At 39.2% G+C, this 72089-nt stretch overlaps 1 pseudogene; it reads left to right on the top strand.

The window, feature by feature from the left end:
- The first annotated feature begins 17450 nt into the window (after positions 1-17450).
- Positions 17451-55429, top strand: LOC129638959 (BCL2/adenovirus E1B 19 kDa protein-interacting protein 3-like; annotated as a pseudogene).
- The last annotated feature ends 16660 nt before the right edge of the window (positions 55430-72089 follow it).

The raw sequence follows: 72089 nt of genomic DNA, 5'->3' as shown, positions 1-72089 counted from the left end.
CCACTAACTTTGTTCTTAGTGATGCTTCCTAAGGCCCACTTGACTTCGCATTCCAGAATGTCTGGCTCTAGGTGAGTGATCACACCATCGTGATTATCTAGGTCATGAAGATCTTTTTTGTATAGTTCTGTGTATTCTTGCCACCTCTTCTTAATCTCTTCTGCTTCTGTTAGGTCCTTACTGTTTCTGTCCTTTATTGTGCCCATCTTTGCTAAAATGTTCCCTTGGTATCTCTAATTTTCTTGAAGAGAAAATTCTCCAAGAGAGAAATTTTCTCAAAAGAGAAAATTCTTTTCTTTCCCATTCTATTGTTTCCCTCTATTTCTTTGCACTGATCACTGAGGAGGACTTTCTTATCTCTCCTTGCTATTCTTTGGAACTCTGCATTCAGATGGGTCTATCTTTCTTCTCCTTTGCACCTTTTGCTTCTCTTCTTTTCACAGCTATTTGTAAGGCCTCCTCAGAAGACCATTTTGCCCTTTTGCATTTCTTTTCCTTGGGGATGATTCTGATCACTGCCTCCAGTACAATGTCACAAACCTCTGTCCATAGTTCTTCAGGTGCTCTGTCTATCAGATCTAATCCCTTGAATCTATTTGTCGCTTTCACTGTATAATCATAATGGATTTGATTTAGGTCATACCTGAATGATCTAGTGGTTTTCCTTACTTACATCAGTTTAAGTCTGAATTTGGCAATAAGGAGTTCATGATTTGAGCCACAAGCAGCTCCTGGTCTTGTTTTTGATGACTGTATAGAGCTTCTCCCTCTTTGGCTGCAAATAATATAATCAATTTGATTTCGGTATTGACCATCTGGTGATGTCCATGTGTAGGGAGTCTTCTCTTGTGTTGTTAGAAGAGGGTATTTGCTATGACCAGTGTGTTCCCTTGGCAAAATTCCATTAGCCTTTGCCCTGCTTCATTCCGTACTCCGAGGCCAAATTTGCCTGTTACTCCAGGTGTTTCTTGACTTCCTACTTTTGCATTCCAGTCCCCTATAATGAAAAGGACATCTTTTTTGCGTGTTGGTTCTAGAAGGTCTTGTAGGTCTTCATAGACCTGTTCAACTTCAGCTTCTTTAGCATTACTGGTTGGGACATAGACTTGGATTACTGTGATATTGAATGGTTTGCCTTGGAAATGAACAGGGATCATTCTGTTGTTTTTGAGATTGAATCCAAGTACCTCATTTTGGACTCTTTTCTTGACTATGATGGCTACTCCATTTCTACTAAGGGATTCCTGCCCACAGTAGTAGATATGATGGCCATCTGAGTTAAATCTACCCATTCCCGTCCATTTTAGTTTGCTGATTCCTAAAATGTCAATGTTCACTCTTGCCATCTCCTGTTTGACCACTTCCAATTTGCCTTAATTCATGGACCTAATGTTCCAGGTTCCTATGCAATATTGCTCTTTACAATACCAGACCTTGCTTCTACGACCAGTCACATCCACAAGTGGGTGTTGTGTTTGCTTTGGCTCCGTCTCTTCATTCTTTCTGGAGTTATTTCTCCACTGATCTCCAGTAGCATTTTGGGCACCTACCAACCTGGGGAGTCATCTTTCAGTGTCCTATCTTTTTGTCTTTTCATACTGTTCATGGGGTTCTCAAGGCAAGAATACTGAAGTGGTTTGCCATTCCCTTTTCCAGTGGACCATGTTTTGTCAGAACTCTCCACCATGGCCCATCTGTCTTGGGTGGCCCTATACAGCATGGCTCATAGTTTCATTGAGTTAGACAAGGCTGTGGTCCATGTGATCAGGTTGGTTAGTTTCTCTGATAGTTTTCATTCTGTCTGCCCTCTGTTGGAGAAGGATAAGAGGCTTATGGAAGCTTCCTGATGGGAGACACTGACTGAAGGGGAAACTTTGTCTTGTTCTAATGGTGGGGCCATACTCAGTAAATCTTTAATCCAATTTTCTTTTGATGGGTCGGGTTGTGTTCCCTGCCTGTATTTGACCTGAGGCCAAACTATGGTGGAGGTAATGAAGATAATGGTGACCCCCTTCAAAAGGTCCCATGCATGCTCTGCTGCACTCAGTGCCCCCAACCCTGAAGCAGGCCACCGCTGACCCACGCTGCCACTAGAAACTCCTCGACACTCATGGGCAAGTCTGGGTCAGTCTCTTGTGGGGTCACTGCTCCTTTCACCTGGGTCCTGGTGCACACAAGGTTCTGTTTGTGCCCTCCAAGAGTCTGTTTCCTCAGTCCTATGAAAGTTCTGGTGGTTCTATGGTGGGATTAATGGTGACCCCCTCCAAGAGGGCTCATGCCATACCCAGGCCTACTGCACCCAGAGCCCCTGTCCCTGCAGCAGTCCACTGCTGACCTGTACCTCCACAGGAGATGCTCAACAGAGTTCTGTCTCAGTCTCTGTGGGGTCTCTGGGTCCTGGTGCACACAAGGTTTGTTTGAGCCCTCTGAGCGTCTCTGGCAGGTATCAGGGCTTCCCTGATAGCGCAGTTGGTAAAGAATCCACCTGCAATGCATAAGACCCTGGTTCGATTTCTGGGTCAGGAAGATCCGCTGAAGAAGGGATAGGCTACCCACTCCAGTATTCTTGGGCTTCCCTTGTGGCTCAGCTGGTAAAGAATCCACCTGCAGTGTGGGAGACCTGGGTTTGATCCCTGGGTTGGGAAGGTCCTCTGGAGAAGGGAAAGGCTACCCACTCCAGTATTCTGGCCTGGAGAATTCCATGGACTGTATAGCCCATGAGGTGTCAAAGAGTCAGAGAATAGTATGGAAATTCCTTAAAAAACTAAAAGTAGGGCTATCATATGATGATCCAGCAATACTATTCCTCAGCATATATCTAGAGAAAATTAACTCAAAAAGATGCACCCCAATGTTCATAGCAGTACTATTTACAATAGCCAAAACATGGAAACAATGGGTGTGTCTATCAACAGATGAATGGGTAAAGATGTAGTATATCTATATATATACAGTGAAGTATTAGTCATAAAAAGAATGAAATAGTGCCATTTGCAGCAACATGGATGGACCTTAGAGATTATCATAAGAAGTGAAGTAAGTCAGATAAAGTCAAATATTATATGATATCACTTATATGTGGAATCTAAGAAATAGTAACAAATGAACTTATTTATAAAACAGACTTTGAAAACAAACTTATGGTTCCCAAAGGGAAATGGGGGGTAGGGATAAATTGGGAGTATGAAATTAATAGAAGCACACTACCATATATAAAATAGATAATCAACAAGGACTGACTGTATACAATATCTTGTAATAAACTATAATGGAAAGAATAAAAATGAATATATTTGCATATATATGTATAATGGAGTTGCTTTGCTGTACACCTGAGACTAACACTATTATAAATCACTATTATAAATGCTCTTATAAAGCAACTATACTTCAAAAAAAGAATAGGTCAAATCATAACATTCCTGTGTGCGCGTGCGTGTGTGTGTGTGTGTATGTGTGTGTTGGGCATGGGGAGATGAGAATCTCAAGCATTATTTGAGATCTTACCTGTTTGAAATGTCTTTACCCTGTCACTTGATTTTTGGCTGAATATAGAATTTTAGTTTGGAAATAATGTTCCTTCAGAATTTTGAAGGCATTGTTCTGTTGTCTTTAAATTGCCATGTTACGTTGAGAGTTGATTCAGTGATAGTGATTACAGATTTAGGTTATGGCAGTGAAGTGGGCAGTTGAGGCAACCTGGAGAAAAGCACCATTGGATGTGATGGAGATCAAGGAACTAATTGACTGGAGGGGGTTCAGTGATCATCCATGTGAATATCAAAGTCACCAAAACAACAGCAGTAGATTTGGAGAGCAAGATTAAGTCATCAGTCTTGGGGCTAGATGACAGCAGCAAGGTGTGGAGCTGGTGATTTTTAAGGAGGAATGGATTAGAAATGGCTGTGAGAGTGGGGGCAACACAGAGGGCACTTTATCTCCAAGTCTAGTGGTGTGACTTGTGTAAAACAGATACAACCTCCACTTGAGAGGGCTGTAGGGAAAGCAGTGTGCTCAGGGGAGTGTGACGTTTTAGTGAAAATAGGAGGGTGAATGGAACATTTAAGGAAAAGACTGAGCTTAAGACTGAGACAAATGGAGTTCCAGAGGACACAGTAGAAGAATTAGGGAGGTTGTAAAACATAGTGAGAGATTTGGTTATTTTAGAAGAGGAAGAGAGCTGTATGAGAAATAACATATAAATTATAATAAAGGAGAGGTTTGGATTGGTGTGATCGAAGGAAATAGGGTATGTCAGGCACACTATACAATTACTGGATGTTGGGGTATGTACATGTAAAATTCTAATATAAACTTAAATATATAATTGACATTTTATAGATTTCAATGTAGAGCTTTAATAGTCAGTAACAATTTGCCTTCTGAAAAGCTTGCAGCAATTTATAATCACTGTCACCAGTAGGATTTAAGAGAGTCCACTTCTCCATACTTTCATCAGTGGCATTGCATGCATGCTAAGTCGCTTCAGTTGTGTCCGACTCTGTGCGACCCTATGGACAGCAGCCCACCAGGCTCCTCTAGTCCACGGGATTCTCTAGGCAAGAATACTGGAGTGGGTTGCCATTTTCTTCTCCATCAGTGGCATTGGATACGCATTGACAAGTGTTTGATTGTTTTCATTTTTGCCAACCAGAGTAAAAAGAAAAGATCTCATTGTTTTTTAAATTGATTACTAGTGAGGCTGAATGCTTTGAATTGCCTGTTTATACCTATTTTTCAAAATTTTCTTCTCCTATTGATTTTTGGGAATTCTTTATCCTTTATGTATATTAATCCTTTAATTTGTTAGTGTATTTTATCCAAATAGTACTTATTAGTGTTTTATTAAAACACTTGATTTTTATTTATGCTGTCATTTGTTGTGCAATTTTAAATTTATCTGCAGCCAGATCTATCATTTTTTCACTTTATAATTTCTGTGTTTTGTGAGTTGCTTTTCCTATTTCAGTATTGTCACGAGTCTTGTTTTTTCTTCTATATTTTCTTTTAGATCTTCAATCCATCTGGAATTTATTTTTTAATTTTTAAAAGGTTATTTATTTTTAATTGGAGGATAATTGCTTTACAGTGTTGTGTTGGTTTCTGCCATTCAACAACATGAATCAGCCACAGGTATACATATGTCCTCTCTTTCTTGAATCTCCCTTCTACCTCCCACCCTGTCCCACCCCTGAAATTTATTTTTGTATATGGTATAAGGTAGAGATTCTAATTCTCCCCCAAAAGAATAGAAAACTGTACTATCCTTATTTACTGAATAATCATTTTCTTCCCCTCTGATTTGAAATTTCACTGTTATCACATACTAAATCCCCAGATGTGCATAAATATGCTTTGAAACTGCATTCATCACTGTTCCTTTATATAAATTTTGCTTTCTTGTGAATCAAGTCCATTCTCATTATTCCTCTTTTTCAAAAATTTCTGGGGTATGTTCTTCCAGAAGAATTTTGGAATTAACTTTTAACATTTCCAAAAATTTCTTTAGGTTTTTGATTAAAATTGCATTAGATTTATACATTAATTATAGGAAGAATTAGGTTTTTGATTAAAACTGTGTTAGATTTATATATTAATTTTAGGAAGAATTGTTTTATTTAGACTACTTATTCTAAATAATACAAGTTCCTCCAGGAACTTGGTATACTTTTCCATTTTTAAAAATTTTCTTTTATGTGCATCAGTGAAGTTTTATGATTTTCTTCATATAGATTTTACACATTTTTTTCTAAGTATTTTATAGTTTTGCTATTATTATGAATAGGTTTTTTAAATTGTATTTTTGGTTAGTTATTTTCATTATATAGAAAGCAGTTGATTTTATGTATTCATCTTTTATCCTGGTGTCTATAATTTTATTGACTTTTATTCTTTCCCAGTTAGATCATCATATCATCATCAAATAATTTCAATATTTAGCACTCACTTCTTTTTCTTCTTCTTTTTTGTTTTTTTACTAAGACTAGTGTGGGGAAAGTGGATATCTTTTTCTTTTTACTTAATCCTGATAGCTTCAATGATAGATGAATGCTAAGTCTGCACCTCTTGCAATTTAAATTCAGATTTGGGTTTGAAATGTTGGGTAGATGCTTCCTGGAACCTTAAACTCAGCATATCTAAAATTAAATAAAGTCCTAATTACCCACACTTGCCCAAACCTGTGCCTAGTATTCATTTCTTTTTTCTGTTACCCAGGTTTAAATTACTCTGTTATTCTAGTCATTCAGGTTCAAAATCTTAATCATGCTTGATTTTCTCCTTATGTCTTTCCTCTCTCCCACTATTTTGTTCAGAAAATTCTCTCAATTTTGTCTCTATCCATTGTTGTAACACACATCTCCTCTCTATTCTTACTGTTACCTCCTTCCATCTAATTTACAAACTATTATTGAGGACCTTCAGTTTTTAAGTACAGTATCAGTTCAGTTCAGTCGCTCAGTCGTGTCTGACTCTTTGCGACCCCATGAATTACAGCACGCCAGGCCTCCCTGTCCATCATCAACTCCCAGAGTTCACCCAAACTCATGTCCATCGAGTTGGTGATGCCATCCAGCCATCTGATCCTCTGTCATCCCCTTCTCTTCCTGCCCCCAATCCCTCCCAGCATCAGGGTCTTTTCCAATGAGTCAACTCTTTGCATGAGGTGGCCAAAGTATTGAAGTTTCAGCTTTAGCATCAGTCCTTCCAAAGAACACCCAGGACTGATCTCCTTTAGAATGGACTGGTTAGATCTCCATGAGTCCAAGGGACTCTCAAGAGTCTTCTCCAACACCACAGTTCAAAAGCACAGTATATAGAGGTGCAAATGTAAATAACACAAAGTTCCTGCTCTTGAGTTCACAAGAAATGGATGATAGTTCTTAAACTTAACTAACTATAATACAATGCAGTAGATGCTATAAGAACTTTTGGTTGCTTTGTTGTTTAGTTGCTAAGTCATGTCTGACTCTTGCAACCCCATGGACTTTAGCCTGCCAGGCTCCTCTGTCCATGGGGTTCTCCAGGCAAGAATACTGGAGTGGGTTGTCATTCCTTTCTCCAGGGGATCTTCCTGACCCAGGAATTGAACCAGGGTCTCCTGCATTGCAGGCAGATTCTTTACCAACAGAACTATGAGGGAAGTCTGGGCTTCCCTTGTGGCTCAGTTGGTAAAGAATCTACTAGCAATGTGGGAGACTTGGGTTTGATCCCTGCGTTGGGAAGATCCCCTGGAGAAGGGAAAGGCTACCCACTCCAGTATTTTGGCCTAGAGAATTCCATGGACTGTATAGTCCATGGGGTCATAAAGAGTCAGACATGACTGAGCGACTATAAGAACTACACATATACTAACTACAGTAGCCCAGAGGAAGAAATTATTATTTCTGCTTTATGCTGAATCAGAAAGGGTTGACATTTGAGCTGAATCCTGAAGAACAAGTATAAATTTTTTTTCAAGTGCAAAAGGAGAGGGAGAAGAGGCATTTCTGGTAGAGGAAATAGTATGAATATATGTTATATATTATTCAACAAGCATCTATTGAGTGTTGACTATGTGTCAAGCATAGTACTGGGTGTGCGGCTTTAAGAATCTCTTACTTTTGTAGGAAATACACAGATAATCACAATAAGAAATTATTGGGAATATAGGTCATTCATTTTTAGAACTGTCGGTTCACTCAATGAAGTTTTTCTTTTGGCCAAATAATTTGCATATAGAAGCAATATATACACAATATTAAACAGTCTTAGCCAAATTTGACAAATTTCTCAAAATGTACTTATGACTGGGTTTGGACCAGATTTTTTTCTTCCTCAAGGCATTACTTCATTTCTGGATTGGGGCAGGGGGATTGGTTTAGCAATGAAATGACAGGACTGAGTTCATTTATTTTTTTATTTAACCAGCAAGAATTTATTGAGGGCCTGTTGTATACCACATATTGTTAAACCTTGGGAATACACAGAGAGAAAAGAGAGAGCCCTTCCCTGAGAGTGCTGCCATTAAATGGGTTCAGTGGCACACTAAAATATAATTAAAACACAGTGAATGAAAAATTGTAATAAATTCCATATTCTGTATTATAGGAGGATGTATGAGAGATGTTTAACCCAGTCTTTGGCGAGAAGCTACCAGGGAGCCACGGAAGATTTCCTGGAGGTGATGACACTTGAACTGAGGTTGGTTTTAATAACTTTAAGGCAATACTGTGATGAACGTTTAGTTGCATATATGTGTGTATATGAGTGTGTATGTTTGGACCCATTAAAATAATTTCTTTAGAATAAACTACTAGATGTATAATGGCTAGATTAAAGGATATGAACAAGAAATTTATACAAGAAATTTTAATAACTTAGGAGCACTTTGGTGTAGGGTAGGCAAGGCTAAAGGCAAAGGACAACAGGGATTTCAGTTGCTGGCATGTTGTAGCTGCAGCCAGGGACTAGGTAAAAGCCTGCCTTCTTCTTGAGAAGGTTTGTTGGTAGGGTTACTAGGGTGGAGGTGGAAAACTGGGGGAACTCCAGAGATCGGTTGATGCCCTTAATAATAGTTCAGGGGGGTTTCCACTCCAAGATAACTGATACTTTGTCCAGCATCCTGAAGATGTCTCAGCCAAAGAGAACTTATCCTTTGCACTTCTAAGTTTTTTAAAATAAACATCTCTAGGTTGGCTGAAGAATGTTACTGTGACAGCTAAGATGCAGGGAGTTCTACAGACTAGTGATACCCTGTGCTACTGAGACTCAAAGGACAGCCAGTGGCCAGGGGCCCAGCCTCAATAACCATGAGGACATCTTGGGAAGGAGAACGGAGTGAAACATTGAAAGTCTAGGCATTTACTCAAAGGAGATTATTTGAAATAGAAAAATACTAATTTTTAAACTTAACGAGTTACAGATATCTTTAATTGAAAAATTTATGTCTGTGTGCCTCCTGTATCATCCAGAAGAATAAGGGTATTAAAGAAACTTTAGATATAAAAAAATAAAGTGGCTACACATATTTGCTCAATATGAAGTGTAAAGTATAAATTTCTTGTTCATATCCTTTAATCTAGCCATTATACACCTAGTAGTTTATTCTAAAGAAATGATTTTAATGGGTCCAAACATACACACTCATATACACACATATATCCAACTAAATGTTCATCACAGTATTGCCTTAAAAATTGAAAATTGGAAACAAGCTAAATGTTTCATCATCTGAGGAATGGTTATAGTATAATAAATCTACACAGTGAGTATTAATAAGCCGTGTTCTTGCCTGGAGAATCCCAGGGACGGGGGAGCCTGGTGGGCTGCCATCTATGGGGTCGCACAGAGTCGGACATGACTGAAGCGACTTAGCAGCAGCAGTTTAATAACTCTTTAGTCATTACAAAGAATAAGAGAAGTCAATGTGTATCGGGATGGGAAACACTTTGAATCATATTGTTAGGAGATAAAGTCAGGATGAAGAATATTATATATAGGATAATCTCATTTATATAAAAATGTATAGTGATCAAGGGCTTCCCTGGTGGCTCAGTGGTACAGAATCTGCCTGCCAATTCAGGAGACACAAGAGATGTGGGCTCAGTCCCTGGGTTGAGAAGATCCCTTGGAGAAGGGCATGGCAACCCACTCCAGTATTCTTGCCAGGAGAACCCCATGGACAGCAGAGCCTGGCGGGCTATAGTCCATGGGGTTGCAAAAGAGTCGGACATGACTTAGCAACTAAACCACCACCACCACATATAGTGATCTATATTCTCATAGAAATATACCCATATTCTACAGGAAAATTAAAAAGATTTTATCACTAAACATAGAGTGTGATCCCTTATTTGTTTAAAGTGTATATAATATAAAACTTGTATGTGTGTATTTACATATACACACAGAAGAAGGTTTCCAAGTATTTACAGCAAATTTTTAGCAGTGATTATCTATGGATGGTGAGATTAAGTAAAAATTTCACTCTTATTTATACATTTCTCTATTTCCTGATGCTTTCCCCCCAGTGAGCTAATATTATTTTTATAATTAGAAAAATTAACATGTTTATTTCCTTTTGAAAACAAAAATGTATATATTTAGTGACATAAACATGTTTTTAATGTATTAATATAGTGCATGCATGCATGCTTAGTCACTCAGTTGTGTCCCACTCTTTGTGACTCCGTGGACTCTAGCCCACCAGTCTCCTCTGTTCATGGGATTCTCCAGGCAAGAATACTGGAGTGGGTTGCCATGCCCTTCTCCAGGGGATCTTCCCAACCCGAGGATCAAACCCAGGTCTTCTGCATTGCAGGCGGCAGATACTTTACCACCTAAGCCATCAGGGAATAAAAGAACAGATTACAAAAAAGTTGTGATTTAACATTTGTTCTTATAGAAATGTTATAAAAATGAGTACATGTGCACATAAGTAGAATATATACCAAAATATCTAGAATGGTTATCTCTGGTTCTTGGGATTAGCAATGATTTTTATATATTTTTATTTTTGATTAATCTATTTTCTTTTTTTAATTTAAATTTATTTATTTAAATTGGAGGCTAATTACTTTACAATATTGTATTGGTTTTGCCATACATCAACATGAATCCACCACGGGTGTACATGTGTTCCCCATCCTGAACCCCCCTCCCACTTCCCTCCCCATACCATCCCTCTGGGTCTTCCCAGTGCACCAGCCCCAGGCATCCTGTATCCTGCATCGAACCTGGACTGGCGATTCATTTCTTATATGATATTATACATGTTTCAATGCCATTCTCCTAAATCATCCCACCCTCTCCTTCTCCCACAGAGTCCAAAGACTGTTCTATACATCTGTGTCTCTTTTGCTGTCTCGCATAGAGGGTTATCGTTACCATCTTTCTAAATTCCATATATATGCGTTAGTATACTGTATTGGTATTTTTCTTTCTGACTTACTTCACTCTGTATAATAGGCTCCAGTTTCATCTACCTCATTAGAACTGATTCAAATGTATTCTTTTTAATGGCTGAGTAATACTCCATTGTGTATATGTACCACTGCTTTCTTATCCATTCATCTGCTGATAGACATCTAGGTTGCTTCCATGTCCTGGCTATTATAAACAGTGCTGCGATGAACATTGGGGTACACGTGTCTCTTTCAATTCTGGTTTCCTTGGTGTGTATGCCCAACAGTGGGATTGCTGGGTCATAAGGCACTTCTATTTCCAGTTTTTTAAGGAATTTCCTCTAATGTATTTTGTGAAATTAAGGGAAAAAAAAACCCCATTAAAGTACCATCAAGTTCCAGCCTGCTTGAAGGAGAGCTAAAGTACATGGTTGGTAGGTTTGAGGTGGTTGATGTGTCTTGCAGGGAAAATGTGCTCATGCTGGACTAGCTGCCTGATACAAGGCCCATTGCAAAATGAAAATGCTTTTTTTCAAAAGCAAGGGGAAAATTGCTGTTAAAGGTACTAAAATACAAAGCTTTTTTTCTTTGTTCCACATATCTTCTCTGCTCATGAACATGATCTATTGTCCCATTGGACTTCACTTATAAAACATAAATTCAAAGATAAAATCGTGAAGAATTTCAAGATGGTTCTCTATACACTTGGCTAGGAACACCCATGAAACTGTGGCAGTGTCTTTTACTATCAGCTGCAGAACAATTTGGAGTGGCATGCTTAGAGAGGATTCAGATCAGGCTTCTCTAGTCCAGGCTCCGCTTTGCAAAGCTAATAGTTACTTTTCCAAAGTGTGTCTTTGGAATCCATTTGTATGTATTCTGATCTGCACTAAGGACTCATGTTTATTAGGGGTAGTGCTGACCCAACCAATTGTCCCTTTATTTGTGGGCTGTGTGGTTTCCTAACAGTGACTGTGGTTCTGTTTTGAACAAAGAGACCTGTCCCATCAATGATTAGTGAGGACTTTACCCAACTCTATCAACTTTTTCTTCCTTACTTTGAAGGTAGTTTCTAAGCTTTGACTTCAGCCTCATACAAAAGTCTATTCTGTCTTGCTGCCTTCTAACTCAGTACTTCTTACCCCAGTTCTAGAGCATTCCCTGCTATTTCCTGACAAACAGAACTGGAGATTCCCTAGGTCCAAGTAGCTAGTGGCAGCTTTCCTGGTCTGCCATTCTGGCTCAATAAGATGAATGCAGGCTGAGTATGGAAAGGAGACAGAAATGAAAGGATCTTGAGTTGAGGGACCCTAGGGAGAGGATTCTGTAGAACGATATGGGATGGGAACAATAGAAAAGTGAAGAAATAGAACATAGTTTGAGGAAAGGAAAAGGTGGTTGAAAAAGAGGAGCAAAGACTCCAGAGGTCTGGAGAAATGTGGCAAAGTTTAATCTTGGGGATTTATTAAAAATAAATGTCAAGTGAGGGATTAAAATTGTGGTATATTTAAAGTGTTTACTTACATTTAAAGAATTCATGCTTTTGAATTGTGGTGCTGGAGAAGACTCTTGAGAGTCCCTTGTACAATAAGAGGATCAAACCAGTCAATCCTAAAGGAAATCAACCCTGAATATTCACTGAAAGAACTGATGCTGGAGCTGAAGCTCCAATACTTTGGTCACCTGATTGGAAGAGCTGACTCATTGGAAAAGACCCTGATGCTTGGAAAGATTGAGGGCAGGACGAGGAGAACGGTTTGAGATGCGATGATTGGATGGCATCACCAACTCAAAGGACATGAATTTTAGCAGACTCTGGGAGATGGTGAAGGATAGGGAAGCCTTGTGTGTTGCAGTCCTTGGGGTCACAAAGAGTCAGACAAAACTTAGCAACTGAACAACAACAACACATTTAAGAAGTTGTTTTCTCTTTTTTTTTAGAAGTTGTTTTTTCTTAACATGGACAATATTTACATTTGAATCAGTTCTAATGAGGCGGATGAAACTGGAGCCTATTATACAGAGTGAAGTAAGCCAGAAGGAAAAACACCAATACAGTATACTAATGCATATATATGGAATTTAGAAAGATGGTAACAATAACCCTGTGTACGAGACAGCAAAAGAGACACTGATGTATAGAACAGTCTTATGGACTCTGTGGGAGAGGGAGAGGGTGGGAAGATTTGGGAAAATGGCATTGAAACATGTATAATATCATGTATGAAACGAGTCGCCAGTCCAGGTTCTATGCATGATACTGGATGCTTGGGGCTGGTGCACTGGGATGACCCAGAAGAATGGTATGGGGACGGAGGAGGGAGGAGGGTTCAGGATGGGGAACACATGTATACCTGTGGCAGATTCATTTCGATATTTGGCAAAACCAATACAATATTGTAAAGTTTAAAAATAAAATAAAATTTTAAAAAAATATTCTGAAATATTATTTAGAATGATTCCTGGGTTTGTACAAAATAAGTATTTATAGTATGTTATATAGGCACATATTGGAAATGAAAGACAATGTTAAACTTACACAATGACTGTTTTTTTAAAAAGTTTTAATTGTGGTAAAATATACATAACAAAATTTACCACCTTAACCAGTGTTATGTGTACAGTTCAGGCATGTTAAGTACATTCACATTCTTGTGCAACCAATCTCCAGAACTCTTCATCTTGTGAAATGGAAACTTTACACCCACTAAACAACAGCTCCCCATTTCCCCCACCCCCACAAGTCCCTGATTAACCACCATCCTACTTTCTGTTTCTATGAATTTGACTACTTTAGACACCTCATATAAGTGGAGTCATAGAGTATTTGTCTTCTGTAACTGGCTTATTTTATTTATCATAATGTCGTTAAGCTTAATCCATGTTGTAGTATGTGCCACAATTTCCTTCCTTTTTTAAAGGCTGAATAATATGCCACTGTATGTGTATAGGATTTCCCTGCTGGCTCAAAAAGTAAAGAATCTGCCTGCCATGCAGGAGACCCAGGTTTGATCCCTGAGTTGGGAAGATTCCCTGGAGAAGAGCATGGCTACCCATTCCAGTATTCTTGCCTGGAGAGTTCCAGGGATGAAGGAGCCTGGCGGGCTATCACATTTTGTTTATTCATTTGTCTATCGATGGACATTTGGGTTACTTCCATCTGCTGCTATGAATATGGGTGTGAAAATATCTCTTTGAGACTCTGCTTTCAATTCTTTTGGATATATATCCCAAGTGAGATTGCTAGATTATTTGGTAGTTCTAAATTTTTGAGAAACTTCCACATTGTTTTCCATACTGGTTGCACCATTTTACAATACTGTAAACAAACATGTACTATGGTTCCAATTTCTCCACATCCTCACCAACATTTCTGTTTGTTTTTTTTTTTTATAGTAGCCATGCTAATGGATATGAGGTGACATTCATTCCAGTTTGCTGCTGAATATTATCCCATAGTATGAGTGTAACACAGTTTAGCTATCTACCTGTTGAAGGACATCTGAGTTATTTCTAGTTTTTGACTATTATGAATAAAACTACTATAAACATTCTTGCATAGGTTTTTGTGTGAACATAACTTTTCATTTCCCTGGGATAGATGCCCGGGAGTGCAATTGCTGAGTCATATAATGGTTGCATGTTCAGTTTTTTAAGAAATTACCAAACTGTTTTCCAGAGTGGCTGTACCATTTTACATCCCCACCAGCAACGTATGAATAATAGTCTTTTTACATCCTTGCTGGTATTTGGATGTTGCCATTATTATTTTTTTTTTGCCCTTCTTATAGTAGTAATATCTCACCATTTTGATTTTCATCTCCCTAGTGGCTAATGATTTTATTTTAAAAAAATGATTTATCTACTTTTGGCTGAGCTGGGTCTTCGTTGCTGCACAAGGGCTTTCTCTAGCTGTGGTGAGCAGGGACTAATCTTTGTTACAGTGCTCAGGCTTCTCATTGTGGTGGCTTCTCACTGCCGAGCTCTAGATGCATGGGCTTCAGTAGTTGCAGCACGCAGGCTCAGCAGTTGAGGCTTGCAAGGCCTAGAGCATGAGTACTTGTGGCACACAGGCTTAGTTGCTCTGCAGCGTGTGGAATCTTCCCGGATCAGGGATTGAATCTGTGTCCCCTGAAGTGGCAGGAGAATTCCCATCCTCTGTACCACCAGGAAAATCCAGCTAATGACTTTTAACATATTTTCATGTTGTCATATGTATATCCTCTTTGGTGAAATGCCTCTTCAATGTCTTTTGCCCATTTTTCTAATGCTGTTGAGTTTTCAGAGTTTTTAAAAATATATATTCCATATATTAGTCCTTTGGAATATTTGGACTATCTTCTTCCATTCTGTAGCTTCTCTTTTCATGTTCTTAACTGGATCTTTCACAGGGCAGAAGGTTTTCATTTTGTTGAAGCCCAACTTAACCAATTTTTTCTTTTATGGATCCTGCTTTTGATGTCAAATCTAAGAATGCCTTGCCTACCCCAGATCCCAATGATTTTCTCATAAAAGTTTTATAGTTTTATTTTTAAATACATGATCTATTTTTAGTTAATATTTGTATAAGGCATGAGACTTAGATTGAGTTTCATTTTTTGCTGATGGATGACCAGTTGCTCCATCATTTGTTAAAAAGTCTATGTTTCTTCCATTGGGTTGCCTTTACACCTCTATCAAAACTCAGTTGGGTGTATTTGTGCAGGTCTAGTTCTGGGTTCTCTATTTTATTTCATTGGTCTATGTGTCTCTCCCTCTACCAATATCACACAGTCCTGATTACTATAACATTATAATAAGTTTTAAAATCATGTAGACTGATTCTCTCCACTTTATTCTTGTTCAAAGTTGTTTTAGCTATTTTAGTTACTTTGTTTTTCTATATAATTATGGAATAATCTTGTTTAGATCTATAAGAAATTTTGTTTAGATTTTGATAAGTTAGGTAGGTTTAGTTGCTCAGTCGTGTCCAACTCTCGCGACCCTGTGGACTGTAGCCTGCTAGGCTCTTCTGTCCATAGGATTTCCCAGGGAAGAATACTGGAGTACGTTGCCATTTCCTTCTGCATTAAAACTGTGTATCAGTTTGGGAGAGGATTGACTTCTTTACTATGTTGAGTCTTCTAAGCCATGAACTTGTGTTTAGATATGTGATTTATTTTATAAGCATTTTGTAATTTTTAGCATTTAAGTCCTGTATGTGTTTTGTTAGAATTGTTGTTAGTTAGTTGCTAAGTCGTGTCCGACTCTTTTGTGACCCTATGGACTTTAGCCCACCAGGCTCCTCTGTCCATGAGATTTCCTAGGAAGAATACTGGAGTGGGTTGTCATTTCCTTCTCCAGGGGATCTTCTCGATCCAGGGATCAACCTCCATCTCCTGCACTGGCAGGTAAATTCTCTACTGCTGAGCCACTAGGGAAGCCCTTATTATTAGAATTACACCTACACATTTAATTAATTTTTGAGCAATTATAAATTGTATTTTATTTAAATTTTGGTACTTTGGTGTAGATGTTTTCATTGCTATTAGATTGGTGCAAATTTAATTACAGTTTTGGACCATGAATTTTAAATCATTATAACTAGGCTAGGAACCATTAAATCAACACATTTTTTTGCCAACAAGAAATAAATTTGCTTTTTCCTATAGCATGAAAATCCATGTTTCAGGATTCAGTGAATTCTTGGAAAGCATTTTCTGCCTCCTACTGGTTGTGGAAGTGTTTTCCCTGCAAAAAGTTGTCAAGATTCTTGAAGAAGTGGTAGTTGGTTGGTGAGAAGTCAGGTGAGTATGGCGGATGAGGCAAAACTTTGTAGCCCAATTCATTCAACTTGTGAAGCATTGGTTGTGTGATGGGCAGTCAGGCATTGTTGTGGAGAAGAATTGGGCCCTTTCTGTTGACCAATGCTGGCTGCAGGCATTGTAGTTTCCAGTGCATCTCATTGATTTGCTGAACATACTTCTCAAATATAATGGTTTCACTGGGATTCAGAAAGCTGTAGTGGATCAAACAGGCAGCAGACCACCTAAGAGTGATGATGACCTTTTTCTTGGTGAAGTTTGGCTTTGCAAAGTGTTTTGGAGCTTCTTCTCAGTCCAACCACTCAGCTGGTCATCGCCCATTGTCATATAAAATCCATTTTTCATCACACATCACAATCCGATTGAGAAATGGCTTGTTGTTGTTGCATAGAATAAGAGAAGAAGACACTTCAAAATGATTATTTTTTTGATTTGTGGTCAGCTCATGAGGCACCCACTTACTGAGTTTTTTCACCTTCCCAATTTGCTTCAAATGCCGGATGACTGTAGAATAGTTGACATTGAGTTCTTCTGGAACTTTTCGTATATTAATATTATATAGAAGGTCAGTGGATTTTTATGTATTTATCTTGTATACTTAAATTTTGCTGAACTTCTAGGGCATCTATGGCAGATCCCTTGGAATTTTCTGCATAGACAATCATGTTGTCTGCAAATAGCAACAGTTTTATTTCCTCTTTTCATGTCTGTATACCTTTTTTCTTTTCTTTTTTTTTTTTTTTTTTTTTTTGGTCTTATTGCACTGGCTAGAATTTCCAGCACCATGATAAATAAGACTGGTTCAGAGTAGATATCCTTGCCTTGTTCCTGATCTTAGGAGGAAACCATCTAGTTTCTGCCGGGAGCCGGCATATTGCATATTGAGTGCATATTGCATATTGAGTGCAGCACTTTCCACAGCATCATCTTTCAGGATCTGGAATAGCTCAACTGGAATTCTATCACTGCCGGGAGCAGGAGCTCCGCCCATGGCAAAGGTCATGAGGAAGGAGGCTCGGCATACTAAAGGCGGGATCGAGCCTCAGGAGTCCCCCTGGAAATTCTCGAGCATCTACCCCCAAAACCAGAGTCTGCCTACTTTCTGCTTTGTGCTTTCACCTACACCTCTGACTTTACGGGGTGCTGTCCCCCACTACCTCTCTCTGAAAAAAGAATTAGCTTACAGCTCCAGTGAATAATTCCTGGGTGTGACAGTGTTTCAACCTACAAACTCCTTTGGAAATCCTCTAGCCTGCCTGAATAGGTTTTTCCGGCCACATGTGATTGTTCAGAGCCTCCCAACTGTGAGAGGCAGGAGATGTTCTAAACTGTCTAAACACAGATTCCTTTGAGTAGTTAAAAGATTGATTAGAAATTGTATTGGTGAAGGGTTTTTCACTTATTGGGCCAATGTTTGCTGCTAAGTCTCCATACTCCTTACCTACTGTGTCCTTGGCAGTGTATTGATTGATATAATGGGTGTATAGAAATGTAAAATGCAGCTTTGTCCAATGCTTTTTTGGAGGCTGGTGCCTGACTTTGGAATAATCACCTTTAGAGAAAAATAAGTTTCTTACAATGTTAACAGGCCTCCGGGCCAGAAGATGATGTAATTCACCTGAACTTTTGCATATGATAAGTTTGAAAGCCTGGCTTCGATTAGGACCAGGAACTGCTGTCCTTGCATGACTCCACCCCTTCCCCCATTATCCTCTATGCACAACTTAAGGTATAAAAACTACTCTGGAAAATAAAGTGCGGGCCTTGTTCACTGAAACTTGGTCTCCCCATGTCGCTTTCTCTCTCAAATTCTGGCTGAGTGGAACCCGCCATGCTTGCTAATTATGCCTGGGCTTCTAAGATCCGACCGCGGAGGCCTCAGTGTCTCCTCTCCTTTGGGAGAGCGGAAGGACGCCTGCGACCTACGTAAGTGGTGCAAACTTCTTGTCTTGAAGTTTTATTGGTCTCCCGCATAAACCAAGCTACTCAGCCTCTTTTCTCCACTGAATTTTCCTACTGAGCTATCCTCATTCTATTACTCTTTATATCCTTAACTAATGTTTAATTAAGCAGTTGTTTCCTGACCCTCGCCTACGCCGTCTCTCCTTCGAATACCCTGGATCAGCTGGGGCTGGACCCTGGCAAGTTTCTTACATTAAGTATGATGTCAGCTGAGGGGATTTTGTAGATTTCTTTATCAAGTTGAGGAAGTTCCTCTATATTTTTAGTTTTTCTGAGATTTTTTTTCTTATGAATAGTGTTGGATTTTATCAAATTCTTTTTCTGCATCTATTGATATAATTATGTGATTTTTCTTCTTTAGCTTGTTTGTACAGATGATGTTTGACTGCTTCAGAGTAGTTGTTGCCTAAAAGTTTTCTGTCTTACTAGGCTGTCCCTTTCCTAATCTTTTAGATAGAGAGTTCAGTCTTTTCTAATGGATTTTTGTGTTTGTGCCCATTGTAGTTTTGGGGGTGCCAGTTTACTCATATTTAAGCCTTTTTTATATTGCTGAAAGAACTTTTAACATGCATTTTGACTAAACAAACTTTCTTTACTAATAAAATGAACATCTCTATCCTCTTCCAAATCAAAACAAGAACTTCAGAATGCTTTAACTCCACTGAAACCCCACACCTCTGCATTTGTACTTTTTACTGTTGTCCAGTATTTACTTCCCCCTTATCCAAATCATATATTGTTAATATTGTTTCATACAGCCAATGCTTGTTTGATTTGATCACATATTTTCTGATTTCCTTCCCAGTCATGGGTTCCTTTTTCTTCTTTCTTCAGTTTGCTGTTGTTGAGTTGCCAATTTGTGTCCTACTGTTTGTGACCCCATGGACTATAACCCTCCAGGCTGCTATGTCCATAGGATTTTCCAGGCAAGAATGCTGAAATGGGTTGCCATTTCCTTCTCGAGGGGATCTTCCCAACCCAGGGATAGAACCCCTATCTCCTACATTCACAGGCAGTTTCTTAAGTTTATTCATTAGAATTTCCTTTGATGAAGGTCTTTTGGTAAAACTTCTAATTTTTTTTAATTTAAATTTTTTCTGTTATTTTAGCCACACGAGGTCTTTGTTGTGGTGTGTGGACTCTTCATTGCGGTGCACAGGCTTTCTCTAGTTGCAGTGCTCTGGCTTCCCTTGTTGCGGAGTATGGTCTCTAGAGTACATGGGCTCAGTAGTTGTGGTGCACGGGCTTCTTTAGTTGTGGCAACAGGTTTAGTTGTCCCACAGCATGTGGGATCTTAGTTTCTTGACCAGGGATCAAACCTGTGTCCCCTGCATTGGAAGGTAGATTCTTAATCACTGGACCACCAGGGAAGTCCCTCTAATTTTCATTTGTCTGAAAATGTTTTTATTTTGCTGTATGTAGTTTTTTGACAGCTAGTTTTTCTGGTTACATAATTCCAGATTGACAATTATTTTCTCTCAGCACTTTGAAAATATTATTTTATTTTCTTCTGGCTTTTATTGTTGCTTTTGAGATGCCTGCTGTCAGGTGTTTTTTTTTTTTTTTATATATAATAATCTATCTTTTCTCTCTGGCTGCTCTAAGTTTTTTTTTTGTTTTTAATATTTGACAACAACGTATTTAGATTTGTGTGAGGTATTAATAATATATGTATATTGATTTCTGTCTCAGTTCCTGGCACAGAGCTACTGAATCCCTTGTAATTTCCTAAGTGATAAGAATACTGGGAGCATCTTTTGTTCTAATTCTGTCTTTGACCCTATCCCTGACACAGGGCTCCTAAAACCCTGGTAAATTCTTAAGTGATCAGAGCAAGGAGGAGCATCTTTTGTTCTCCTGAGGTGATTCTGGGTGAGTTCTTGCATGGTTCCTGCATGGGAGTGATCTCCAGAAAGACTGAGCCATAATAAAAATCTTGAGATTTTCAGCTCCCTCCATATTATCCAGAGAGGGAAGAGGGGCTGGCAATGGAGTTAATGATGGATCATGCCCCAAAAATTTATGGAAGCCTCCATAAAATCTCAATAGTAGGGGGTTCAGAGAGCTCCAGTGTTGGTAAAAACACATCCATACTGGGAGGATGACATATCCCAGCTCCACAGGAACAGATGTTCCTCCATTTAGGACCCTCCCAGACCTTGCCCTGTGTATCTCTTTTGTCTGGCTGTTCATCTGTAGCCTTTATATTCTTTAATAAACTGGTAAATATAAGTGTTTCCCTGATTCTGTGAATTGTTATAGCAAATTAAAGAAGCCTAAGGACGGGAGTTGTAGGAACCTCTGATTTGTATCAATAACTAAATTGGATGGAAGTTGTGGGTAACCTGGAGACTTACTACTTATAATTGGCATCTGAAGTGGGGTAGGAACAGTCTTGTGGGACTGAGCCCTTAACTTATGGAACCTGACAGTATCTCCAGGTAGATAGTATTAGAATCAAGTTTAAAATTATAGGATACACAGCTGTTGTACAGAGAATTGCTTGACATCACATTTGGTGATTGGAGCATCAGGAGTGAAGTGTTCTTTGTGTGTAGGGTGTCTATGTAAAGGAAAGGAGAAACAGGAGGGAAGAAAGAGGTTTTTCCCAACATGGGAGGTAGACTTAACTGAGGTTCAAAACTCAGAAATCTTGAGTTTTCCTTTACAGCTTGGAATTTCTTTTTTTTTTTTTTAATCCTGTTTATGCTTTTAGAATTTGAGGCTTTATAACTTCCACAATTTCTGAAAAATTTTCTGCTAATATCTCTTTGAATGTTCATTAATGACAACTGCAAAAACACTCAGGGCTGTTGAAGCATCAACATTTGATTAGTGTTCTATCAACTTCTTTTCGTTTTTGACCTCTGGAGATTTTTCTTTTCTCTTGTGGGCTGAGTTTTGTTACACATCAGAAAGATTAGATAAATCTACAGAGGGCATCCCTAGTGGTTCAGTGGTAAAGAACCCGCCTGCCAGTGCAGGAGACAGGAGTTTGATTCCTGGGTCAGGAAGTTACCCTGGAGAAGGAATTGGCAACCTACTCCAGTACTCTTGCCTGGAAAATCCCATGGACGGAGGAGCCTGGTAGGCTGCAGTCCATGGGGTCACTAAGAGTCAGACACGACTGAGCAACTTCACTTTCACTTTTCACTTTCATGCATTGGAGAAGGAAATGACAACCCACTCCAATATTCTTGCCTCGAGAATCCCAGGGACAGGGAAGCCTAGTGGGCTGCTGTCTGTGGGGTCACTCAGAGTCGGACACGACTGAAGCAACTTAACAGCAACAGCAACAGCATCAACTTCTTTTCGTTTTTGACCTCTGGAGATTTACTCTTTTCTCTTGTGGGCTGAGTTTTGTTACACATTGGAAAGATTAGATAAACCGGCAATGGCAACCCCACTCCAGTACTGTTGCCCGGAAAATCCCATGGATGGAGGAGCCTGGTAGGCTGCAGTCCATGGGGTCGCTAAGGGTCGGACACGACTGAGTGACTTCACTTTCACTTTCCACTTTCATGCATTGGAGAAGGAAATGGCAACCCACTCCAGTGTTCTTGCCTGGAGAATCCCATGGACAGAGAAGCCTGGTAGGCTGCAGTACATGGGGTCTCACAGAGTCTGACACGACTGAAGCGACTTAGTAGTAGTAGTAGTACAGAGGGCTTCCCTAGTGGTTCAGTGGTAAAGAACCCACCTGCCAGTGTAGGAGATAGGAGTTTGATTCCTGGGTCAGGAAGATACCCTGGAGAACGAATTGGCAACCCACTCCAGTATTCTTACTTGGGAAATCCCATGGACGGAGGAGCCTGGTAGGCTACAGTCCATGGGGTCACAAAGAATTGGACACAACTTAATGGCTAAGCAACAATAACAACAAAACCTACAGAATTTCTAGTTATTATGTAGCAGGAGATTTCTAAAAGAGATCTAGTCCCCCAGATTCCTGGAAATGAAATTTCACGAAGATCTTTCCATCCCTTTATTTGTCTCTAAGATTGTATATATGACTTTATTGTAGGTAACATTTAAGAGTTAAAATAAAGACCCTGATGCTGGGAAAGATTGAAGGCAGCAGGAGAAGGAGACGACAGAGGATGAGATGGTTGGATGGCATCACCGACTCGATGGACATGAGTTTGAGCAAGCTCCAGGAGTTGGTGATGGACAGGGAAGCCTGGCATGCTGCAGTCCATGGGGTTGGAAAGAGTCAGACATGACTGAGCAACTGAACATTGAGAGATATATTTGAAGACTATTGAGAATATGGGGCTGGAGGCCATTGACCTGCATGGTCCCGTGAAACTGAGCCGTGAGGTTGAGGGCTTCAGAGAGGTGGTAAGGAGTAAGGTGAGTAAAGTTTGCCTCTGTCTTGTTTTTTTTTTTTTCTCTCTCTCTCTCTTTTTTTAACCTTTGCTAGCTGCCTAAGTATTGAGCACATTTTAAAAGGTTTTAGCCTCAATTTCATCATCTGTCCATTGAGAATCAGTTCAGTTCAGTTCAGTTGCTCAGTCGTGTCTGACTCTTTGCGACCCCATGAACTGCAGCACGCCAGGCCTCCCTGTCCATCACCAACTCCCAGAGTCCACCCAAACTCATGTCCATCGAGTCGGTGATGCCATCCAGCCATCTCATCCTCTGTCTTCCCCTTCTCCTCCTGCCCTCAATCCCTCCCAGCATCAGAGTCTTTTCCAATGAGTCAACTCTTCGCATGAGGTGGCCAAAGTACTGGAGTTTCAGCTTTAGCATCAGTCCTTCCAAAGCACATCCAGGACTGATCTCCTTTAGAATGGACTGGTTGGATCTCCTTGCAGTCCAAGGGACTCTCAAGAGTCTTCTCCAATGCCACAGTTCAAAAGCATCAATTCTTCGGTGCTCAGCTTTCTTCACAGTCCAACTCTCACATCCATACATGACCACTGGAAAAACCATAGCCCTGACTAGACGGACCTTTGTGGCAAAGTAATGTCTCTGCTTTTGAATATGCTATCTAGGTTGGTCATAACTTTCCTTCCAAGGAGTAAGCGTCTTTTAATTTCATGGCTGCAGTCACCATCTGCAGTGATTTTGGAGCCCCCAAAAATAGTCTGACACTGTTTCCACTGTTTCCGCATCTATTTCCCATGAAGTAATGGGACCAGATGCCATGATCTTACATTGAGAATAATAGCTCCAATTATTTAAGGCTGTTGTAGAAGTAAATGAGATGACATGTATAAAATATTTGGCTCAGTGCATGGCACAAAAGTATGTTCAAGGAACCCTCGTTCCTCTCTTCCTCATCAGTAACATCATTTTCTTTTTCCCGATCTCCATTTGCCAACCAGCATTTATGCAAAATGGGACTAGAACTGAGTGGAAGAGATACTAGGTAGTGTTTGGCAAAGTAACAGTGGAGGAAGTGTAACTAGGAGAAGAGGAAAGCCCCAGTGATATGGGAAAGAAATGGAAATATTGACTTCCACCCCAATGACTCAGCCATTCATATATAATTTGGAAACATGGAATCAAAGACCACCTCCCTCTGCATCACATGCAATAGTTTTGTCATTCTGTTTATAAACAATGTTTCAATCTCATGCAGTTGTACCTTATCTATGATTCTAAGAAAAGAGGCATCAAAGGGAAAAAGGAGAGAATGGGAAAGAAAAGAGTATAGACTTAAATCACAACTAAGAAGAAATAGGATGTAATTCCTATTGCTAAGAATAATGGAGTGTAGATTTGATGGTATAAAAGTGCTTTCTGGAATTTTATTAATTGGAAAAATATGTTTTCAAAGGAATAACTTGTCATCTGCAAATTATTGACTTTTAGTTTAGATAAAAGGCCCTAACCTAAGTGACAGGCAAAATAAATGAAAACAAAATATATATCTATTTAGCATGATATGAGCTGTAGTTTTAATACTGAGGATTAGAAGTAGAGTTTCAATTCTTAATTTATGAGTTATCACTCTAGAGTTTATCACTCTAGGTGATAGAGTTAGATTTTATGGTAATTTATATAGGCTTGCTTCATGGTTTAATCTTAACTATATATTACTGATCCTAATTCAAATGTCAGAGTCTTAGATTAAGAACCCAAAGAGGATTTAAATTATGGGCTTCTTCTGTTGTTTTTTTTTTTTTTTTTTTTTCTGATTTACCAATTGCAGTAAAGCATGAATTATAGCCTTGCTATTCTCTGGAAGACCATGACTAATACTAGAAATAATAATAATTGTTACCACCCCTAAATCAAGAGAAACAGCATAAACGTAGTAACTGATTTGGGATGTGGATAGGAAATTTATTTCTTTTGGAGTGAGAGTGAAAAATAGGCAATTTGCCTGTGGTTTAGGGGAAAAGATATAGGGATGCTTTTGTGATAATCAGTCAATAGTTATTCAAGGGAGACTTTGAGAGAAGAGCAATTATTTTGGAAACTCTCGGACTGATGTGGGGAGCTGTATGTAATTCAGAGGAAGTCAGAATGCAGGTCAATTGGCTATTTTATATCTTTTTAGTACATCACTCAAAAAAGTCAGGATCATTGTTTTAAAATCTATATTTACTAATATGACTTCTTAACTATAAAACAATTATCTGAAATATCAGTATTAGGAGTATTAATATATTTAGTTAGAGTTGTGATCTGTTGAATATAGTATATAATGAAGATTGTTATTCTTAGCTGTGTGAGAACTTTTTATAATTTATTATGCAAAAGAGAGTTGAGTCTTAAGAGCACTGGACTAATGTGCTCCTAGTCAATGAACCTCTAGGCCTTTCCTGCCATATACCTTAGTCAAGCCTCAGAAAAAAAATCTTTCTCATTTCTCTTTCTAGCCCTTCTCTTAGCAGGGCACTCTGTCACTTTTCCTAAAGGCTTCAAAGCTGTGATATTGGCGGGGCCGAGGGTGGAATTCCTTTGTAATCTAATTAAAAGCCATTTACAGATACATAGACTAATTGACAGAGTTCAGCCTGAGTGGATAGGTGTCTCTCATTCATCAGTGATTGATTTAGAGAAACTGAAACCAATAAATTCAGTTAGTGTGATTCAAACAGCAACCTCATTTTCTATGTTTAAATTGTTATTATTTTTATTTTATTATTATTTTCAGTAAGTAAGTAAGTAAGTGTTAGTTGCTCAGTCGTGCCCGACTCTTTGTGACCCCATGGACTGCAGCCCACCAGGCTTCTCTGTCCATGAGATTTTCCAGGCAAGGATACTGGAGTGGGTTACCATTTCCTTCTCCAGAGGATCTTCCCAACCCAGGGATCGAACCCGGGTCTCCTGTACTACAGGCAGATTCTTTACTGACTGAGCTACAAGGGAAGCCCCTTTTATTATTTTTAAATAGTTATATATTTATTCATTTGATTGTGCTGAGTCTTATTTATGGTACACAGGATCTTTGATCTTCATTGCTTTGTACCTTAGGGTGGCTGTCAGCCTTAAATGTGATAATACATGTAAAACATTTATCACAGTATCTTGGTATATAGTGAATACTCTGTAAAAGTTAGCTATTATTGTTCTATGCTGGAGTGATAAATGACATCAAAGAGTTAATAAGCTAATATCTATGATCAGCATTTTGTTGATCTCAACCAACACTATTTTGATAAAATGACATACCTCAATGAGAACAGTACCACCATTTTAACCAGTAAGTTTGGAATAGTATAGTGATAATTTAATTTATTAATTATTTTATGGACATTAACCAGCTACCTGCCAGTAAGTGGCATGTCTAAACATACCCTACTTGGTGCATTGTTCTTCTTCTAACAAAACAATTCCTTTAATGAGCCATACAGACTCCATCAGAGAGGTCTGAAGGGGGATGGTACATCTAGGAAAATACTAGTAATGGTGCACAACTGAGCTTTCATAGTGGAACAATATGCAAGGCAGTATTAGCTAAGTAATCCTATTACCAGAATCTCTAGCATTCTACTGTTTTTGATTTAGTCATTCTATCTGTGATATTTTGAGTAAAACATGTTATTTATTATCTTAGTGTTAATCACATTTTCCTCTAAGAGATATAGTTGAAAATTGTATAGCCTTTATTTTCTTGGGCTCCAAAATCACTGTGAACAGTAACTGCAGCCATGAAATTAAAAGACACTTGCTTCTTGGAGGAAAAGCTATGACAAAACTAGACAGTGTATTAAAAGGCAGAGACACCACTTTGCTGACAAAGGTCCATCTAGTCAAAGCTATGGTTTTTCCAATAGTCATGTACAGATGTGAGAGTTGGACCATAAAGAAGGCTGAGCACCAAAAAATGATGCTATCGAACTGTGGTGTTGGAGAAGACTCTTTTAGAGTCTCTTGGACAGCAAGGAGGTCAAGCCAGTCAATCCTAAAGGAAATCAACTCTGAATATTCATTGGAAGGACTGATGCTGAAGCTGAAGCTCCAATACTTTGGCCACCTGATGTGAAGAACCGACTCACTGGAAAAGACCCTCATGCTGGGAAAGATTGAGGGCAGGAGGAGAAGGGGACAACAGGGGATGAAATGGTTGGATGGCATCACCAGCTCGATAGACATGAGTTTGGGCAAGCTCTGGGAGTTGGTGATGGACAGGGAAGCCTGGTGTGCTACAGTCCACGGGCTCACAAAGAGTCAGACACAACTGAGAGACTGAACAACACAATAGCATTTATAATTTGTAATTTAAGAAACTAGGGAACAAAATCCTTTGCAGGGCAATGTGGCTCCTAATTTGGTAGGGCAAATCAATGGAAAAAAAAAAATGAATTCCTTGTTTACTGCTTTACAGTAAACCTATCAGAAACTTAGCAAGTGTGTTCCATTAGGATTACCTGTATAAACATTTAATGCCATAGTGTGTGATTATAGAGGAAACCAGAGAATATATTCTTCTTCCAATACTTAGATTATAGCTTGTGTGTTGTAGCCAGAAATAGAGTAAGGGGTTGTTACGGAGAGTGCTTCTTCGGAAATTCCCGGAGGCACGCATTTAGCTTCCTTCTCCCCAGGGCTAGAGATTTCTGTCCTTTTGCCAGCTGCTCTGTTCAGTTGTCAGGGCTATTTTGGGCTGCAGTGGGTTGATTCCAGTGGGGAAACGGCTGTATATCTCTGCTTTTTGAAATGTCCTGTATAAATGTATTATGAAAACCTTGGGGGTGGAAATCTTAGTCTTTCTGAAACAGCTTTTATTTGAATTCTGGGGAGTCGGCCAGGTTGTAAACTTTAGAAACCTGCAGAACTTAGTAAAGAAACCAATTGTTTATTAATTTTGAACACATACCATGAAATGGGTGTCAGAGCAGCTTAGCCAACAAGGGAATGGTGTGGACAATTTCCAGAAAACATTGGGAATCTCCAGATAGCCTGATGGGTGAGGGCAGATTAGGGGGTGTGAATAGAATGATAGTACAGTCCACTGGATTGGTAGCTCATTACCCAAAGAGATTTATTAATGTGATCCTAGAGGGATCCCTGTTCTCACCAGCAAGGCTCTGCTTAAGCTGCATCATGTGTTAAACATTTTCATCAACAACCTGGATGGAAACAGAAAGCATGCTTGCCTCATTTAAGTATTTCATAAAGATGAATGCCATGCATTCAGAATCATGATACAAAAAGAGCTTGGCCCACTGGGTTAAAATGATGAAATCTGGCAAGAATGCATTGATAGGTCTATACTTAGGAATGGTGATGTATTATTAATTGGCAGAATAGTTATTTACACTTATATGTATTTTTTTTTTTTTTTTACTATCTGTATGATTTTGGGCAAGTGACTTAACCCTGTTTGAGTTTCAGTTTCCTCATCTGTAAATATTTGCTCATGATAAAAAAAACAAACAAAATCCAGTAGTGCAAAGAAATATACAATGACATGGAAGTTTTCCAGACCTCCAGGTCCCCAGTCCCTTTCTCCATACATTAAAAAACAGAGATAGCATGTGTGTGTATGTAAAACTTCCTTTTCAAAAAATGTATAATATGTATAGTATTTTCTCCCATGATTTTCCCACTTAATGTATCTTGTAGGTAGTCCCATGTCAGCACATACATAACTACACAATTTTCCCCCTGTGATTTATTTATCTAGCATACAGATTAAAAGCATAGATTCTGAAGCCATACTACCTGGGTTCAATTCCCAGCTCTTCTACTTACTGGCTGTGTGACCTTGGGCAATTTACATAACCTCTCTGTGCCTGCAGGAGACACAGTACCTAGGACCTATTCTAGTTTTAAGAATCAATGAAAATGTTTTAAATTTAATTTCATCTAACATCAGAAGAAAAGTGATTATAAAACTAATGAATATATAATAATGAATCCAGGCTGGATTATATTTGTCTTTATACACCAAAGCAGTTGGAAAATATAATTGTCAACATTTTCTTATGGTGGAAGTGTCCCACAATAGCCAAAGTGCTCAGGGCCCACGGAAATCATAATGTGACCCTGTGTGCCTCGGTTTCATCACGTTGTGAAATACAGATAAAAAGAGTCCTTATTGTGTAGTGTTGTTATGAAAAACGTTTGAACTAATATTTGGGAAGTCAGTCGTGTTTAGCACATGCTGATTTCTACATATTCATTAAATAAATTGATAAGTTTTAAAAATAGGTAAATTATGGATATAGTAAAAAAAAATTCAAGAAATATTTTAAAATGTATATGATGAGGGAATTCCCTGGAAATCCAGTGATTAGGACTCCTTGCTTCCACTGTCCCAGAGCACAGGTTCAATCCCTGGTTGGGGAACTGAAATCCCACATGCCACATGGTGTGGCCAAACAATCAAAAGTGTATGCAGTGAAAAGCACATCTCTTTCTAATAACTGATTCTCAGTTTCCTTTCTCAGAAAAAGCCACTTTTAACATTTTTCATATATCCTATAGAGATTACTTGTATAATCATATAGTTTTTTAAAATTTATTTAAACTGTCTCCTATTTGATGGACATTTGGTTATTTCCAACCCTTGCTATTGCAATCAATGATGCAATAAATACCCCTGTACATATGTCATTTTGCAAATGTTGGAGTATAACACGATAAATTCTCTGAAATAAAATGACTGTATCAACTACTTTAAATTTGGATAGATATTGCTAAATTGATCTCTGTGCTGCTAGCACCAATGTACACTCTTATCAGAAATGTTCTCTTGCACCTGCATCAAAAATAATGTTATCCAACTTTTGGGTGCTTGATAATTTAGTAGGTGAAAATTGTTTCTCTTTGTAAGTGTGCATCTCTTTAATTAAGAGTGAACTTCAGTAATCTTGACATTCTAAAACCAATTTCCTTTTTTTTGTTGTTAACTCTGTCCATATTCTTTGCCTATTTTTCCATTGTTTTTTTTCCCCCCTTTTTGAGTTGTAGGAGCTCTTTATCAAGAAAACTAGGTCTGTTTTATGAATTGCCTATAATTATCCAGCTTGTCTTTTGACTTTGGTTATAGTGTTTTTCCCATGCAGACCTCACAAATTTTTATGCATTCAAGTTTGTCAATATTTTCTTTATGGCCTCTAGATTTTATGCCCTGTTTAGAAAAAGTCTTTTCTTCACTTTGGGATAATTAAAAAAAAACTCCCACTTTTTTGTCATTAAAAAAATGTTTAAATCTTTGATCCATTTAGAATTATTTTGAGGTAAGGAGCAACTGGTCCCATTACTTCATGGCAAATAGATGGGGGAAAAAATGGAAACAGTGATAGATTTTATTTTCTTGGGCTCCACAATCACTGCGGACAGTGACTGCAGTCATGAAATTAAAAGATGGTTTCTCCTTGTAAGGAAAGCTATGACAAACCTAGACAACGTATTAAAAAGCAGAGACATCACTTTACCAACAAAGGTCTGTATGGTCAAAGCTATGGTTTTTCAAGTAGTCATTTACAGATGTGAGAGTTAGACCATAAAGAACGCTGAGCATCAAAGAATTGATGCTTTCGAACTGTTGTGTTGCAGAAGACTGTTGAGAGTCCCTTGGACTTCAAGGAGATCAAACAAGTCAATCCTAAAGGAAATCAATCCTGAACATTCATTGGAAGGACTAATGCTGAAGCTGAAGCTTTCTTAAAAACTAATTCTCTCTGCAATACCATAATGTTAAGTAAATATATACTTATCCCTAGTTTATTAAGAATATTTTAAATCAGCAGTGGATGTTGAATTTCGTCAAATGCCTTTTCGACATGTGTGAAAATGATCATATTCTTTTTCTCCCTTGATCTGTTAACATAGTGAATTTTATTGATGGATTTCATAACGTTAAAAAAAAATCCCTGCCCCCAGAAGTAAATCAACTTGGTCACTGGTGTGTTATTCTTTCAATGGGCTAATTTTTTTTTTTTTTGTATAGTATTTTTGCATTGAGATTCATAAGTGAGATTGAGCTCAAGCTTTCTTAAAATTTGAAGAAGATACTTTGGATTCTTTTCTGTGCTATTAAACAGGTGAAATAACTTGGAGTTATTCAGTATTTGTAGATTTGGTAGAATTTATCTGAGATTTCTTGGCTTCATACATTTGACAACATTTTCAATTTCTTTTATAGTAATTGGTTTGTTTTCATTCTGTTCAAAGAGTTAATTTTGGTGATTCCTAGGAAATAGGCTATTGACCCAAGTTTTCAAGTTGATCTGTAGAGAGTTGAGTAAACTACTGTACAATAATTCTTTTTACTTAATCCATCTGTGGTTGCTTCTCTGTTTTCAGTTTTGTAACTTTCCTCTTGATTTGTATAAAATAACTTTTTAAAAATGTCTTTCATGATATAATTCGCATTACAATCACCCATTTAAAGTGTACACTTTAGTAGGTTTAGTATGTTCACAGAGATCTACACCCAGCACCACAATTCATTTTAGGACACATTCTACATTCTCAGAAGAAACTTTGTAGTCATTAGTAGTCGTTTCTAATTTCCCTCCAAGACCCTCAGGCCTAGGCAGTCACTTATCTCTTTCTATCTGTATAGATTTTCCTAATCTGGACATTTCATATAAATGGAATCATATAGTATGGTCACACATATGGTCTTTTGTGACTGATGCTTCCCTGGTGGCTCAGATGGTAAAGCATCTGCCTACAATGTGGGAGACCGGGGTTCAAACCCTGGGTCAGGAAGATCTCCTGGAGAAGGAAATGACAACCCACTCCAGTACTCTTGCCTGGAAAATCCTATGGATGGAGAAGTCTGGTAGGCTACAGTCCATGGGGTCTCAAAGAGTCAGACACGACTGAGTGACTTCACTTTCACTTTATTTCACTTAGCATGTTTTCAAGGGTCATCCATGTTGTTATAAAGTAAAATTTAAAATATAGATCTATACTGGTTTTACAATTTTCCTTATGAGTTTACCATCTGTATTAATTAGCTGGGGCTACCACAACAAAATATGACTTATTGGGTGGTATTTTAAACAATAGGAATTTATTTTCTCACAAATCTGGAAGATCAAGAATTTCAAGATCAAGGGTCAGCAGGATTGGTTTCTTCTGAGCATCTCTCCTTGGCTTGTACATAGCCATCTTCTGTTGTTGTTAGTTGCTAAGTAATGTCTGACTCTTTGCGACCCCATGGACTGCAGCATGCCAGGTTTCCCTGTCCTTCACCATCTCCTGGAGCTTGCTCCAACTCATGTCCATTGAGTCGGTGATGCCATCCAACCATCTCATCCTCTGTCACCCCCTTCTTTTCCTGCCACCTTCTGGCTGTATCTTAATATGGTCATTCTGTGTCTGTGTTCTAATCTCTTCTTATAAAGACATCAAGTACACAGGATGTACTTACCCTAATGACCTCATTTTAACTTAATTAGCTCTTTAAAGGCCCTATCTCAAAACATAGTCTCATTTTGAATTACTGGGGATTAGGGCTTCAAAATATTAGTTCTGACAGGACACAGTTTAGTGCATAACACCATCTTAAAGAGAAAAATCAAGTCTGTATAGCCTAGCCTGTTTATACATCTATTTTTGATCAGTTTGACCTAAGTCAGTCAAAATGCTCAGTTTCTGTGTGTGTGTGTGTGTGTGTGTGTATTTGTGTGTGTGCAAAATCTAAGTGTCTTAAAAAATAATTTAGAAATCATTTTTCTCATTATGAAATTAATATATGTACACTATATGAGATTCAAATGCTGTAGAAATACATAAACTGAAAAGTGAAAGTCTTATTTAGCTTCCACTGTCACTAGCTTACAGCTTATTCCTCTAATTTTTTTTCCTGACATACTGATACCAACTGTGAAAATGGATCATATTCAACATAGCATTTAAAAAAATTTTTATTGGAGTACAGTTGATTTACAGTATTGTGTTAGTTTCAGGTATAGAGCAAAGGGAATCAGTCTGACTCTTTGCAACCCCATGAACTCCAGTATTCCAGGCTTCCTTATCCTTTACTGTCTCCCAGAGTTTGTTCAGACTCATGTCCATTGAGTTGATCATGCCATCCAACCATTTCATCTTCTGTTGTCCCCTTCTGTTCCTGCCGTCAATCTTTCCCAGCATCAGTGTCTTTTCCAGTCAGTCAGCTCTTCGCATCAGGTGGCCAAAGTATTGGAATTTCAGCTTCAGCATCAGTTCTTCCAATGAATATTCAGGACTGATTTCCTTTAGGACTGACTGGTTTGATCTTGCTGTCCAAGAGACTCTCAAGAGTCTTGTCCAACACAACAGTTCGAAAGCATCTATTTTTCAGCGCTCAGAGTTCTTTATGGTCCAACTCTTACATCCATATATGACTACTGGAAAAACCATAGCTTTGACCATACAGACCTTTGTTGGCAAAGTAATGTCTCTGCTTTTTAATATGCTGTCTAGGTTTGTCATAATTTTCCTTCCAAGGAGCAAGCATCTTTGAATTTCATGGCTGTAGTCACAGTCCACAGTGATTTTGGAGCCTAAGAAAATAAAATCTGTCACTGCTTCCAGTTTTTCTCCTTCTGTTTGCCATGAAGTGATGGGACTGGATGCCATGATCTTGGTTTTTTTAATGTTGAGTTTCAAAACAGCTTTTTCACTCTCCTCTTTCAACCTCATCAAGAGGCTCTGTAGTTCCTCTTCACTTTCAGTTATACATATATGTACTCTTTTTTTCGATTCTTTTCCCATATAGTTCGTTACAGAGTATTGAGTAAAGTTTCCCATGCTATACAGTAGGTCCTTATTAGTTATCTATGTTTATATATAGCAGTGTGCAATGCAGCATTTTACAGAATATTTTTTTTCAATTAATATCCATGTACATCTTCCCATGGTGGTACTGATGAATCTGTCATTAACCCACACACACACATACACACACACACATATATATATATATTGCATTTTGTTGTGTGCATATAATGATTAATTTAAATATGTCTCTATTGTTGAACATTTGGATTGGTATCAACTTTTAGTTATTGCACAAATCATGAACAATAGTGCAATGAATATCCTTGTACATTCATCTTTGTACTCTTACAGGATTCTGCAGGATAATTTTCTAGAAGCTGAAAAACTATAGTCAAAGGTTATGAACATTTGTTCATAGCACTTTTTGACCTAGAGGCAATTCCTGTAGGAGGTGGAGGATGTTGGCAGAGCCTGCTTTTCCTTTAGGTGAATCAAAAAGGTGTTTAGAGGTCCATGGTGGACCCTGTTCTGTCTGGTCTTTTTGAGGGGCCCATTTTGGGTAATTTTCATATCCATTTTTTGGAAATGCTGATATAAAATTATCTTTTAAACTTTGGCCACTAGGCTTAAATTTTTTTTAAAAGAGAAGTGTACTTACTTGAAAACCTATAGAATTAACATTGCATTGTTTGATGCATGTTCTTTTTTTTTTTTTCCTTTTTGGTCTTATAGCAATTAGCATATGACTCATTTCCATCTCAGTCATAGGATTATGAATTATGATTATGGCAATCCCCCTTATCCATTAAAGATAATGTACCCACTCGTGGGTACATTTTATAAAACACATTCACAATGATGTTGCCACATAATGCTGAAAGAGTATAATTATTCTATATCTCTGTAATGTATGATATATATTCTGTTTAAAATATGTTCACATAGCTTACATCTCAGAACTCTGATTTATGTTTAAAATTAGCCTTCACATACAATATGCATGTAGCATATATTCATTCATGATCTATGCTAAGGTTTTTATCCTTGCAAACATAACAATATGTATATTAAATATGAGCATATTTGCAAACCAATGTATAGTAAATGATACCTGTCACTGGCATAAGACACAGGCAAGAGAACTATTCCAGTCTCTCATTACATTTTGTTTTTTTCTTTTCCTGTTACCATGCCAGCAATCTAACAGTTTTGTTGTCACTGTAAACTCCCTAGATTAGCCTTCTACTTCAAATCACCCAAGCCAGCATTATCCAATTACAGCCTAAGAATGGCCTAATCTTCCAGGCCAGCTGCCACAGAATGGCATAAGCATCCCTTTCCTCTAATTTATAACATCTTATTCTTTCATTTTTTCCCATTGCAGTAATGAAATTGCTGAGCAAGAATACACGAAAATATCTACATTTTTCATTGATTGGTTAATCGTTTCTCCCAGCATTTTGGCACAATGTAGCATAACACTCCATTCAGAGAAGGCTTGCTTGAAAACAGCATTTTCTGCAATATTCTTTTTCTTTTGTTTTAATTCATGTTGCATTGAGTTTTCCTAATGAAGACTAAAGGTGTGTTCAGATTCCCTTGATTACTTTTTTTATTGTTTCTACTTTAAAAAAATATTTCTACTGCTTACAGTAGTAATATCTGCTTATTGTAAAACAAAGTAAACAATTGCAATATATAACAGATAGTGAAAGTAGGTTGCAATCCTCTCTTCTAGAGACACTCTGAAGAGTTAAGCATATAGTTTTTGCATGCTTCTTCCAACATATGTTATTTTAATTATTCATAACTATATACATATGAATGATTTTTAAACCATTTTTTAAAATTGAAGTATAGTTGATTTATAATGTTGTGTTAGCTTCAGGTATACAGCAAAGTGATTCAGAGACTGAACCTGCATCTCCTAAATTGGCAAGCAGATTCTCTACCACTGAGCCACCTGGGAAGCCTGTATATGTTATTCCCAAAGTCCTAATTTCTCTCTCCTGTCCGCTATTACCCCCTTTTGTAACCATAAGGTTGGTTTTTTTTTTTCCTACATATGTGTTTCTTTATGCCTTGCTCTTCTTTTTAAACCTATTTTTTAAGGTAGGAATTATTTCTAACATAAAGACAAGAATAAATAATTAAATAATGAATGCCTGGGCACCTACCACCCACATTCATAAAATCTTGATATTATGTTTTAATATTTAAAAATATTTATAAAATAGAAATAAAAATGTAAAAGAGTTGAGAGACCCTATATATTTATCCTTTCTTGATTTCATTCTTTTTTATAGAGATAATTGCTATCACAAATTTTGAATATATCATTTAGGTACCCAGAAACAATAAGCAGTATTGTTTTCTGGGCTTTTAAAACTTCATATGAATTGTATTATTATATATATATATAAATTATATATATATTATGATATATATATTATATGTATATATATATGGATTATATTTTTTTGAAACTTGCTTCATTTCACTTAGTTTAGGTTCTGCTTACCAACAGTTTTTTTCTTGCTTCTTTTATTCCCTCCACCTCCACTTTCCAACCTTCTGGTGGATTATTAAGTTTTCCTTGTTCTCTTTATTTCTTCTTCTGGTTTAAAAGCTATATATTATATTTTTGTCTCTTTAAGATATTTCAGCATTTTATGATGCATACTTAAATATACTTTTTAAAATAAAGTCAACAAATTATTCTGTCCTTCTTACTAGTAATACCACAAGGATCTTATTTCACAATACCCTCTTCATTTACTATTTCCCTATATTGTTACTGTTTCAACTACTTTCCCACACATGCACAGCCTCCTCCACTGTAAACATCCCCAACCAGAGTGGCATACTTGTTACAACTGATGGACTTATGTTGATGCCTCATAATCACCCAAAGTTCATAGTTTATCAGTACATTTGGGTTCACTCTTGGTGTTGTACATTCTGTGCTTTTGGCAAAATGTATAATGACATGTATCCATCATTATAGTGTCATACAGAATATCTGTTTCACTGCCTTAGAAATTGTTCATGCTCTGACTATTTGTCCCACTCTCTCCCCTAACACCTGGAAATCACCGATCTTTTTACTATCTCCATAATTTTGCCTTTTCCAGAATGTCACATAGTTGGAAAGGTACAATATGTTTCCTTTTCAGGTAAGCTTTCACTTAATGAATTTAAGGCTATCCATCTTTTCATGGCTTGTTATCTTTTTTTTTTTTAAAGTGGTGAATAATTTTTCACCGTCTGAATGTATGACAGTTTATCCATTCAACTACTGAAGGATATCTCTGTTACTTCAAAGTTTTGGCAATTATAAACAAAGCAGCTATAAACATCTGTCTGCAGGTTTGTGTGTGTGTAAGCTTTTGACTCCTTTGGATAAATACCAACGAGCACAACTGTTGGATCATATGGTAAGAGTATGTTTAATTTTGTAGGAAACTGCCAAAAATTTTTACAAAGTACTATAGCTTTTTGCATTCCCACCAGCAATGAATGAGAATTCTTATTGCTCCATGTTCTAGCCAGCATTTAGTATTGTCAGTATTTTGGATTTTGACCCATTCTAAAGGTGTATAGTGAAATCTCATTGTTCTTTTAATTTGCAGTTCCCTAAGATATATGATGGGCTTCCCTGGTGGCCTATACGGTAAAGAATCTGCCTGTAATGCAGGAGGCCTGGGTTCAATCCCTGGGTTGGGACAATCCCCTGGAGAAGGGAATGACAACTCACTCCAGTATTCTTGCCTAGAGGCTACTGTCCATGGGGTTGCAAAGAGTCAGACATGACATAACACTTTCACTTTCAAGATATATGGTATTGAACATCTTTTCATATGATTATTTGGATATATATAGTACATCTTTGTTCTTTTACTTTTTACCTATATGTATCTTTTTATTATTATTAATTTTATTTTAATTTTTTTGCCTGCACTGGATCTTCTTGCTGCATGTGAGCTTTCTCTACTTGTAGTGAGTGAGGGCTACTCTCTAGTTGCAGTGTGAAGGCGTCTCATTGCAGTGACTTCTCTTGTTGCAGAGCACAGCCTCTGGGCATGCAGGCTTTAGTAGTTGGAGCACACAGGCTTAGTTGCTCCATGGCATGTGAGATCGTCCCAGACCAGGGATGGAACCTGTGCCCTCTGCACTGGCAGGTGGATTCCTAACCACTGGACCACCAGGGAAATTCCCTGTATGTATCTTTATATGTAAACTGGGTTTCTTGTAGACAACATATACTGAGGTCTTGTTTTTTATTCCCTTTGACGATTTCTGCCTTCTATTAATTATGTTGCCTTTAGACACTGATATTTAAGGTGATTATTCATACAGTTGGAGTAATATCTACCATATTTATTCATGTTTTCTCTTTTTCTCTGTCCCTGTTTTTGTCTCCTATGTTTTATACGCCTTCTGTGGTTCTGAGAATTTTATATGATTCTGTTTTCTCTTCTTTTTTAGCATATTAGTTATACTTTCTTTATATTTTTCTTAGATATTTTCTTTTATAGTTTTATTTATATTATCCTAGAGTTTGCAGTATACTTTTACAACTAATCCAAGTTCACTTTCAAATAATACTATACCACTTCATGGGTAATATGAGTACTTTCCAATAGCAAAATAATTAATTTTTGATTAATAGGTTTTTAGTGGTATGGTGGTAGGTGTAGGGGTATGGCAAGTGTTCTATGGAACTATGATTAGGTCTCAGGCTTCTAGTGAGCCTATATTGTGGGCTGTGAACTTCACAAGCACCTCACAGTTTTGTTCCCCCTTAAGTGGTACAGGATGTCTAGAAAGCGGTACAGGATGTCTAGAGTCGGCTGGAGTCTCATTGCTTTGAGCACTAAAATTTGGGGTTAGTTACTAGGGCACTAACAATAATAAAAGGATGACTATTTCCTAGATTGCCCATTTCTTGTTTTGCAAATTGCCCTTCATTAGGCTCTCATTTTAGAATCAAATTATAAGATTTTTTTTCAAAATTCTCTTTAAAGGCTCATATAGCTTTCAAAGGTCTAGCCCTGGTTGGGGGGTGGGGAGTGTAGAAAGAGGGTGTTAATTAGCTATATCTCTAGATCTGACAAAAGCTAGTATGAAACCTAGCTTGTTATGTATATGAAACCTATACATACTGTTTTCCTTCCCTGGGTTGGTTAGACTCTTATTATCAAAGACTCCAGTAAGTTCTGTGCTGGTGCTAAGTTGCTTCAGTTGTGTCCAACTATGTGTGACCCCATGGACTGTAGCCCACCAGGCTCTCTGTCCATGGGATATTCCAGGCACAAATACTGGAGTGGGTAGCCATTCCCTTCTCTAGGGGATCTTCCCAACCCAGAGACTGAACTTGTGTCTCTTGCATCTCCTGCATTAGCAGGCAGGTTCTTTACCTGGGAATAGTGCCACCTGGGAAGCCCTATGTGCTGGTGAAACAGTTTATTTTGAAGGCAGGCCTTGTTAAGAAGAACAGAGTTACCTTGGTATATTTCAAATGGTTACTTTTCTCCTCCTGCCCTAAGTCCTGGAGGATTTTTCTGAGATATTCACTGTGAGAACCTGCTAATGTTTCTGGAAGTAAAACTCACAAAGTGTGGGGACTCCCCTATGACCAGGCCCCTCTGGATTTTTAACTCTTAGACTAGTCCACACTTAGACTAGCCTCCAGCAATTTGTCAGTTATAGTACAGGTTTTTATTTCCTGGCAATAGTTCCTGTAGAGGTTTCTGTTTATAGGTTCTTGCCCCAGTAAGTTGTGATTCTCTGTATTCGCCTATTAGTCTCTAATTTGGGGGCATCAGTTTGGCCTGTGACCTCATTTCTCTGATGGATCTAAAAGAGTTGTTCATTTTTTAGTTTGATCAGCATTTTACTTAGAATGGAGTGATGCCTTCCAAGTTCCTTATGTTCCTGACTGGAAACTGGAAGTGTCTCATCCCATTTTAATATGGGATTACTTGTCTTGATTATTCAGTAGAAGAATTATCCATATATTATGGCTTTAAGTTCTAGTTTATTTTTGATTTTGTGGTTCTTTTAGCCTTGTAAATTGGTTTCTTTATTTTGGGATGGTCATTTATAATTCTTTAATGTTATGGCTTCATGTTTTGTGCCATGTTTAGAAAGACCTTTCCAACTTAAAAATATGAAAAATAATCACGCACATGTTCTTCTTGTACACATATTATTTCATTTTTATTTTTTATAAATTTATTTATTTTAATTGGAGGCTAATTACTTTACAGTATTGTAGTGGTTTTGCCATACATTGACATGAATCCACCACAGGTGTACACATGTTCCCCATCCTGAACCCCCCTCCCACCTCCCTCCCCATCCCATCCCTCTGGATCATCCCAGTGCACCAGCCCTGAGCACCCTGTCTCATGCATTGAACCTGGACTGGCAATCTGTTTCACATATGATAATATACATGTTTCAATGCTATTCTCCCAAATCATCCCACCCTCACCCTCTCCCACAGAGTCCAAAAGACTGTTCTATACATCTGTGTCTCTTTTGCTGTCTCACATAGAGGGTTATCATTACCATCTTTCTAAATTCCATATATATGTGTTGCTGCTGCTGCTGCTAAGTCATTTCAGTCATTTCTGACTCTGTGTGACCCCATAGATGGCAGCCCAGCAGGCTCCCCTGTCCCTGGGATTCTCCAGGCAAGAACACTGGAGTGGGTTGCCATTGCCTTCTCCAATGCATGAAAGTGAAAAGTGAAAGTGAAGTCGCTCAGTCATGTCCGACTCTTAGCGACCCCATAGACTGCAGCCCACCGGGCTTCTCCATCTGTGGGATTTTCCAGGCAAGAGTACTGGAGTGGAGTGCCATTGTCTTCTCCGATATATATACGTTCAGTTCAGTTCAGTCGCTCAGTTGTGTCCGACTCTTTGCGACCCCATGAATCGCAGCACACTAGGCCTCCCTGTCCATCACCAACTCCAGGAGTTCACTCAGACTCACGTCCATCGAGTCAGTGATGCCATCCAGCCATCTCATCCTCTGTCGTCCCCTTCTCCTCCTGCCCCCAATCCCTCCCAGCATCAGAGTCTTTTCCAATGAGTCAACTCTTCGCATGAGGTGGCCAAAGTACTAGAGTTTCAGCTTTAGCATCCTTCCAAAGAAATCCCAGGGCTGATCTCCTTCAGAATGGACTGGTTGGATCTCCGTGAGCCCAAGGGACTCTCAAGAGTCTTCTCCAACAGCACAGTTCAAAAGCATCAATTCTTCGGTGCTCAGCTTTCTTCACAGTCCAACTCTCACACCCATACATGACCACTGGAAAAACCATAGCCTTGACTAGACAGACCTTTGTTGGCAAAGTAATGTCTCTGCTTTTGAATATGCTATCTAGGTTGGTCATAACTTTCCTTTCAAGGATAAGCGTCTTTTAATTTCATGGCTGCAGTCACCATCTGCAGTGATCTTGGAGCCCCAAAAAATAAAGTCTGACACTGTTTCCACTGTTTCCCCCTCTATTTCCCATGAAGTGATGGGACCGGATGCCATGATCTTCGTTTTCTGAATGTTGAGCTTTAAGCCAACTTTTTCACTCTCCACTTTCACTTTCATCAAGAGGCTTTTTAGTTCCTGTTCACTTTCTACCATAAGGGTGGTGTCATCTGTTAGTATACTGTATTGGTGTTTTCCTTTCTGGCTTACTTCACTCTTTATAATAGGCTCCAGTTTCATCCACCTCATTATAACTGATTCAAATGTATTCTTTTTAATGGATGAATAATATTCCATTGTGTATATGTACCACAGCTCTCTTATCCATTTATCTGCTGATGGACATCTAGGTTGTTTCCATGTCCTGGCTATTGTAAACAGTGCTGCGATGAACATTGGGGTACACATGTCCCTTTTGATTTTGGTTTCCTCAGTGTGTATGCCCAGCAGTGGGATATCTCCAATTGATATCTCCAGTTTTCTTGAAGAGATCTCTAGTGTTCCCCATTCTATTGTTTTCCTCCATTTCTTTGCATTGTTCACTTAGGAAGGCTTTCTTGTCTCTCCTTGGTATTCTCTAGAACTCTGCATTCATTCATTTGGGTATATCTTTCCCTTTTTTGCTTGCCTTTTGCTTCTCTTCTTTTCTCAGCTATCTGTAAAGCCTCCTCAGACAACCAGTTTGCCATCTTCATTTCTTTTTCTTTGGGATGGTTTTGGTCACTGCCTCCTGTACAGTGTTACAAGCCTCTGTCCATAGTTATTCAGGCACTCTGTCTACCAGATCTAACCCCTTGAAACTATTTGTCACCTCTACTGTATGATCTTAACGGATTTGATTTAGGTCATACCTGAATGGCCAGCCTAGTGGTTTTCCCTGCTTTCTTCAAGCCTGAATTTTGCTATATAGAGCTGATGATCTGAGCCACAGTCAGCTCCAGGTCTTATTTTTCCTGATTGTTAGACCTTCCCCATCTTATAGGCTTGGTATAGGCTTGATTATAGGCTGCAAAGACTATAATCAATCTGATTTCAGTATTGACTATCTAGTGATGTCCATGTGTAGAATCGTCTCTTGGGTTGTTGGAAGAGAGTGTTTGCTATGACTGTCCTTCGTTTGTTCCTTTAATAGAGTATATTGATGTACTTTAAAGTTTTTGTATTTTCAATGGCATGTCATGTTATTTTTCAAATAGCAGTCAGTGACTTCCATTGTGAAATCTAATGGAACTTTTACTTCTTATGGCACTTATTTTGTATTGTAGTCATCTGGAGAAATGGGAGAAGGGACTGTGTTTTTTTTCCCCTCAACTTCTAGCACTAAGCATAGTCTGGCCCCTCAGTACATTTTTTTAATTGATGAAAAACAAAGATCAAACAATCATTAAGAAACATCTGATCTTACTTTGCCCATTCTGATATCAACTATTATTTTGACTTTGTTTTGGTCACCCCAAAATGAAAGTCAAATGACTGAGTTTCTTTTTTTTACAGGACACAAGCACATGAAATGGAAAGTTGCTTACCATGAGACACAGGTATATGGTTTATCCACCACTCAAGTTACTTGTCACATTAGTTCAGTTCAGTCACTCAGTCGTGTCTGACTCTTTGTGACCCCATGAATTGCAGCACGCCAGGCCTCCCTGTCCATCACCAACTCCCAGAGTTCACCCAGACTCATGTCCATCGAGTCAGTGATGCCATCCAGCCATCTCATCCTCTGTTGTCCCCTTCTCCTCCTGCCCCAATCCCTCCCAGCATCAGGGTCTTTTCCAATGAGTCAACTCTTCGCATCAGGTGGCCAAAGTATTGGAGTTTCAGCTTTAGCATCAGTCCTTCCAATGAACACCCAGGACTGATCTCCTTTAGAATGGACTGGTTGGATCTCCTTGTTACATCAGTTAGTTGACCTAAAAATTTCAAGCATTGAAAACAATGTCAGCAACCTGAGATCAAAATGCACCACTGACCTCTTAGTGGCAGGATAAATTTATATGCAGCTCATCTTGAAGAAATCTCATAAAACTGATAAGAAACAGGTCCACTAGGGCTCAATGTTCGGAGATTCACCAAACTATTGGCTTGGCCAAAAAGTTCATTCGGGATTGTTCCATCTGATGTTATGGAAGAATCCATGCAATTTTTTTTGCCAGCCCAATAGTTGATAATATGCATTGCTGCTGCTGCTGCTAAGTTGCTTCAGTCATGTCTGACTCTGTGCGACCCCATAGACGGCAGCCCACCAGGCTCCCCCGTTCCTGGGATTTTCCAGGCAAGAACACAGGAGTGGGTTGCCATTTCCTTCTCCAATGCATTAAAGTGAAAAGTGAAAGTGAAGTCACCCAGTCATGTCTGCCTCTTAGAGACCCCATTAGCATGGACAAAAAAAAATCATAGGTCATGATTTGGATTTTGATATGCTCTTTAATCTTCTATTAATTTAATGATTTTCTGATCATCCAAGACTCCATTTTTGTAACTCTTTATTTTAAATAGCATTTGATTACAAACTTCTTTTGTTGGATTGGGCACAGCTTGACTCTATTGTGCAGTGTTGGGAAATGTGCTTGCTGATCTTAGGTTTTAAAAATTTGAATTGAAATTATTTCTATCCATATCCAGGTGTTATTAAACTGAATCTCATACTAATTTATTGTAGCTAATATAAAGTATCTCTTAGGCTTTTAGATGCCTTGTATAGTGTATACATTACAGCTGAAGTTAAAAAAAAAATGTGTTCCATTTAGTTTTTGTGTATTATGGGTATCTTTCCTAATTCTAATCATGTTCTCAGTCTTACTCAGTTTACTGAATTGATTTCTCTGTTACTGTTAAAATAAAAGCTTATAATCTTGGGCTGTGAGATTATCTATCACTCTTGCTTTGTACCACTACATGTTATATTTTTATTACAGTTGCTTCGGTGGTAGGATTCAAATGAGAAAGTTATATATAGGGACAAACGAGTACAATTTCTTTACTTGTTTAAGTAACTAAAGCTGGAGTTGATCTGCCAAAGATCATTACACAGTTTTCATACTAGCTTTTGTCAGATCTAGAGATATAGCTAATTAACACCCCCTCTCCCCCCCCCCCCCCCCCGCCCAGGGCTAGACCTGTGAAAGCTATATGAACCTTTAAAGAGAATTTTGAAAACAAAAAAATCTTGTAATTTGATTCTAAAATAAGAGCCTAATGAAGGGCAATTTGCAAAACAAGAAATGGGCAATCTAGGAAATAGTCATCCTTTTATTATTGGCAGTGCCCTAGTAAATAACCCCAAATTTTAGTGCTCAAAGCAATGCGGACACTTTAGACACTTATGTTGAAGTGGCAAAGGACCTCTCTTTGAACATTTAAACCATCAAAAGAGTGACCTGTAGTGATATCGGTTTCATTACTGGTCATTTTGATGTTCTGAACTAATTCCAGATATGGCCATTGTGCCTCCAATGCTGCTTAAAGGTTCCCCCATTTAGATTTGATTTGACAAGGGATTAAATGTGAAGAGATGAGGCAGGTGAGGTTGACAGAGCTGGACTGATTACCTCATTTCTGGATTCCTGGAACATGCTTCTAATAGATTTCCATGCTTCCAGTTTTCCTCCTTAGTCAATTTTCTCTACTAGTACTCCCATTCTACCAGAATCTACAACATGGCTTTTGTTTTCATCCTCTTGCTTTCCTGCTTAGAAACTTCACAGACTTCCCACTTTCTGTAAATTTGAGTCCCTAGTTCATAATCTGATATTCAAGGCCCTTCATCATCTTGCCTAACCACCCATTTCATGCACATGTTCTTGAGTGTCCACCACTGGGCCAGAACACCTAGGTCAGAACATTGCCAGAGCAGAGTAGAATTTTAACTGGGAAGTACCAAAACCATGACCTGGGATTCAACTGTGTGTATCCAATTCCAAGACATACTTAGAGGCAAAGACTATTTGAAATCTCTTTGTGGAAGACTGAAGAGAGATAGAATGGGGTGGAAGGTGTGTGTCAGGCTGGGAAGGGAAGTTCAGAAAATAGTAACTGAACTAAAACTTTGATATTAATTATTGGCAACACATTTTATGTAGTGCGTGCTGTGTGCTGTTGTGACTGACTATTTGTGACCCATGGACCCACCAGGCTCCTCTGTTCACAGGATATCCCAGACAAGAATATTAGAATGGGTTTCCATTTCCTCCTCCAGTGGATCTTCCTGACCAGAGATTGAACCCACATCTCCTGCATCTCCTGCATTGGTAGGTGGATTCTTTACCACTGAGCTACCTGGGAAGCCAATGATAGTAATTATTGGCAACACATTTTATGTAGCACCTAGAACCTATTGGTAGGAATAGGTAGAGCATGTGTTTTTTTTTTTTTTCTTTTTAAATTAATTTTTATTGGCGTATAGCTGTTTTACAGTGTTGTGTTAGTTTCTGTGCTGTGCTAAGTCACATCAGTCGTGACCAACTCTTTTGTGAACCCATGGGCTGTAGCCCACCAGGCTACTCTGTCCATGGGATTCTTTCTTCATGCAAAAATACGGGAGTGGGTTGCCATGCCCTCCTCCAGGGGATCTTCCCAACCCAGAGATCAAACTCGCATCTCTTAAGTCTCCTGTATTGGCAGGTGGGCTCTATACAGCAAAATGAATCAATCATACATATTCATATACCCCCTCCCTTTTGGCCCTTCTTCCTATTCAGGTCACCACAGTGCATTAAGCAGTAGGTAGAGCATGTTAATGGAACCACATTGAGCGAGTCACTACTTGTCATCCCTCGTCTGCACCCTGCCCCCTCCATGCCCTGTGCTACAGAGTGTGCAGGATGTTGCTCCTTGGGCTGTACCTCTACTCAGGTCAAGATACTTCAACTGACCTTAGTAGTGACAGGAAGATTATCAGAGTTATGGATAGGAGCAATGGTGGTTTGGTGGATATAGGCAGCTACTTGGAGGCATTTCCAAAATGAGTGTAGAGGGAGAGGTCTGGCTGGAGATGAGCTGGGAAGTTACCCACATGTGCTTGTAATCCAGGGAATGGGTGATATCCTCCATGGAGAATGTGTGGGATAAAAGGAGAAAAGAACTCTGGGAAATTCTAACACTTAAGGGCTGGATAGAGGCTGAGAGAAAAAGAGGCCAGTAAGAGCAATAGGAGAAGTGGCCAATAACAGTGGCGTGGTGACTGGACTGAGAATGTGTTTCAGTAAGGAGGATGGCATCCACAGATCCAACGGTTACAGAGAAACCAAGATAGATGTGGCTGGAATTGTGTCTACCAGATATAGCCATACAGAGGTCAGTGGCAGCCTCGGAGAAAGTGTTTGGGTAGTGATGAGATCAGTGCATGTGGTGAGCAAGTTGACAGAGGAAATCTGGATTATTCGTTTCAGGTATTTTCCAGAGAAGGACGAGAAAGAGAAAAAGGAAGTGGCTATAAGCCTGTGTGAGGCAAAGGAAGGATCTTTAAAGGAAAGGAAAGCCCTAAGCAGGTATATTGGTAGAGGGGGATGGATCAGAGGAGTGAGAGAGTTGAAAGTAAAAAAAAAAACCGAGGGTAGGTGGGTTGGAGGAGATAGGAGGGATGGAAGTTTGAGTACAGGGTAGATGGGGAGGCTGGGGGACCTGGAGGTGTGGACAATAGCCATGTCCCTTCCTCTGGCCAAAAGAAAGAGTGGGTTACAGGTACAGGAAAGTTTGCACAGTGAAAGGAAATTGAGACTGGGCACATCTCCTATCAGCTACCTTTTCCTCACCAGTTCAGATCCTCTGGGCCTGATTGTCTCAGGGGCCTTTGGCTATTGCTTTGTTTCAGCCCATTCTCTCAATGGGCTCAGACACACTGACAAGGTGCAACCCTGCAGCTTCTTAGCTCTGGGCCCTGGCACTTTTCCTGCAGACACTGAGGCTTGAGACAGGGTGGGACGGCCTGGGGCACCCATGCATGGTGTAGCCTGGCAGAGCCTGGAGATGTGGAGGAGTTAATGCAGCCCAGGGGTACAAACTTTTGAACAAAGAAAACCTTTATATTGACTCTCATTCCTTTGTGCTAAGTTGCTTTAGTTGTGTCAGACTCTTGAGACCCCATGCACTGTAGCCCACCAGGCTCCTCTGTCCATGGGATTCTCTAGGCAAGAATACTGGAGTGGGTTGACATGCCCTCCTCCAGGGATCTTCCTGACCTGAGGACTGAACCCACATCTCTTATGTCTCCTGCATTGGCAGGGAAATTCTTTACCACTAGCACCACCTGGGAACCTTCCCTGGGAGTGCTCTCTAATAACTTACGAGGCTGAATCTTATGGCTTCTGTCTGTCAGAATGGCTGAATTTCAGCACTTTCTTATGATTCAACCAAATAGCACATAAAGCATTGTTCTGCCTTTTGGGGACCTCAGTTAAGAAACACTTAATGGTCTTATCAAAGTAGGAGGTATAGTCACCTACTGAACAGGAGCTCTCATTTTGTTTTTTTAAAGATCATGTTTAAGCATTTTTATATTCTATTTTTTGGCCATGCCATGTGGTATGCAGGATATTAGTTCCCTGACCTGGGATTGAACCCATGCCCCGTGTAGTGGAAGCATGGTGTCTTAACCACTGGACCGCCAGGAAGTCCCATAAGCTTATTAATAGCTCTCATCTATTCAGCAATTCGTGAGTATCAGACAGTATGTTAATTGTTTTACATACATAATCTTATTAAGATATAAAGTAGGTATTATTTTTCCCATTTTACTCATGAGGGAACTGAGACAAAAAGAATTTTAATAACTTGTTCATGACCATACAGCTAGTAAATGGTGGATCCAGATATCAAACCCAAGTGTGTCTGGATTCTAAGCCTGCAATCTCTTTACAGCATTATGTTGTCTTGCCTAATATAAATGTGATAGTTACAGAAGACTGTTAAAAGGGATAGACTAGAAGTTGTGAGGGCCCAGCTGGATTTAAAATTATGAGTTCATAGTGGCTCAAATATATATAGTGGTACAGGGCTTCCCTGTAGCTCAGATGGTAAAGAATCTGCCTGCAATGCAGAAGACCCAGATTCAATCCCTGGGTCGGGAAGATCCCCTGGAGAAGAAAATGGCAACCCACTCCAGTAGTCTTGCCTGGAGAATTTCACGGACAGAGGAGCCTGGTGGGCTACAGTCCATGGGGTTGCAAAAAGTCGACATGACTGAGTGACTAACACAGACAGACAGTGTTCTCCAGCTGTGTTCAGCCATTTGGCCATAGGATCAGAGAAGGCTGGTAATTAAATTTATTCAGAAATGGTGTATGGTTTTGATAGTGAACAATGTACAGTGGAAAGAACAGGGAGCAAGGGGATTGAGGATATAAGAGAGTGCAGTGACTGACCATGGCATCCAGACTGGGTAAGTGAAAAGTGAGGCTCAGTGGAGGCAAACTAATAGGAAGGCAATGGAGGGGTTGTGAGCTTAAAGATCAGATTTATTGGGGAACAAACAGTTGGAAAGTCTGCAGGATAAGAGTTGTGGGGAGAGTGGCAAATTGGTTTGAAGGTATTAAAGGTGGAGTGAAAATCATTGGGAATGAGAAAGTCACGGCACTGTGAGGCCATGGCAGTGTATTGATCATCCTTATGGTCAAGTCTGGCCTTGCTGCCTGTTTTGTCAATAAAGTTTTATTGGAACACAGCCATGTCTATTTGTTTGCATATTGTTGATGGCTGCTTTCAAGCTGCAACAGTAGAGGCAGGTAGTTGCAAAAGAGCCAGTATATCCTACAAAGCCTAAAATATTTACTGTATGGTACTTAAAAATGTTCGGTGACCATGGTTTCGAAAATGCAATGGGGGAGTAAGGTGAATGGTGACATAGCTCTCCCTAACCCTCACCTTCACCCCGCATGTAGGCTGTGGAAGAGAATACAGCCTTGAGATGGCTTTATGGGACATGGTGCTGTAGGTGGGGAACTACCTTTCAATTAGCAACAGGAGATGGAGTGAATGTTCAGGGAAAAAATGGACACATAGAAGTGGACTTTGTTTACCATGGTTAGAATTCCAGACTGTGCAGTGGAAATGTTGGGAGAGAGAGGAGGAGTTAAGACATTGGATAGAAAAGGGAGGAAGAGAGGATTGGCATTCAGATAACTGTTGGATTGTTGATGTCTAGCCAGAGCTTGCAATTTGGGTGGTGCCCAAGGATCACAGGCATAAAAAGGGAAGGAGGAATTTACCCAAGGTTCTCATTTGGGTCAGGCTGAGCTACTTCCAGATCGCCTCTAGTTTGGCTACGAATTCCAAATTCCAAAGGCAAGCTGCCCATGGCATGGTGGCTTCCAGGACAGCCCTAGGCCTCTCTAATTTCCTTGTTTTGGCGGTCTGAGAGAAATTTCATCTGGTAATTTTTGAATATAGAATAAAATCCTGTTTTTCCCCTAATGGAATATTCATGGATTTTGCTTTCTGTCAGTGGAATTAGAAAGATTGTAAATTTACTTTTTGGTCACCTAGTCAGAGAATGTGAATGCTGATAACTTTTGTTTTAAAGTAGTAAACTATTTTTTAAATATATCTTAAATTTTAAAAATGTATATCTATATATATAGAAGGCATTCCTAGGTCGGAGTCATCTCCTTTCTCTTTTCTATCTTGAATAGTGTTCAGAACCATAAGTTCCATCAAGGCAGGGACCATATTTGGCTTTTTCACTGTTGTGTCCTTACAGCCTAGGAATAGTAAAAACTCAATAAATTTTTGTTAGGTAAATAAGAAAAATGGTTTTTCCCTTAGTGGAATATGACTTAGGTGTTAATGCTGAAAATATTGGAAAATACGGTTTATGATTTTCCATGAAATCTAGTGCTTGCTCAAACTGCACAGAAAAAACCTATAGATTCTACCAGGTTTTAAAAAAGTACCACAGGGGACATTTTTAAAGAAATAAATGCTTTAGGAAGAATTCTGGTTTGAATTATATTAGCATTGGTAAATTTTTATGTATGTGTCCTTTTTAAAATGTTATTGTAGTATAGTTGATTTACAGTGTGTTAATTTCTGCTGTACACCAAAGTGATTCAGTTATACATGTATATATTCTTTTCCATTGTGTTTTATCACAGGATATTAAATATAGTTTCCTGTGCCCTATAGTAGGACCTTGTTGTTTATGGAAATACGTCATTTTCAACATGATTTTAAATGAATGATGTTTGAGGGGCCTGAGGTAAAATAGGAGGAAGAGACAGAAAATCTAAGTTTTCAGTGTCTCAGTCCTTTGGGGCTGCTATAATAGAAAAATCATAGACTGGGTGGCTTAAACAACAAACATTTATTTCTCACAGTTCTGGGGGCTGCTGGCAAGTCCAAGATCAGGTGCTGAAAGATTCAACATCTTCTGGGGACCTGCTTCCTGGTCCATAGATAGCCAACCTCTGGCCGTGTCCTCACACAGTGGAAGGGGCAAAGAGAGAGTGCATTTTATAAGTGCACTAATCTGATTCATGAGGGCTCCACCCTTATGATCTAGTACCTCCCAAGGTCGGTCCCCACTTTCAACATGTGAATTTTGGAGGGATGCAAACGTTCAGTGTATAGCTCTCTACTGCAATACGTTATAGTCAAAATCACAAATAGAATCATTGCCAAAGTTGGGAAGGAACATAGGAGATAAGCCAAAGAATTACAAATCTGGACCACCATGAGACGAATAGAAATTGAACCAGGGATCTTGTCTTGCCTTCATCTATGAATATTTTGAGAAAGAATGGGTAAGAGCATGGCTTCAAGTTGTTTGAGAGAGACCTTACTGAATTTGAGCTTTAGAAAGAGGCAGTATGGCATGGTGGTTTAGAATCTGGGCTAGTGTGTCTCGGCTCTACCACTTAGTAGCTGTGTGGCTTTGAGAAATTTATGTACCTTCTCTAGGCCTCAGTTTCTTCATCTGGATAGTGGAGTTTATAATTGTACCTCTCTTATAGGGTTGTGTGAGTATTAAATTAGTGTGTATATATATATATTGGAGAAGGGCATGGCAACCCCCTCCAGTATTCTTGCCTAGAGAATCCCATGGACAAAGGAGCCTGGTGGGCTACAGTCCATGGGGTCACAAAGACTCGAACATGACTGAAGCAACTTAGTGTGTGTGTGTATATATATATATATATAATATTATATTTATTATATATTTATTGCAAATTTTAATATAATATTTAATATAGAATAATATTTAACATTAATAAAATTTAATTATTTATTATATAAATAATATTATTTATATATAAATATATAAATATTTTTATATTTAAAATGTTTAAAGTTTATAAAAATTTAAAAACTTAATAAATATTTTAATAAATATATAATATATAAATATATTATTGTATACATATTAATATTGATAATAAAATATTTAATAAATATTTAACGTGATAAATAGTATATATTTATAATATATCACATATATATTTTATATATATATATATATATATACACCATAATCTGGTTCATAATAGGAACTCAAGAATCATTATGATAATAATGATAATGTTTGGTATCAAGTAAAAAGGACTCTTGTTTTACCAATTTAGTACCCAGTTCAATAGCCAAGTGAAAGATTTTGCTTAATTTTAACTTAGCCTTGGCCATTTTGGCACCATCAGCATATCATGGAAGAGGATTTACAATTTGTTGGGGGAGGTGGTCTGTATTTTTTAATCCTTTTCCCCTCTGAGTTTCTAAGTGAAGTGAAGTAAAAGTCATTCAGTCCTACCCTTTGCGATCACATGGACTATACAGTCCCTGGAATTCTCTAGGCCAGAATACTGGAGTGGGTAGCCTTTCCCTTCTCCAGGGGATCTTCCCAACCCAGGGATTGAACCCAGGTCGGCTGAGCCACCAGGGAAGCCCAAGAATACTGGAGTGAGTAGCCTATCCCTTCTCCAGCAGATCTTCCCGACCCAGGAATGGAACCAGGGTCTCCTGCATTGCAGGCGGATTCTTTACCAACTGAGCTATCAGGGAAGCCTGTCTTGAGTTTCTGCTGCTGCTGCTGCTAAGTCACTTCAGTGGTGTCTGACTCTGTGCGACCCCATATACGGCAGCCCACCAGGCTCCCCCGTCCCTGGGATTCTCCAGGCAAGAACACTGGAGTGGGTTGTCATTTCCTTCTCCAATGCATGAAAGTGAAAAGTGAAAGTGAAGTCGCTCAGTAGTCTCCGACTCCTAGCGACCCCATGGACTGCAGCCTACCAGCCCCCTCCATCCATGGGATTTGCCAGGCAAGAGTACAGGAGTGGGTTGCCTCTAGGACAATTCTAAAAATCGTGGCCTTTTCTTGGTGTACTTCAAAATAGTACCATAAGGTGGAGCTCTTCCCTTACTCTAGAATTCCGAATGGCTTGACTAAGACTTGACTATATAGAGAGTAATGAAAGCCGCTTAAAATTATGGTCTTGGTACACTAAAGGTAGTCCTGTATTTTAAAAGAATAACATTATAAAAAGTTCAAACTTTAACTATCTCACAATAGACAAGTACTTGCTTCTAGAAAAATCAAAACATCCATTTGAAGATTTTAGATTCAAAACAGAGACATGAGAAATTCTAAAATATTAGGCAATCTAAAATGAAATGCATAATATAAAGCACTTTACATAGTGAATGCCTAATGTATGTGTGTGTGTTACACATCTCAATCTCCTAAAGACTGTTAAAAGGTCTCAAATTGATGTCTGAATGTGCTTGCTCTTGGGAGGACTGGGTAAATCCAGGTCAGTTGTCTGAAGTCATTTGCTTTCATATTGCAGGTGTCTATCCCGGGTGTCTAGCATGGCTGTAGGCCTTCAGTGCAGATGAGGATGATGGATCCACCTATATACCTTGTGACCAGCACATGGTGAGAGATAGAATGTCAAATATTCTCACCCAGTTTATGACAAAAGTTCTGGATCCTCATTCAGGTTCAAGCAAACCAAATCTAATCACAGGGAATATCAGAGGCTGGTACAACTTGGATGGATGGGGTTCCTCAGGGCTTAATCAGGAAATCTTAGTTCAGTCAGAAGAGGGTATCAACTGGGTAGTGGGATTGTGAATAATTTTTTTGTATATATGCCAGTGCAGGAGATGCAAGAGACCTGGGTTCAGTCCCTAGGTTGGGGAGATCCCATGGAGGAGGTAATGGCAACCCACTCCACTATTCTTGCTTAGGAAGTCCAATGGACAGAGGAGCCTGGCATGCTACACTACATGGGGTCGCAAAGAGTCAGGCACAACTGAGGACACACACAGTCGGTTTGTCATAGCTTGCCTTCCAAGGAGCAAGCGTCTTTTAATTTTATGATGGCAGTCACCATCCACAGTGATTTCGGAGTCCAGGGAAATAAAGTCTGTCACTGCTTCCACTTTTTCCCCTTCTATTTGTCATGAAGTGATGGGACCAGATGTTGTGATCTTGGATTTTTTAATGTTGAGTTTCAACCAGCATTATTGTCACTCTCCTCTTTCACCCTCATCAAGAAGTTCTTTAGTTCTATATATATATATTCTGATATGAATTGAAAATCTTTTATAAAATTGGCTAATATTTTAGAAGAATTCTTGGTGTTGATGCCCAAGAATCGGAGACAGTCCCAGCTGCGGGGTTGCAGCTCTTCCAGCCACCTGACAATGTCATCTCACTTAGTAGAACAGCTGCCGCCCCCGCACAACAAGAGCAATAACTGTGCGGAAGGTGAACAGTCTTTGCCACCGCCTGCTGGCCTCAACAGTTCCTGGGTGGAGCTGCCCATGAACAGCAGCAATGGCAATGAGAAGAATGGGGGGCTAGAGCTTGTACCCTCCTCATCCTCCATCCACAATGGGGACATGAAGATTCTTTTGGATGCACAGAATGAATCCAGACAGAGCAGTTCAAGAGGCAGTTCTCACTGTGACAGCCCTTCCCCACAAGAAGATGGGCAGATCATGCTTGATGTGGAAATGCACACCAGCAAGGACCATAGCTCTTAGTCAGAAGAAGAAGTTGCAGAAGGAGAGAAAGAGGTGGATGCTCTGAAGAAAAGTGTAGACTGGGTGTCCGATTGGTCCAATAGACCTGAAAATATTCCACCCAAGGAGTTCCACTTCAGGCACCCTAAATGTTCTGTTTCCTTAAGCATGAGAAAAAGTGAAGCCATGAAGAAAGGGGGGATCTTCTCCACAGAGTTTCTTAAGGTGTTCATTCCATCTCTCTTCCTCTCCCATGTTTTGGCTTTGGGGCTAGGTATCTACATTGCAAAATGACTAAGCATGCCTTCTACCAGCACCTACTGAGGGAAGAGAAGAGCCCCTTGGCCAGCGTGAGACTTGTGAAGTGGTGTCTTGTCACAGTAGTTTATTTGAACTTGAGACCATTGTAAGCATGTCCCAATCTCCTCCCTCTTTTTACATATCCAAGTTCCAGTAACTCTCAAATTCAATATTTTATTCCAACTCCGTTGAGGCTTTTTACTAACCTCATTCCCTTTTTGGCCTGTAAAACACTTCTGCTGCTTCTACTGCTGCTAAGTCGCTTCGGCCATGTCCGACCCTGTGCAACCCCATAGACAGCAGCCCACCAGGCTCCCCCATCCCTGGGATTCTCTAGGCAAGAATACTGGAGTGGGTTGCCATTTCCTTCTCCAGTGCATGAAAGTGAAAAGTGAAAGTGAAGTCACTCAGTCATGCCCGACTCTTCACGACCCCATGGACTGCAGCCTACCAGGCTCCTCTATCCATGGGATTTTCCAGGCAAGAGTACTGGAGTGGGGTGCCATTGCCTTCTCCATAAAACACTTCAGAATTTCCTAATAAGAGTTTACTGTTGTTTAGAAATTTGCAAGGGCTTCTTTTCCGCAAACGCCACCAGCAGATTTAAGTTTGTCAAGACTGCCGTTGTCTTCTCTCAGTACCACCAGACCTAGACCTGCACCATTCATGGTATAAATCTTACTCTTTCAAGATAACTCCCACTGTCTCTTCCAATGAGACCAGGTTGCAAATGATATGAAAGCTACATGTTGTTTTGTTTTTCAAGACAAAGGGACGCTTGAATTTATACTTATGAAAAGAGAACACAAAACAAATAAAACAGACAAAATACGACACAAGGAAAATAAATATCCTGGGCAATAAAAAGTTATTTTAAACCAAAAAAAGAAAAAGAAAAATTCTTCACAATGAATATATAGTATTTTCGTAATCAAAATAAAGTAACCCAATCTCATTCTGGAAGAATGAACAAACAAAATAAACAAAGGTGAAAACTAGATGATATCCAAAGCTCTGGTCTTGGAGGGGAGCCCATAGTATCACCAAAACTAAAATATGGGCTAAATATGGGTGTTAACCCTGGGGTATGGAGCCAAGAGTCCAGGTTCTACGTGATGAGAACAAACATAAGTTGATTTGACAACAATGCATATAGTGGTGGTGAGTGATTCTGAGTAAGTACTTAGAGAGAAAGGAATCCACCCCTTCAGGATGAGCAAAGCCAAGCCTTTCCAAGGTTATCTGGGTGCCTGACAAGTTCTGTGGTGTGCGTGAGGTGGGAGACAAGCTCCATGACTTGGGTCCTGGTCCATTGCCTCTGAATTGTGGTTGGGAGGCCAGTAGAGTTAGGCTTCTGTGTGTGCGGTTTATTCATCCTAACTGTGTATTGAACATGTTTGGGGGGAAAAAATTCCAGAAAGTTCCAAAAAGCAAAATTTGAATTTACCATGCACTGGCAACTATTTACATAGCATTGACATTATATTATATATTATATTTAATCTAGAGATGATTTAAAGCATACAGGAATATGTGCATAGGTTATATGCAAATACTGAGCCATTTTATATAAGGGACTTGGGCATCCATTTGGTGGGGATGGGGTTGTCCTGGATCCAATCCCCACACAAGCTGAGGGACATCTGTACTCAGTTTCCTGGTCTGAGGTTGTTGGGGTAGCTCAGGGTTGGGGAGTGGCAGGTTAGGTTTTGATGGGCCAAATGCAGGCCCCTTCCTTTTCTTGGATTTCTGGACCATTCTCAACAGGTGACACTCTAGAGTTATAAATGTATCGGCAGCACTCCTGTCCTGGCATGCAGTGTTATATTCACGAAATATAACAGCGAGGAAGGCTGCATAGTGCTCCAATGGGAAACTGGTTGGTGAAGAAGCATCACTTTGGTTAAAGGAGAACCTGAGAATATTCATCTGCCTTCTCAAGCCCAGACCAGCTGTGAGTCCTGTTAGTTTTGCCTTAAGTAAAGCTACTTGGTCCCATCACTGCCTTTTTCTTCACAGTGCTTTTGTCCCAGGAATAAGAAAAATGGTGCTTCTACCATATTCCCCAGGTGCTTGATGGAAAGCACTGGAGGCTGCCAAACCTGCAGAAGTTCCCCCTTTTCCTCTGTGTGTGTGTGTGTGTGTGTGTGTGTGTGTGTGTGTAGGTATGAGAAAGAGAGAAAGATGGAGAGAAAGAAAGAAAGAGTAATAAACACAAAAGAGCCAGCAAAATTGATGTGTAGGCCAGAAAGGCAAGATTCAAAAAATTACTATGGATGAGACACCATGATTTATGGGATTAGAGGCAGCTATCAAAGCTGAAGTACACATTTAGGATTCTAAAGTTAAGGAAACAAGAGAAAATTGGTGGGAAACAATCTCGATGACCAGGAATCTAAAGGACAGATACTAGCAATTGTTATTTTAGACATCTGTTTTTGGTGTTAGTTATATAAGCATATACCCCTTTGTTAATTAGTTGTATCTTTATAGCTGTGTTATATTAGGCAATTACTTGACCTGTTTGTTTTCCCAACTCTACTAAAATTTTGCAAGAAATGGAGTGTCATCAGATAAAAGAATTGACCATAAAGGTAGATCCATCATTTTGCCTTTCTCACCATTGAACAGTGCCTGTGTGTATGCATCAGAAAAGAAAGATATTAAGGCCCCAGCTTGTTTTTCTGTTTAGATGAGAAATATCATGTCTTTGTGTAATTGGCTTTGTTTTGAAACACAGATTTTTTTCAGGCCAGATTTTTTCTCTGACCCAATTTTTCCCTCTCTTCTGTCATTTGGCTTATTTAAAATATGAAACTGGGAATCAGGCACTTGAGGCCTCATGATGACTGTGTCACTGATTTGGTATGTGATCTTGGCCAACATACTTAACAAATGAGGCACAGAAAGGTTAAATGGGGTTCGAAGGACTGTAAATACTGACCTGCCTCATTATGATATTGTTTAGGTCTAGTACTTTTTTTAAACCAAAAACCAAAGCAAAGCAATTTAAAGCAAAGCACACAAGTTTTTTCTACATTTTTTCTACTCCCTTTCCCTTTCTTACTCCCTGCTCCCCTCCTTTCCCATATCTGTTGATTTGGTCCAGAGTAGAGATGGTCCCTTTTCAGAATGTCTCTCATCCCTCTTTGTCTGGGCTGTTAAGCAATCCAGCAGCATCTTTTGGGTGTGCTTTTGGGTATTTGGTCTTTGCAAATGGGGAAAGAGTTCTATTTGGGGAAACATAAAAATTTGTTTTGAATCATATGGCCCATATTGCAAATCAGTACTGGGTATGTTGAGGGATCTAGGCTTAACCTCAGTTCCATCCATGATTAACTGTGCACTCAGGCCCCATTTGAGGGGTAATAGAAGGGAAACCTGGGGTCACCAATCTGTCTGGGAAAAACAAACTTACTTGCTAGAAAGCCCAATAGAGGACTTTGTGTTTGAAGCCATCTGAGAAACCCTATGACCATGAGCATTAATTTGTTCTTGACCTTATCAAAGGCTCAGTGGTAAAGAACCCAGTTGCCAATGCAGGAGATATGGGTTCAATTCCTGGGTTAGGAAGATCCTCTGGAGGAGGAAATGGTAACCCACTCCAGTATTCTTGCCTGAAGAGGAGCTTGGTGGGCTACAGTCCATGGGGTTGCAAAAGTCGGACATGACTTAGCAACTAAACAACAGTCAATAAAATAACTACTAAGTTATTTACCTACTGTATAGCTCATATGTATATCATGTATATTAGATTAAAAATGATAAGGACAGTCATGTATTTTAGTTTCTTGGAAATATAATTTCAAAGCATAGTCATAATAAAACAGGGCTTTAGAACATCTATTTGAGGATCTGGTGATATAGACTGTGATTCCTGATAATGCAGTCTATAATAGGACTCCAAATGGCTCTTTTCTAATTCTCATTTCTATGTTTGCATGTATGCATGCTAAGTTGCTTCAGTTGTGTCTGACTGTTTGCGACCCCATGGACTATAGCCTGCCAGGCTCCTCTGTCCATGGGATTCTCCAGGCAAGAATACTGGATTGGGTTGCCATGCCCTGCTCTAGGGAATCTTCCAGACCCAGGGATCGAACCCACATCTCTTATGTCTCCTGCATTGGCAGGCAGGTTCTTTACCACTAGTGCCACCTTGGAAACCTCAATTTCTATGTGTAGCTATAACCAAGTCTACTAGTAGTATTTTCTGAATTGTACCAAATGGGTAAACTACTTTAAAATGCTTATGGGTTAAATCCCTGGGTTGGAAAGATCCCCTGGAGAAGGAAATGGCAACCCACTCCAGTATTCTTGCCTAGAGAATTCCATGGATAGAGGAGCCTGGTGGGCTACAGTCCATGGGGTCGCAAAGAGTCAGACATGACTTAGTGACTAAACAACAACTTAGAATGCATAAATCTACACTGGAGTATATTAGTTCAGTTGCAAATAAAAGAATAATTCCTCTCTCAACCATACATGTTGGAAAACTTGCCTTTCTTGACACCTTTTCCTTTCCTTTGCTCCCCTTCTCAATCTTATGACTTTTTTTTTTTTTTTTTTTTTGGAAGCACAATGCAGTTTGTAGGATCTTAGTTCCCAGACCAGGGATCAAACCTGAGTGGTTGGCAGTGAGAGCATGAGTCCTAACCACTGGACCACCAGGGAATTCCCTCTCCTTTTCAGTCTTATGGATTTCACCTTCTGTGGTAGACCTTGCCAATTACCTCCAAAATCCATTCTTCCTTTTTTTTTTTTTTTTTAAATAAGAGAAACTGGACTTTTAGCTGGACACATGTTCATTGCTTTCCTTGTATGTGTCCATGTGACTAAGTTCTGGCTGATGAGGTACACGTGGGTGTGTTGTGTGATCATTTCAGGAAGTTGAAAAGGTAGAGATCACACATTTCTTCTCGTCTTCCTCCAGCGCGCAGTCTGGAACAAGGATGTTATGGCTAGAATTCTAGCATTCATTTTCATACTCCTGGCAGAATGTATACAACTAGGAGTCTTGATTCCTGAACATTTCCTGGTGCTGTCATACTAGTCCTGGCCTGCCTACTTCTGAAGTTCTTATTTAAGCCACCCTTGTTTTGTGGTGGTATGCACAGAAGAAATAGTTTTCAGGACAAAGATAATGGGTTTGATTTGGGGTATGTGAAATATGAAGCATTGGCAGGTCACTCAGGGAGAAATGTACAAGAGTCAGGGCTGTGGAGAGATGGTAGGCCTGAATGAAACCATGCAGCTTTCTCTGCTTCTGTTCTCCTGCTATCTGGTATTCTTGTTAAAATCCAGGGGAAATAGCACTAGTTCCACAGAGCTACTTTGGAAAATGTTGGCTTATACTACAAGGCCAGTGAGCATCTAACTGGTCTTTCAGTCACTCCCAGTTCTTGCCTTTTGAAAGTATTTTATACATTTTTCCCAAGGAACTTCTTTTTTAAAAAAAGAAAACTTCTTAAAAAATAATTAGTTGTTTTTTTTTTTTTTTTGGCCACACTGCATGGTGTGTGGAATCTTAGTTTCCTGACCAAGGATCGAACCCGCGCCCCCTGTATTGGAAGCATAGAGTCTTAACCCCGGGACCACCCAGGAAGTCCTCCAAGGTAACTTCCTGAAACTATTTTGACCTGTGCCTACTGACTAGAGTTTAATTTACTTATGGTGACACTCACGGCCCTCCACAATCTGGACTGAATCTACTTTTCCAATTTGTTTTCATTGTGTCTTTTCATGCACCCCAAGCTTTTGTCAGACTGATGTTGACAGTCTGTCCAAATAGACTCTCTGTTCTATTTATGCTCCAAATTTTCTCTATTATGCCTTTGTACACACTCAGGATCATCTCTAGCCCATTTTGGTATGAAGCAGAAAAAGATGTCTCTTCCTCAGACACTTACTTCCATCTGTCAAAAAATTGTTGTTGTGTACTGATTGGTAGAAAATGACATTTTCCTGTGATCTAGTAGAAAATTTTTGTAATAAATGTACAAATCACTCACCTTTGAAGTAACAAGAAAGTTATTAAAATATGAACATTTTCAACTAATAGGGGTATTAACAAGGTGGACAGTGCCCTCTTAGGTGTAGTACTTTTGCAGCACGCAGACTGAAGAACCATGAGGGAGGCCCTACTTGTATTGTTCCCTCCACCTGAAATTCTACCCACCACCATCTTCGCATGTCCAAGGGCTACTCAAATGCCACTATCACAAAGCTTTTCCTGATTCTTCAAGGTGAAAATAAGTCTCCTCTCATCCTGAAAACTGGAGAAGGCAATGGCAACCCACTCCAGTACTCTTGCCTGGAAAATCCCATGGACGGAGGAGCCTGGTAGGCTGCAGTCCATGGGGTCACCAAGAGTTGGACACGACTGAGCGACTTCACTTTCGTGCATTGGAGAAGGAACTGGCAACCCACTCCAGTGTTCTTGCCTAGAGAATCCCAGGGATAGGGGAGCCTGGTGGGCTGCTGTCTATGGGGTTGCACAGAGTCGAACATGACTGAAGCGACTTAGCAGCAGCAGCAGCATCCTGAAAACGCAGTATGTTTTATCTGGACCTCTCTTAGGGTATTTATCACTTTCTAATAGTATTCTGTTTACGTTGGTGTCTCCTCACTCTACTAGACTTAATGCTCTTTGGGGACAGGATGCATTTATGATTTACTTTTTAACTTCATAATACTTGGCAGAGTATCTTATACTTAGCGTTACCATATGTCTCAATTTGCTTGGCCAATCTGGTTTATGTCTAGTGCTCTGACGTAAGCATTAATAGTGATCCCCTTTCATACTCAAAATGTCCCAGTTAGAATGACAAATTGTATAGTCACTCTGCATGCGTGCTGAGTAGCTTCAGTCATGTCCAACTCTTTGCCACCCTATGGACTGCAGCCCACCAGGCTCTGTCCCATGGGATTCTCCAAGTGAGAATACTGGAATGGGTTGCCATTTCCTCCTCCAGGGGATCTTCCCAACTCAGGGATCAAACCCACATCTCCTGCTGACTCCTGCATTGCAGGCAGATTCTTTACTGCTGAGCCACCAGGGAAGTCCAAAGTCACTCTACATATGTGGTATTCATTCAGTAAGTAATTAATGAATGAAGACATGAATAAATGACAGTGATTGAGGAGCCATTCACATAGAGAAGATAAGTGAATATGTGCAATTGGTAAGCTCATCAAAACAGAGAGAATACGAAAGATAAGGGCGAAGGACAGGGCCAATGTGGAATGTTTACATTGAAGGGATAGAGGAAGAGTCAACCAAGGATTCAAAGCAAAAGAAGTTGGGACTTCCCTGGTAGTCCAGTGGCTAAAACTCCACACTCTTAATTCAGGAGAGCTGAATTTGATCCCTGGTCAAGGCAATAGATCCCATGTACTACAAATAATACCATATAATTTAAAAAGGAGTAAAATAGATAGGAGAAAAATCAGGGTCATGTAACAGAAGCCAGAAAGAGAGTTTTAGGAGGGATGAAGTGGTCAGCATTGGTAAAATGCTGTGGCTAGATCAAGCAAGGTGAGTTTTAAGAAAAAGCCAGCCAATCTACCAGTTATTAGGCCATTGCTGACTTTCAAGACAGCAGTTTCAATAGAGTGTCGTTGAGGTGGGGTGGAAGCTTGGTTGTGAGGAGTTAGTGGTGAGAAAGGAGTCAGTAAGCATTGACTACATTTGTTAGAAGTTTGACTTGTGAAAGGAAGGTGATTGATAGGGTGGTAACTTGGGTCCAAGTCAGCGGACCTCTGAGTGGGTTTATAGACCATAGGGAAGGAGCCATTAAAATAGCTGATGGAACAATTTCTTCCTGGGGTGGAGAGGGAACGAGATCAAGTGTCCAAATAGACAGCATAGCCTAGGCAAAAAAAAAAAAAAAAAAAAAAAGAATAGATGTGGTTTTCTTTGAGACTCAAGCATTGTGGTGCAGGCAAAAGCACCATGCATCATGCAGTTTGAAGAAAAGGAGCCTACACGGTCAGTCTTTGTGGTGAAGCGGGAGGTGAGATCATCTTTGAGAGGACGGACAGCTGGGGTAGGACTGGGGACTGGGGAGCAGTGGAAACAATTTGGATTTTGAACAACTGTTCTAAGAAATTCTCGAGGGAGTCAACAAGAGGCCTGCCAAGCTGCAGTGCAAGCCCAGCTGAGGTTCAACTTCCCAGAGCGAGTGAGATAATTTATTTCCACAGAATCCAGAGAAAATGTATTTCTCAAGCTTATTATCAAAATAGGCTTTTTGTTTTCCACCAGGAAGAGAATAAAGGAAAACATGCTGGCAGTTTACAATGTGACAGAGGGTTATGAGCATTTAGTCTTTCCCAAAAGTTGCTCAGCCATCTGGAAGACTTACAGCACCCCAAGTGAAAGTGAACACTCCTACAGGTTGTTTGTGGGTGGTTAAGAACAGAGACCTAAAGTCAAGCATCTTCTATTTTCAGAGCTACTCCGGGATAAACCTTGAATTGCTATGCCCAGTCCTGAGCAAAGGCAAACACTGACATTTCTGTGAGATGGAGCATGAAGTTGCAAATAGCCTCTGCAATAAAACCCACTTTAACCAGGCAAAACCTTTAAGCTTACAAGCGGCCTGTTAAATCTACCAAAGACCAAATGTCAGGAGTTGCCCTTTAAAGCCCAAGTAAATGACCACAGTACTGGTGGCTTAAAATGAGAAAAGTTAAACATCTCACATGCCCACAGGTAATCTTTCCAAATGTTGTTTCATCATATATTCATAGTTATTACCGTGTTCTTGAAGGAGGTTAACATTTGGAGACAACTGTTTGGCCAAAGTGTTAGGCGTTATTTTCTTGAAAACAGAGTTTGCTTCCTTTGTTTCAGTGGGGAATCAAGGTGGCATTGGTCCAACAGCACAGCTGCCCAAGTGCATAAACAAGTGACTCCAATTCTTTTTCATCCACCTCTCTAACCAAAGTGTGCGATCTACGCATATGCACTTGATTAAGGCTACTTTCGTGTTTGTGTTGCCAGGCTCGTCCAAAGACACGCATCTGAGAGATGAGCAGTAAACCAGAATACAGGTCTTAAGACGTCTATGCATAAGGCACCATAAGCGATTTCACTTAGATGCCTATAAATTACTCACAGTTTCCCTCTTTTGTTTACTCAGTGAAAGGATTGTTTATTAAGCACCACCTGCATTAAATTATATGAGTATTCATTTCTTTTGGAAATAATTAGCTTGTTGTTTATGCATCATTTTTTTTCTCACCAATTGTGGTACCATTTCAGGGGCACTATGGTGGGGGGGAGGGTAATAGCATCTCTCCATCAGAAGAGGAGTATGGCTGTCTCACTTCAGCCTGAAAGAGTTCCCTTTACTAGCTCTGCCATGTACTTCTTTTTTTAAAATTTATTTTAATTGGAGGCTAATTACTTTAAAATATTGTGGTGGATTTTTGCCATATATTCACATGAATCAGCCATGGGTGTACATGTGTTCCCCATCCTGACCCTCCCTCCCATCTCCTTCCCCATCCCATCCTGCAAGGTCATCCCAGTGCACCAGCCCTGAGCACCCTGTCTCATGCATTGAACCTGGACTGGTGATCTGTTTCCCATATGATAATATACATCTTTCAATGCTATTCTCTTAAATCATCCCACCCTGGCCTTCTCCCACAGAGTCCAAAAGTCTGTTCTTTATATCTCTTTGGCTGTCTTGCATATAGGGTCATTGTTACCATCTTTCTAAATTCCATATATATGCATTAATATACTGTATTGATGTTTTTCTTTTTCTTTTTTTTTTAAGTTTTCTTCTTCAGTGTTTATTTTTCTCTCAGTTTTATTTATGTATTTATTTTTACTTTACAATATTGTATTGGTTTTGACATACATTGACATGAATCTGCCGTGGGTGTACGTGTGTTCCACATCCTGAACCCCCCTCCCACCTCCCTCCCCATACCATCGCTCTGGGTCATCCCAGTGCACCAGCCCTGAGCACCCTGTATCATACATTGAACCTGGACTGGCGATTCATTTCACATATGATAATATACATGTTTCAATGTCATTCTCCCATATCATCCCACCCTCACCCTCTCCCATAGAGTCCAAAAGACTGTTCTATACATCTGTGTCTCTTTTGCTGTCTCACATACAGGGTTATCGTTACCATCTTTCTAAATTCCATATATATGCGTTAGTATACTGTATTGGTGTTTTCCTTTCTGGCTTACTTCACTCTGTATAATAGGCTCCAGTTTCATCCACCTTATTAGAACTGATTCAAATGCATTCTTTTTAATGGCTGAGTAATATTCCATTGTGTACGGGTACCACAGCTTTCTTATCCATTCATCTGCTGATGGACATCTATGTTGCTTCTATGTCCTGGCTATTGTAAACAGTGCTGCGATGAATATTGGGGTACACGTGTCTCTTTCAATTCTGGTTTCCTTGGTTTATATGCCCAGCAGTGGGATTGCTGGGTCATATGGCAGTTCTATTTCCAGTTTTTTAAGGAGTCTCCACACTATTCTCCATAGTGGCTGTACTAGTTTGCATTCCCACCAACAGTGTAAGAGGGTTCCCTTTTCTCCACACCCTCTCCAGCATTTATTGCTTGTAGACTTTTGGATAGCAGCCATTCTGATTGGCGTAAAATGGTACCTCATAGTGGTTTTGATTTGCATTTCTCTGATAATGAGTGATGTTGAGCATCTTTTCATGTGTTTGTTAGCCATCTGTATGTCTTCTTTGGAGAAATATCTGTTTAGTTCTTTGGCCCATTTTTTGATTGGGTCATTTATTTTTCTGGCATTGAGCTGCAGGAGTTGCTTGTATATTTTTGAGATTAATTCTTTGTCTGTTGCTTCATTTGCGCTTATTTTCTCCCATTCTGAAGGCTGTCTTTTCACCTTGCTTATAGTTTCCTTTGTTGTGCAGAAGCTGTTAATTTTAATTAGGTCTCCGGTCTTTATTTTTGCTTTTATTTCCAATATTCTGGGAGGTGGGTCATAGAGGATCCTGCTGTGGTTTATGTCGGAGAGTGTTTTGCCTATATTTTCCTCTAGGAGTTTTATAGTTTCTGGTCTTATGTTTAGATCTTTAATCCATTTTGAGTTTATTCTTGTGTATGGTGTTAGAAAGTGTTCTAGTTTCATTCTTTTACAAGTGGTTGACCAGTTTTCTCAGCACCACTTGTTAAAGAGATTGTCTTTTCTCCATTGTATACTCTTGCCTCCTTTGTCAAAGATAAGGTGTCCATAGGTGCGTGGACTTATCTCTGGGCTTTCTATTTTGTTCCATTGATCTATATTTCTGTCTTTGTGCCAGTACCATACTGTCTTGATGACTGTGGCTTTGTAGTAGAGCCTGAAGTCAGGCAGGTTGATTCCTACAGTTCCATTCTTCTTTGTCAAGATTGCTTTGGCTATTCGTGGTTTTTTGTATTTCCATACAAATTGTGAAATTATTTGTTCTAGTTCTGTGAAAAATACCGTTGGTAGCTCGATAGGGATTGCACTGAATCTATAGATTGCTTTGGGTAGTATACTCATTTTCACTATAGTGATTCTTCCAATCCACGAACATGGTATATTTCTCCATCTAGTTGTGTCCTCTTTAATTTCTTTCACCTGTGTTTTATAGTCCTCTATATATAGGTCTTTAGTTTCTTTAGGTAGGTATATTCCTAAGTATTTTATTCTTTTCATTGCAATGGTAAATGGAATTGTTTCCTTAATTTCTCTTTCTGTTTTCTCTTTGTTAGTGTATAGGAATGCAAGGGATTTCTGTGTGTTGATTTTATATCCTGCAACTTTACTATATTCATTGATTAGCTCTAGTAATTTTCTGGTGGAGTCTTTAGGGTTTTCTATGTAGAGGATCATGTCATCTGCAAACAGTGAGAGTTTTACTTCTTTTCCAATCTGGATTCCTTTTATTTCTTTTTCTGCTCTGATTGCTGTGGCCAAAACTTTGAAAACTATGTTGAATAGTAGTGGTGAGAGTGGACACCCTTGTCTTGTTCCTGACTTTAGGGGAAATGCTTTCAATTTTTCACCACTGAGGATAATGTTTGCTATGGGTTTCTCATATATAGCTTTTATTATGTTGAGGTGTGTTCCTTCTATTCCTGCTTTCTGGAGGTTTTTTTTTTTTATCATAAATGGATGTTGAATTTTGTAAAAGCTTTCTTTGCATCTATTGAGATAATCATATGGCTTTTATCTTTCAATTTGTTAATATGGTGTATTACATTGATTGATTTGCAGATATTAAAGAATCCTTGCATCCCTGGGATAAAGACCACTTGGTTATGATGTATGATTTTTTAATATGTTGTTGGATTCTGTTAGCTAGAATTTTGTTAAGGATTTTTGCATCTATGTTCATCAGTGATATTGGCCTGTAGTTTTCTTTTTTTGTGGCATCTTTATCAGGTTTTGGTATTAGGCTGATGGTGGCTTCATAGAATGAATTTGGAAGTTTACCTTCCACTGCAATTTTCTGGAAGAATTTGAGTAGGATAGGTGTTAGCTCTTCTCTAAATTTTTGGTAGAATTCAGCTGTGAAGCTGTCTGGTCCTAGGCTTTTGTTTGCTGGAAGATTTCTGATTACAGTTTCAGTTTCTGTGCTTGTGATAGGTCTGTTAAGATTTTTTATTTCTTCTGGGTTCAATTTTGGAAAGTTGTACTTTTCTAAGAATTTGTCCATTTCTTCCAAGTTGTCCATTTTATTTGCTTATAATTGCTGATAGTAGTCTCTTATGATCCTTTGTATTTCTGTGTTGTCTGTTGTGATTTCTCCATTTTCATTTCTAATTTTGTTGATTTGATTTTTCTCCCTTTGTTTCTTGATGAGTCTGGCTAATGGTTTGTCATTTTTATTTATCTTCTCAAAGAACTGGCATTTGGCTTTGTTGATTTTTGCTATGGTCTCTTTTGTTTCTTTTGCATTTATTTCTGCCCTATTTTTAAGATTTCTTTCCTTCTACTAACCCTGGGGTTCTTCATTTCTTCCTTTTCTAGTTGCTTTAGGTGTAGAGTTAGGTTATTTATTTGACTTTTTTCTTGTTTCTTGAGGTAAGCCTGTATTGCTATGAACCTTCCCCTTAGCACTGTTTTTACAGTATCCCATAGGTTTTGGGTTGTGTTTTTATTTTCATTCGTTTCAATGCATATTTTAATTTCTTTTTTGATTTCTTCTATGATTTGTTGGTTATTCAGCAGCGTGTTGTTTAGCCTCCGTATGTTGGAATTTTAAATAGTTTTTCTCCTGTAATTGACATCTAATCTTACTGCATTGTGGACAGAAAAGATGCTTGGAATGATTTCAATGTTTTTTGAGTTTACCAAGGCTAGATTTATGGCCCAGGATGTGATCTGTCCTGGAGAAGGTTCCATGTGCACTTGAGAAAAAGGTGAAATCATTGTTTTGGGATGAAATGTCCTATAGATATCAATTATGCCTAACTGGTCCATTATATCATTTAAAGTTTGTGTTTCCTTGTTAATTTTCTGTTTAGTTGATCTATCTATCTATAGGTGTGAGTGGGGTATTAAATTCTCCCACTATTATTGTGTTATTGTTAATTTCCCCTTTCATACTTGTTAGCATTTGTCTTACATATTGTGGTGTTCCTATGTTGGGTGCATATATATTTAAAATTGTTATATCTTCTTCTTGGATTGATCCTTTGGTCATTATGTAGTGTCTATCTTTCTCTTTTCATAGCCTTTGTTTTAAAGTCTATTTTATCTGATATGAGTATTGCTACTCCTGCTTTCTTTTGGTCTCTATTTGCGTGGAAGATATTTTTCCAGCCCTTCACTTTCAGTCTGTATGTGTCCCTTGTTTCGAGGTGGGTCTCTTGTAGACAACATTTATAGGGATCTTGTTTTTGTATCCATTCAGCCAGTCTTTGTCTTTTGGTTAGGGCATTCAACTCATTTACATTTAAGGTAATTATTGGTAAATATGATCCCGTTGCCATTTACTTTATTGCTTGGGGTTCGAGTTTATATACCCTCTCTGTGTTTCCTGTCTAGAGAAGATCCTTTACCATTTTTTGGAGAGCTGGTTTGGTGGTGCTGAATTCTCTCAGCTTTTGCTTGTCTGTAAAGCTTTTGATTTCTCCTTCATATTTGAATGAGATCCTTGCTGGGTACAGTAATCTGGGCTGTAGGTTATTTTCTTTCATCACTTTAAGTATGTCCTGCCATTCCCTCCTGGCCTGAAGAGTTTCTATTGATAGATCAGCTGTTATCCTTATGGGAATCCCCTTGTGTGTTATTTGTTGTTTTTCCCTCGCTGCTTTTAATATTTGTTCTTTGTGTTTGATCTTTGTTAATTTGATTAAAATGTGTCTTGGGGTGTTTCACCTTGGGTTTATCCTGTTTGGGACTCTCTGGGTTTCTTGGACTTGGGTGATTATTTCCTTCCCCATTTTAGGGAAGTTTTCAACTATTATCTCAAGTATTTTCTCATGGTCTTTCTTTTTGTCTTCTTCTTCTGGGACTCCTATGATTCGAATGTTGGGGCATTTAACATTGTTCCAGAGGTCTCTGAGGTTGTCCTCATTTCTTTTAATTCTTTTTTCCTCTCTGTTTCATTTATTTCTACCATTCTATCTTCTACCTCACTTATCCTACATTCTGCCTCCATTATTCTACTGTTGGTTCCCTGCAGAGTGTTTTTGATCTAATTTATTGCATTATTCATTATATATTGACTCTTTTTTATTTCTTCTAGGTCCTTGTTAAACCTTTCTTGCACCTTATCCATCCTTGTCTCCAGGCTATTTATCTGTAACTCTAGTTTGTTTTCAAGGTTTTGGATCATTTTCACTGTCATTATTCGGAATTCTTTATCAGATAGATTCCCTATCTCTTCCTCTTCGGTTTGGTTTGGTGGGCATTTATCCTGTTTCTTTACCTGCTGGGTATTTCTCTGCCTTTTCATCTTGTTTATAATGCTGTGTTTGGGGTGGTCTTTCTGTATTCTGGCAGTTTGTGGAGTTATCTTTTTTGTGGAGTTTCCTCACTGTGGGTGGGATTGGACAGGTGGCTTGTCAAGGTTTCCTGGTTAGGAAAGCTTGTGTCAGTGTTCTGGTGGGTGGAGCTGGATTTCTTCTCTCTGGAGTGCAATGAAGTGTCCAGTAATGAGTTTTGAGATGTCAGTGGGTTTGGTGTGACTTTGGGCAGCCTGTATATTGAAGCTCAGGGCTATGTTCCTATGTTGCTGGAGAATTTGCATGGTATGTCTTGCTTGGAACTTGTTGGCCCTTGGGTGGTGCTTGGTTTCAGTGTAGATATGGAGGCATTTGATGAGTTCCTATCAATTAATGTTTCCTGGATTCAGGAGTTCTCTGGTGTTCTCAGGATTTGGACTTAAGCCTCCTGCCTCTGGTTTTCAGTCTTATTCTTACAGTAGCCTCAAGACTTCTCCATCTCCTTTCGAAGACAATGGGCTGCCTTTCTGGGTGCCTGATGTCTTCTGCCAGCATTCAGAAGTTGTTTTTTGGAATTTGCTCAGCGTTCAAATGTTGTTTCGATGAATTTGGGGGGAGAAAGTGGTCTCCCTGTCTTATTCCTCTGCCATCTTCTGGTGTTTTTCTCTCTGACTTACTTTGCTCTGTAGAATAGGCTCCAGTTTCATCCACCTCATTAGAACTGATTCAAATGCATTATTTTTAATAGCTGAGTAATATTCCATTGTGTATATGTACCACAGCTTTCTTATCCATTCATCTGCCAATGGACATCTAGATTGCTTTCATGTCCTGGCTATTGTAAGCAGTGCTGTGATGAACATTGGGGTACACGTGTCTCTTTCAATTTTGGTTTCCTCTGTGTGTATGCCCAGCAGTGGGATTTCTGGGTCATATAGCAGTTCTGTTTCCAGTTTTTTAAGGAATCTCCACACTAATGGGACCTAATTAAACTTAAAAGCTTTTGCACAATGAAGAAAGCTATAAGCAAGGTTAAAAGGCAGCCTTCAGAATGGGAGGAAATAATAGCAAATGAAGCAACTGACAAAGAATTAATTTCAAAAATATATAAGCAACTCCTGCAGCTCAATTCCAGAAAAATAAGCGACCCAATTAAAAAATGGGCCAAAGAACTAAACAGACATTTCTCCAAAGAAGACATACAGATGCCACATGCTTCTAATTGGCAGTTGGATGGGGATGACAGAGCCTGTAGGCAAAGGAATCACCCTTTTCTCCTAGACAGCCCAGACACCTACTTACCTCAATAACAGGAATTATGATTATTATTTCCAAGCATGTATTAAATGCCATGACTACCAATGGTGGTGCTAAATGTTCTTTCTGTTATTTCATGTGATTTTCACTACAGCCATGTGGAGTGATTAGAAAGTTTTTTTTTTTTTAATGAGAAACTTGATATTCATAGAGGGTAAATGATTTCTATCCCTCACCTAATGTTCTCAGTGGTTAATTGAGGGAACACATTTTAAAGTTTTGGTATTCCAAAATCAGAAGTGCCCCTGAAGGCATGTCCTTTTTCCTCATGAAAGGTTACTGAGCAAGTGCATGCTCTCTCTATGGTGGACTCTCCTTTTTCTGCCTGTAGCTAGAACTGTCTTCATTTTGTGCCTTTTTCACATTCACTGACAAATTTGCTTTTCCTTAACTATTACTTGTTCATCTGAGTTCTCATAGAAGTGTAAAAGGACAAGTTTACAGTCTAAAACTATTGAGGCAGTTTACACAAATGGCTACTAAATTCCAGAAGCACTCTGATTTAACCAGCTAGTAATTATAGACTTAGCTATGCCCTGAGCCTAATCACAGTTGCTGAAGCAGAACTTCCTACTGCATAAGCCTGATCAAAGATAATTAGAGACGAGCACAGGTGGTAAGTCTGTCGCCTGGGAGAAGAATTAGAGCTAGTTTCCACCATACAGTACCCAGAAAAATTTATACGCTGGCATGCTCCAGGCCAAACTCACAAAGGCCCCAAGTCTCTTTCTTAGCATCAAGCTGCTGCTGTCTCTGCCTTACTTTTTAATTTTAGTTCTGCCATTATCTATGTAGTGGAGGGCAGCACTCCTCAGTGGCTTAGGGTGAGCCAACAGGCAAAGACTGAGGGGTACCTGACACATTCCCCATCAGCTTGCTTGATTCTCCCCGTGGCTGACTCAGTGCATCCAGCATTCTCCAGGCTGTTTCTGGGTCCCTGGCCATGTTATTGATACAGAGGATGTATTGATGTGATTGTTCCGCATGTGCTCCTGCTGGATTGTATTTACCCATGTAGGTTATTAAGCTTTTAGATCTCTGCATCCATTTGGTAGCTCCAAATCCTAATAGATTTCCCATGGAATATGGACCTAACATGTAGTCTGATCTATGAAAAAAAACTCTGCTGGAGGTATGAATTCTAATACCAAATCTGTCAACTCTAGACCTACATGTGATTGGCATACAGAGACCTTAAAGTGATGCAAGACCAAGAATAACAAACCAGTGCCCTTCCTAAAATTATACTATTACTTACAAACTGTGGAAAATTAACAAATGTGGGGCCGAGTCATTTAAAGAAAGACTGTGGAACC

The sequence above is a fragment of the Bubalus kerabau genome, chromosome X (genome assembly GCF_029407905.1).
Source record: "Bubalus kerabau isolate K-KA32 ecotype Philippines breed swamp buffalo chromosome X, PCC_UOA_SB_1v2, whole genome shotgun sequence".
Taxonomy (NCBI): domain Eukaryota; kingdom Metazoa; phylum Chordata; class Mammalia; order Artiodactyla; family Bovidae; genus Bubalus; species Bubalus kerabau.
This window is presented reverse-complemented; position numbering and strand designations above follow the sequence as displayed.